General features: G+C 42.9%; 1 protein-coding gene across 1 annotated transcript; it reads right to left on the bottom strand.

Annotated features, from left to right (window-relative positions):
• Window positions 1-1,208: 1,208 nt before the first annotated feature.
• cxxc4 (CXXC finger 4) lies at window positions 1,209-42,815 on the bottom strand. The gene is made up of 2 exons (XM_053416393.1): window positions 41,620-42,815; window positions 1,209-1,259 (listed from the first exon to the last, which is right to left on the bottom strand). Exons 1-2 carry the CDS (start codon window positions 42,442-42,444, stop codon window positions 1,209-1,211), a joined length of 876 nt encoding a protein of 291 aa, XP_053272368.1. The 5' UTR covers window positions 42,445-42,815.
• Window positions 42,816-60,948: the final 18,133 nt, after the last annotated feature.

Below are 60,948 nucleotides of genomic sequence, written 5' to 3'. Positions count from 1 at the left end.
CTCAAAACAATGTGATGACTTGATTTCATTACGGGTTTCTTTTCTTTCGAGTTGAGTCGGAATCTTTCCTCTGGAAAGTTTCCCACATTTTACTCTCTCTTAAAAATAGGTCTAACGGGTTAAATCATAGATGAAAATGCGGAATGATTTTAATATATTATGCGGTTATTTTTTTGTATTCCTACATTAGACAACATTAAAGAGCCGTAAAAAGTAAAACAAAAAATGAAGCCGCACAAGCCGAGAGCTAAATGAAAATAGAGAGAGCCCAGGATCAGGATGTTCTGAATAATCGAGGTACAACCTCTTTATAAGTGTGACAAATCCATGCTGAACCTGGAACAAGTGATATTTAACGTTATTGAAGAGAGGATGCAAAACCCACGAACACAGGATGAGAGAGAGAGACAAAGAAAGAGAGAGAGAGAGAGAGAGAGAGAGAGAGAGAGAGAGAGAGAGAGAGAAAGGGAGAGAGAGAGCACCTGTGTCATTGTTATGCCTGTTGCCTGGTAACAACATTCTTCACCGAGCAGCGGAAGCCATGCATGAAGGAAACCTTCCTCCTCCTCTTCGAGAAAAGAGTCAAGAAGAATCCCATCTTCCACCGAGGTTTTCTGAAGATGCCTTTCCTGCTCAGGATCCATTGTCTCTGTGTGGACTTCTGCACAAACAGGTGTTGACAATGAAATTAACTTCAGAGCCACCGTGGCCACAGTATCATTTTAACGCGTGGTTTAACCTGATGACTGGTTTGAGCTTTTTTTCATTTTAACTATTGTTTACAGGGACAAAAATGTCCACGTGATATAATTAAAAACATGCAACATATTCGTCTAAACCATAGACTGAAGCTGTCAATCAACTCTGTGTCATATTTAGCTGAGGCTATGTAGTGTTTTATGTGTATTTTAATACTGCATTACATAGTTTATAGTAGAATTACACGGCTCTGTGTGACTCTGAATTTCTAAGATGTCCTCTGATGTCACACCGACGACACACAGCTGATGATTTGCATCATCTGTGAAAAGAAAAACATCCCTGCTTACATCACTGATGTGGCCACAGGTGTAGAAAGATTAGACTAATAGAAAAGAATGCTAAAGTAATTTTCTGTCTTTTTTCACAGCACAAATTCAAATCAACCTCTGATCCCCCAAAACATTTTTGGGGGAGAAATCTGATTCCATCCATCGTCCACTCATCCTTTAAGGGTCATGGTGGTCACAGCTGACATTGGGCAGGAGGCTGGGGTCAGTCTGGAGAAGCCAACAGAGAATCTCAGGATCAACACAATCCACTGTTCCACCGTGTCACCCTCAAACCTGATTTCCAATGAAATGTTTTACATTGGTGTGTGTACGTTTATCAGCTCTCTGGCAGATAGTGAGAGGACGTTTGATGGCCTTTATTTGACAGGACAGAGTTAAGTGTGTGAGAAGGGGATAGAGAGAGAACAAGGGGGGTGACGTGCAGCAAAGGGCCACAAGCCGGAATCGAACCCTGGCCGCTGCAGAGGCTTGAAGCCTCAGTATGGGGCGGCTGGTCTAGTTTCTTGGGTTATACTGTAAATGATCAGCCTTTTATCACGCTAAAATAATTAGCACGACATTGTAAAGATGACCTAAACATTATCTTTTGACAGAGTCTGACCTTCACATCTATCTGAACAGTCTTTTCCTGATGTGTTGCAGTGTAACAGGCATCACATTTGATATACGCATTAAGAAAACTAAGGACACTTTAAAATCCATATTTGTTTAGGATGCGTGCAGATGAACATCGAGTGGCGATCAATCTGAGAGAATACAAATTAAACCTCCTTCAATAATATATCAAATTAGTTTGACTCTTCTATGTTTTTACTTACAAAATGGCAAACCGATCAAGATCTGTGAAACAGTGAGTGTTGGACAATAAGTCAGTTTTCAGCTGCCTCGTCCTGTATTGGTTGAACAGAGAGGACACAGGAAAGTGAAGCTGTCATAGGCAGAGCAGAAAACATCATTTGAAATCTGCATGTTTGAAATTCCAACCGTATCCATGTATTGTACCCTCTCTTCATCAGATCTCCTATGTGGTCCGTGTACTAATGCAGCATTGATATCCATCGGGGCTTTTGGGAAGACCTCAACACTGCAAACGTGCATCAGATAATGGGAGTTAAATATTCCCACAACGTCCCAGTTCAGCCTGTCCACTGTGCCAACACCTGTTGGACGAGGAGCCTGTTGCTCTGAGGAACACGTGAGTCGTGTCGGCTGTGCAATCTGGATATGTGCAAATCATCTTTAAAAGGTGGAATAGCTCTCAGATCAGCACCTGTGTGCACGGTGCATCTGGTAAACGCAGCACATTTGCCCTGCAAGAGCCTTTTCCTCTTATGGTCCAATAAAAACTGGAGGACAATAAATGTCCAGCTGCGTGTTGATTGCCGAGCAGCGTGAGTCGTCAAATTGCTTTAAATACCTTTCCACTCGTTTCGGGATGGACCAATCGGCAGCGTTGTGACAGTCTACATCCTTTTCTTCTGCTTTTGTGACCTCGTGTAGAATTTTAGTTTATATCGGATAAGTTAGCAGTTTCAATTGTAAAGTTTCCAATGTGTTTATATTTCCAGTGCCTTAGATCATATGATGAAATGTCCTGTAAAAACAATACGAAAAGCCCTTTCCTTAACTTACAGAATATAGACAGAAAACACACACAAATCTGCAACAAACACTTAACCTTAAACAAGTATTGTTTTTACCTAAGAGACGAACGTAAGAGATATAACAATATGCCAACACAAACGGAGCATAAATAAACAGTGCACCAATGAGTACGCTCCATTCTTACCACATGAGCCATGTTCTTAGTATGTTTTCAGGCACTATGTTCTCTGTCACATGGTTTATCTCCAGTGAGCTGTCAGGGATAAGTTCTGACTCAACTGATTGAGAATAGAAAGTTACGTTAAAAAGCGTTTCAACAATCACAGACTCTATCACAGTTCCTCACTCTTTTACACAAAGTAAAAATGGAAGGAAGTCGGGGGAACCGCTCAAGTCAAAAATGTTTAATTCCAATTTTTATTTATAGAAGGTTAAATTGCTAAAAATATTTCCACCTTCCTCTCTTTGCTTTTCAATATCAGACTTGAAATTGAAAGCAAAGAAATTTGCCCTCTCAGTTTTCGGTCCAATTTCTTTGTTAGTCAAATAGGAATTTCCCATCTGCCCCGGTGCATTGGCGCCCAAAGCTGTTATCAGTTCAGTGCGGAGGGTAAAATGTGTCCATCTTTACTGCGCCTGGTCCTCGGGGGCCCCTGCGATGTAAGCTTCACTAGAGAACTGTGAAAGCCAGGGCTCCTTTTTGCTCGCATGAAACACCCCCCGTCTTTGATGGCTGTTTGTACCAGAAATCCCTCACCCCCCCCCCCCCCCTCCCCCCCACCAGCGACGGCCCCTATCTGAAGTCATGTGCACCAGCGTAGAAACCTCAATGCTCACTCATATAGCTGAAAGACCATTTTGATTTCCAGGGATAAAGAGGGTGAGGCCATTTACAGCACACATAGAAAGCCAGCCTTAGCATCAGCGGTATGATCATTTTAATTTCACTGGTAGTTGGTTTCTGTTCCAGATTTGTGTTTTACGCCAATTATTTTTGTTCCGTAGATAAGATGCATGAACATTCTCTTATATTCCATCTTTATTCCATCTTTAGTCCAACGGTTTTAAATCAAGAAAACTGGTCTTTTCATTATACTTTACTTTGTCAGTACAGGTTTATTTTAAGATGAACTTGTGTGTTGTTCTGATTTGTCAGCTCACTGTTTAGTATTGAACCAATGATGTTGCATTTGCAAGGTCTGTGTCTTAACCAATGATACCGGAAATCTCATTTTTATCATAACTCCAATTGGCCCAAAAGAGTGATTAGTAATGTCACCCTTCTTTTACCAATTGGCCTTGAAGATGCTAACTGATCTATATTTATACAGCACTTTTCTTTTCTCAGCACTTTACAGCACCGTTTTGTTACTCATCCAAATTACACACATGTCCTTATGGTGCATCCATGTGCTACACTTTCTCTACCACACATCACACGCTGCTGTCACAGGGGCATTCAGTCTCTTGCCCTACAATACTTAATCACATGGAAAAGATGAGTCGGGAATCGAACCACCAACCTTCTGATTAGTGGACAACCCCCTCTACCTCCTGAGAGACTGCATTTTAAGAGCGATTGCGTCACAGTGTTGGAACCAGACCGTCCCTCTAAGGCTCCTTCAAATGCATCCTTCCATTCCTGAGCAATGAAGGATCCAACAGGACACAGTTGTTCAGGCGTCAGAATCTGCCTCTGGTGAACATCAAGTTGTTAACAGGTTGTAATTCACAGAAAAGAAGAAAATCATTAAAAAGGCCACAAGAATGTATGTGGTCTGTCTCCCTGCCTGCTGAAAATGATAGAATAAAAGGGAGGAAGTGTTGGATGACACACAAAACACACACACACACACACACACACACACACACACACACACACACACACACACACACACACACAAAACCCTCGGTGTGGCCGGCTCCGAGTGAGAGTGCTGCCTGTGTGGACCAGGGTTCATGTTACCCTCTTTCAGGTCAGATATCACAACAGCGCAGCTCAGCCATCTAATGGTGCACACACAGAGACCACGCCACAGGTGAGGTGCTGAGGGAAATTCTGCCAGATGCAGGTGATGGTTTCGGATTTCAAGATATGGAGAAAAGAAAAAAGTCACGATATCATGATGTAAATGCAAATTCATTAATATTCCACTGCACCACCGGTGGTTGTCTGACAGGAGTGTCTGTTGGCTGCTTCCATTGGTCGGCAAATTGTGACTTAATCAAGTAATAACGACGGGAACAAAATGATTTTCAGCTTATCTTCCGGCCAATCATCACCTAAGGTGGCGGCTTGGATGCTGGCAAATGAACCACAGCCTTGAACGCATACGGGCTAATGACATGATTATTTACTCATCAAGGTGGCGTGAGTGTGTGTGTCTGGATGTGCATGTGTGAGTCTGCATGTGTGGAGTCGGCGGTGGCGGGTGCTGGTGGGTGCTGGTGGGTGCTGGTCACATCTCAGCGTGGTAATAAAAGCCGGAGCTGTTGTCACGAAACTCAGCCCCTACGCCCGGCTTTTAAGTGCTGCCTCTATTCTCCGAGAGCGGCAGCCACATTACAGAGAGAGGGGAGAGGAAAAGAGAACGAAAGAAAGAAAGGCTCGGGGAAAGAGAGAGAGAGGGGGGGGGGGGGGGGGGTTGGGGTTTGAGGCCTGTGGCTGAAGGATTGATTTTAAATGTTCTGCAAAAGCAGTGTTTACTATCCTCTCTGGCGAGCCCCCCTGACAGCGGCGGCATCAAAACAAGATTTGTCCCCCCCTCAGCGGAAAGAGGGACGGGTAGCTGGGAAGACATTGGTTGCTCAAAATTGACAGTTCTTCTATTCCCCAAAAAAGGAGAAAATAAAAAAAAAACGCCCAATTTGGCCCCGAAAAGTCGCACAAACGTCTGCCAGGGGAATTCTGCGTCATTTCTGCTTCCAATTCCTGCTAAAAACATATAAAACATAGCAATGGTACGGATCCAGGTCTCTTTACCTAACATGTACTTCATCAGATCTGTTTGGCATCATTGTGTAGGATTTATGTCACTGTGCAAAAAAAACATATTTATTGGGTGACCGTTAGTCGTCAGAAATCTTTATATATGGCCGTTACACTCACAGGTTCTCCACTATCGGCTCCATGCGCCACAACAGACAGTGAATCACTGCAGCGTTTAAGATCGTGACCAGCGATGCTAAAAACTCTACATTTGGGAGGTATCGGTTCCAAATGAAAAAAACGCTGTGTGGCCTGTTGAACCAAATGTTCAGAGCGCTGGCAGGAAATCCGGCTAAATGCTTAACTCGATTTGAAGGAGAAAATTCCCTTTCGTGCCACGCAGCCGCGCTCATAATTACCCGATTGTTGCCAACCATTAGGAATTTGATTTATTGTTCTTTGGCAGCCAGGATGGAGGTTTCTCACCCACCCCACCCACCCCCCCATCACTTTGAACGTGTGTGAAATGCACAAGTCTTGAGGGCTGAGGAGAATATGGGGAAGCGAGAGCCATATGTCTGCGCTGTCAGAGAGCCACTTGTTAGAGGAAGTTTAGCCTCCCTGTGCCTCCAGCCACAGCCTTAATTATTAACAACATGTCTCCCCCTCTGAAGAGCCGTGTGAGGTGGGTTTGGAGACGGGGCCGGGTGCTGACTATCCTCTGGATACGGAGATATGCAGTTAAGGCGGTGACGACTCCTGGGGAAATTGCTGGTTTGCAGGTGCTTACACTTCCCTTCCCTCTCGTGTGAGACGTTGTATTACGCTCGCTTGTAAACACACAAGCAGAACCAGAGCGACCGAGTTTACTTCGCACTTAAATCAAGGCATTCACCACGAAGAAAGTCTGCGTCAATGAAAGATTTGAAAACGACTGCATGTGGAATTTTGTCTCCATGCTTTTTCCTCTTGTAAAAAGCCGTCAGAAGAAATGTATTGATTGGCTCTTGGCTTCACAAGTGACAGGAAATCCTAATTTCCCTGATTTGCTGAAGGTAGGATTCAACTATATGTGATCTTATAAATTGTAAATGTTGTATAAATAATTTAATTGCTGCTGTCAGAAGGTATTCATTTAATCCAATGTATAAACTATAGAATCTTCTTAAAACCAAATAGAATATTTTGAATTCATTTCATTTCAGAAATCCATCAGGAAGCTTAACTCCCAACTACACTGTAAAAAATAGCATAATAGTTTTTTTTTTACAAATACATTCCTGTAAGCAAATTAGGCTAAAAACGATGTTATCAGTTACGTTTATTCAAGAATAAAGAAAAATAAGCTAAACTCTTCTCTGCTGACTAATCCAGACTCAATTGAAAAGAAAATGCAACAACAACATTTTCCTTCTTTCAATTCAAATCATCGTTCAACTTTGTTTTGATAGTCAATAAGGTTCAGTGAAGGCAAATACATTTAAAGATACATCATATTATGAACCTTCAGACAATCTCTTCATAACACTGTGGATTTTTAAATGAACTGTTGTATAGAAGGTAACAGATCAAATAGCATGTAATCAATAGGTGTCTATTTTCATTTCGGCTGCATTGTAATCATCCACCAATCAGACGGCTGTAATTATCAATTACAAGATTGAGAGGGTGTGATAATTAGTGAATCAGGTCAGGTCGACCCTCTGCATCAAAACCAGGATTAGGTCGAGATTTGTCAGGTTCTTGTCAGAGGTGACACAAATCCTGGAAATCATTATGTTTCAATAACCCAAAGAACATCCGACATGTTAGAGAATTATAAACTCCCAACAGAATTTGCACTTAAGCCCTTATTTCCATTAAAGATCAATGACATACTTAACTATAATACTTAATATTTAACTTATATAGTGTTTTTGTCACCTTAGAAAACACAACACATTGTACAGATACTCTAAAAAACTAAATAATAAATGTTGCTGTTAAATTGCAGATTGACACTCTTCCTGAAAAAAAAAAACAATAACAAAAGACCTAGCTTGATGACATCGTGAAGCAGCTTGGCATTATGGGAGTTGTTGTCTTCACCACCTACCGATGAAAATCTGACACACGCATATCATTTTCAAAGCATTAAGTTTTATTTATGTTAGTATACAAGTCAACAAGATATATAACATTGGTCTATTTTAGACAATGATGAAGATTTGTTATATATTATATTGTTACAAAATTTTGATATGTTGTTAACTTAGATATTTGTCAAGATGTGTTATGTGTTGATTGTGACCACGTCAGTAAACATGGCATAGAAAACAATAAAATATTAGATTTTTGTGTCTCCCGAAGGATTCAACTTTTTTATGGTTAAGTTTAGGAACTTGGTGAAGGTTAGTGAACAAACGTTTAAAATATGAATCCTCCAGAGGAACTCCAGACTCAGCATGTTTGTTTACATTTACCCAAAAACCCAATCTCTCCCTGAAATTAACCAAAATGCTATTGTTGCTTAAATATAACCACAGACGGGACTCTGAAGAAAGAATCATGAAGCCAGCGCCGTCATTAATTAACGCCAAACTTACTTCATTCCTTCTCGACTCTAAACATAATCCAGTCTGTTTCCCACATATCTGCTGCTACTGTTCAATCGGACATAAGGTGGTTTTCCAGGAGACACTATCTCCATTTCAACGTAAACACAAACCCACATGCCTTGCAGCTGGATCTGCTGTAGCCGATCTTCCGATTTTCCTCCTCTGTCCTCAGACAGAATCAGTTTGCACATTAAGAGGATGATACTCCTTGACCTTTTTCATAACTCCCCTGTCATCTGTCTTTGTGCCCAAAACTGCCCGAGGGCTGTGATGTTTAAAAAACACAAAGCGTCCTGATCGTGTGGCTCAGCGCTTTCCATCACCCACTTTAGACATTCTTGTTTGGGCCCATTACATATAAAAGAGAGCAACACTTGCAAACCATTCTTTTAAGGAGCAATTCATTTATGACCTCCATTTTAAAGCTGATTATAATTTGCTCAATTCAATTAAGCACATTAGTTTAAGGAAGATTCATATTATTACATCTTTTTCATGTGAGTTTATAATAAGAAATACATTTAAGACCTTTAAATGAACATCTGGAATCCCATGTGTGGAACTACGGAAACATTTCACATTTCCCAAAAGTTCTCCTCAGTCCTCGAGTGAAAAGTCCAGAAGATTCAGAGCGAGTGGGCCGGCTGATGACGGTTCTAACACGTGACGATTCCGAACTGGAAGAATACAAATATCTCCAGGTTAAAAAAAAGGAGCCATATACACGTAGAAGACGCCGTCGAAGAGATCAACTTGGAAAGACAGTGAGATTTAGGAGTTTTGGTGATTTAGGCCTACACCTGTCGGGCACCACTCCTCATGTGAATGTTCCTGACATCTTCCTGTACTTATGAACGCATCTGACCCAGAACATCTCCTGCTGCGTTCCTCATATGTGAAAGTTATATTTTCACACGTGACGACAGATGAACTGTACGTCCGGACGTGTCTGTCTGAAAATGAACAGCTTTGAAATATGACACATCTTAAAGAACATTAGCATCTTTCTGCCTCTATGGGACAAACATGAGGACAGTGTCAGCACTCACACTCCCAGTCTGTACAAAACCAAGCTGAAACCAGGGAAACCCTTACTTATATGAACTGGAGACACTTTCATTGAATAACAAAATTATACAAGCATTAATAATGGATGTAATATTTTAACTGGTGCTTTAGGATGCCTAATTAATCCCATTGACCCTGTTTATTGAAGCTGCCTTTGCTTAGGAAGAGGGACGAAGAGGATGAAATGAGAATGTATTAAACAATTTGGCCAAATCTAATTCTGTCTTTTGTTCCTTATTTGTGGGAGGAAATGAAAACCTTGTTCTCGAGCGCTCTGCTGTCCATTCTAAAAGGGTTTTTGGAACAAACAAAAACTACATCAAGTGGCCAGACTGTGACAAGGCATCGAACACACGTGACCCTCCCCATCTCGTCTTTGCCTCTCACACACAAACACTGAGCCCAGTGCTGTGGAACAGCCATCACTCAAAGTGTGTTGGTGCTGCAGGTCCAGGGGCATTTACATAGATAGATGATGGAGAGATTATGGGGCACGGGGGTTATTAATCACGCCGCTGCAAAAGGGGAAGAGGGACTACTTGGTGTCACTCTTCTCTCCGGGGACGGCTCTTTACCCTGGATTTGTCTTTGTGCCATTTCCTTTGTTGTCTTTGCCGGCGAGCTACCCCACAGTGTGCTACGAGTGCCTTGGCATTCAGTGTTGCTGCGGGTTGAGAGCGGTGCGGCTGAATCCACGTCCAGACACTGGATTCAGGGCATCCTGCTGGAAGTGAGGAGGAACTGTAATGTTATTACAACAGTTGGTTCATTCAGTCAATTTCACAACACATTTTTGGTTAGGGTTTTATGCTATGTCAAAAAACATGTAGTGCCAAATTGATTTTTCTGAGTTGGTTATTACTTCTGCCAAGGAGGTTACACTTCCTTTGCATTTGTCTGTTAGATGGCAGGATTACACAGAAACTAGTGGGCGGACTATCACGAAACTTGGTAGAAGGATTTGATACGAGTCAAAGAAGGAAGGACTCATTCACTTCTGGTGCCAATCAAGGTCGGGGGGTAATAATTGATTCAAAATAACTCTACCAACATGTTGTTGTCAATAGAACGTATATTGTTGCTTTGTCTGTACACATCTATGTATTTTTCTCCTATTTGAAATCCTATCGCCTATGCTTCTTTAAAAAATGTACCGATGCAGCTTTGTACTTCATACGTGAATAAAGGATGACCGCTCTCATTATTCCAGATTTCCCAGAATTCATCCTCACCAGGGCTTCACACGCAACAACCCAGTAATACAGTCGACGCTGAATCCTCCCGCAGTTTAACATTTTATGGAACCCACCGTTCTGCGTGTTGTATGAATTTTGAATAGTGAGTGGTAAGAACGGGACACTGTGAGACTGGTGGATGTGATAATGGAGTAATCCACAGCGACAGGTGAAGTACTCTGCTCCTCCCGGCTGTTTGCTTTGGTAAATGTAGCCGCCATCCCCTGACCCCAATGGGACCTGACACTTGGATCCTCCTTGTCTTTTTTCCCCACTCCTCCATCTCCTCCTCTTCCTCCTCTTCCTCCTCCTCCTCCTCCTCCTCCAACATTCACCACCACGCGTATGGTCTTGCCACAGTTTGAGACCTTGGTCAGTGTTCACAACAAAGCCAAGAGGTGGTTTTTGTTGTGTGGTTTTTTTAAAGGGGAGTAACGGGTTCGTCGGATCACTCGTGCAACACTCGGGGGGTGGATGCATGGGCGGGCTGGTGCGGCAGCTGATAGATGAATGGACAGATAATGAATAGCAGGGTCGATGCATGGATGAAAGGACAGGTGGATAGATTGAAGGATGAGTGATAAGTTGAGAGTTAAGTGATTCAGAGTGTCAGAGATACAGTGCGGGGGGGGGGGGGGGGGTAATTTACTTTATCTTGATTACATGTGTCCTTGTGGGCCCCTGTAACCTTTTATGCATCACACAATACAGCTGCACTGCATCAGTCAGTCTATCAACGCTATGAATGGATTTGACTAATTTATATGGTCATGGGTGTTTGGGTGAAGTTAAGTGAGTAGAGAATGATGCATTGATGCAGAGAAAGGAACTTATTAGATACTTCCTGAACCTCAATTGAAGAAGAAAAGTTATGATGTGTAAGGTCATGAATCGTCTCTTTATTCTGAAATATTATAGTTCAGCATAGAAGTTGCTGTGAATCAGGCATTCACAATTTCTCCCTTTAACAGAACGGATATAATTTTCTTTCCTTTGCATTGGCTGCAAAGTGGCTGTATGGCTACATCAGGTATGTTGCTGCTACTTGACATGTTTTGACATTATTTATTGTTGCATTACGCCCATTTAGTCTGTTTTCTGTAAAAAGACACATAATAAAAACTGGCAAGAGAAGCTTCCTGTGATTAAGAAATACAGAATTGTTTTGGTTAGAAAGTAAGAAAGTGTTCCTCTATTTTGCCTCAAATCCGATATTCAATCTTATCTGATATTCAAGCGAGACAAAGTATTTCCCTAACTTCGTGGAGTAGGTTCATACTTTTGTGTAAATATGAAGGATAATATGAGCACGTCTGACTTTGTTTCCTGTATGTTTTTTTTCTGTTTATCCAGCCCATCCTAGGGATTTCAAAATAAAATCCACAGTCCTGGTTTCACACGGCTGAAGCCAGTCAGCATTAAATACTTTACTGATTTCATTTTTGCTGCAAAGTTCGACCTTGAATTCTGTCCCACATCAGTTATATTGAAAGCACATTAGCACGGTGTCTTATGGCCAGAGTGATACAAGCTACACCTGTATTAATGATCATGTTGGCTCCTGGGGACTGAAGACAGACTGAAAGAACTTGTGAGCCGATCCTTTAACCATATGGCCAAACATTACCACTGAACCGCATTAGTTGCCAGGAACGGATATTGTAGGACATTAAGTTAAAGATGCCGTACTGATGAGTTTAAAAGCCTCCAGTACTTTAAACACATCCCCAAAATAATCACTTTGATTAAATATGACTCTAGCAGAATATACTAATCAATTATTAAAAAATAAATTGTAAAAAATATATATTTTCTCGTGTTTTAAATCGGTTCAGACTCTTGCACGGACCTCAGCCTGGAATCCAGTCCCACTGACTTTGATTACCAAATTCCACAGAGATCACTCTGGGACTCTTGCTGCCAGGGGCGTTGACATGATGTGGGGAAATGTCGCCAGCCGTCATGAAACCTACCGCCCCAATCAATCAATCAGCACGCTGGCACCTCTCTGCGTGTGTGTGAAGGTGTTGGTGTGTGTGTGTGTTTCTGTATAAATGTTGGTAAGTGTGTGTGTGTGAGTGTGTGTGTGTGTATGTGTGTGTGTTTGTATGTGCTTAGTCGCAGGGGTTCACCCATCCCATTTGCAAGTGAGGAGGAGAGGCAGCGAGACCCTAAATGCACCATCTTCCACATTTATCAATTACTGCACCCAGGAAGGTTGTGCCTGTCAGGAGGAGCAGATGGTGTGTGCGTGTGTGTGTCAGTACGTGCGTGCGTCAGTGCGTGTGTGTGTGTGTGTGTGCGTATGTATGTGAGAGACAGAGAAAGGTGATGACAGAGGCAGAGATAGAAATGCTCGAGATAGAGACGTGCAGATGTGTGAGGCAGATACGCACAGGTGTGTTTCACATGGAGAAACAGGGTGAAGGAGCCGGCGCACTTGGACGTCTCACTGTGCTTGGTGATGGCTGCAGGATAACTAATCAATCCATACCTGCCTGGGAGAGAGGGGGGCAGCAACAGTCAGACAAGATTAGTGGAGGAGGATCACGTCAGCCAGGCGCCTCGCTGGCTCCTCTGCAGACCTTCGTCCTCTTTACCTCCTCCACACAGAATCAGAAAGAATAACTATTTAATGGTTATGCATTGACAAATTGATGCTTTCATTATTGCTGCCATTGGGGAATTTCTTCTTCTTGAAAAATCTGGACTTTAGTCGCAATTATAGAAACCGGTAAACAAATTACATAAAAGTGCCCATTTAAATTTTCTTTTCCTTTCATTTGTCATGTAGCGTTTTTCCGTAAAGCATCTATGACGCAATATAACATGTGACCTGCCTGTTGGACTCAGATTGGCCAATGCCATTAATATTACCGTGTTAACAGCTGATCAGGAAGCCTCTGGGTAAAGGGCGTGACATCAACAACTTGCTCTAAATGGATGTACAGTCACAAAATAATGATCGGAGCAGACTGGGCTTTTTGGGAAGCGGACCAAAAGGAATAATGAAGCATTTCAGGATACACCCATGCTAGTGAGTGTTCATTTGAAATGCTCCGGATCCGCCTGCTGTCCACAGTTAGAGCCGCTAAAACTGGAGGCCCATTTGGTTTAGCTTGTTGAATGACCGTGTGAAGATTTATGTAAAAACAAAAACAATACACTGTCGCTATGCCGCCGTCTCTTTTTAAAATTTAGGAGAAAATTTCGGAGATGAGCTCAGACCAAACAGCCCCAGAATCAGATTTTCCTCCACCAAACTTTCAGAACTTTGTAAATCTACTTTCCATCCAAATGTCGCTTGTGCAAATCCTGCTGCTTCCTTCAGTGGGGAGATGTTTTTCTTCTCCCTCCTGCTCTTAACTGTGTACCAGCGGTTCTAGAGGCTGTCATATTGCATCAGCGCTCTGCTGATTACTTCCACCTTGTCTCCCTCGTCAGGAAATGATTCTGACACGCACTCACACCCTGCTTTCTCTGCATCAATATGCGTGCGATGGAAAAGCTGCAGACAGTAAATAAATAATGAAAGACAAGGTAGGGGAGCGAGGGGAGGAGGGAGGAGGGAGGCTCTACGTGTCGCTCCCTCTCTGCCTCTTTCTCTGTCCTCTGCGAGTGATTCAATGTGGGCAAATGTTTTGTACATTGTATATTGAAATATACGATGAGTAGAGGGTCTGTATGTGCAACATGAGTATGTGCAAGTCAACATGTCATCACTATTAACGAGGGAAAGAAGAAACCGGGATTTATTTAAAAAAATTACTTATTTAACGGGATGTAAAATGTAATAAACATTTTCTTAGGATGGTATTAACCCCTATATTAGAATATTAAATGCATTTATTTTGTTTTAATATAAGGTGCAGGCTATAGGAGAACATTTGACCTTTGTCATTTAATATTCATCCAGCATTGCGTCATACATGTCCTCCCTGAGCACCTCTTCCCAGCAAGATGTGTGGATTTCTCCTCTGCTCAGTATGTCAGTGGAGTGCGGGAGCATCATCCTCTGTGAAAATCCCAGTAGGGATTATTACAGAGATTCTGCATTTCTGTGGAGGACACAGAGAGGGTAAGCACATGTGATTGGCCCACTAACCCCTGGCACCCGGTGGATTGACTGGCATCACAGGGACCTGTGCTCATCTTAGTATTTATCTGAGTGGCAGCTGCTCCTTCAGCCGCTCGGAGGACGTTTTTCATTCTGAATGTCTAGAGGAAGGTCCGAACCAAGATTGACGTTTTTCTTAAAGATTTGATCTGGTTAGTTTTGGTCTCACATTGTAATTAAGGGAGTGCACTAAAGACTTTTGTACGATATACATTCATGTTGTCCTCCTCACCTTTGTGGGCTTCATCTATCGATAGTTGACTGATTTGTTTGTCAACTTGTGCGTTTGACGTCAATTTAGCAGGTCGTAGTCTTTCCGTTAGAATGCAGAGAATTTATTTTTCTTCTTCTACTATTTAAGGTTCTTACATTTTCCTGCAATTGGTCCGAAAGTCCGAACAATTAAATGTTATCATACTGCAAATGACTCAAACTGTGGGTCAGTTATATGAAGGACGGAGACCATCTCTTTTAGTCGGACAAAATTTTGGTCTGTTGTTCCGAGTCACCGTTCACACCTGTTATTTTGGAGGGTCGACACCAGACAGGGTCGGTGTGACAGCGCCCCCTGTTTTTAAAGAAGGGATCTTCAGATGGATCTTAAAAGCTGTCTCGCTCTTGAAAGAATTCCCCACTCTGCAGTTCTGTGATGACACGTGGACCGAATAATTAGTTCGTCCAGAAAAGTAATTCTGTTTTTTTTTCAAATTAATCAAATGATTTCATCTCCAGAAAAAGCTGCAGTATTTGCTTTAGTCATCCATATAGTGACTTAACCAACTGCAAACATGGCATATTTTTGTGAGAGGTGTGTACAGTTGGGTTCAAATTGAGTTCACTGCTTTAAAATCTTATTTAAGCAGTCCTGAAGACTGGTAGAAATCTTATTCCTGAAACTGGATTACATCATATTCTCACTGATACAGGTCACTAAGAGGTTTGGCAGTATTTACCTGAGGAATTCCAGCATCCACATTGTTCCAGCTCTCATTTAAAACATCCCAGAAATAGCAATGACACTTTAAATGGCACAGGGGGGAACCAAATCAAAGTTAATTATTAAACAGTGTGATACATCTTTTTACTCCACGTTTCTATGTCAGCGTAGTTATTGATGTGGCCACATTCCGAGATCTCAGTAGGTAACTTAGTGAGCACAGTTATGATAATGTGTAGAAAGCATAATGAAAACAGAGCGATCTTTTAAAGGGACAGTCAATGACATCTGTTTTTAGTCCCTCGATGCTCAAAGTGTGTATTTCCCTTGCGATGTTTGTCAGGAGAGAGGGACTGACTGTCTCCTGTCGGAACAGAAAGAAAATCTCACACAGTCACATGTGAGGCTGTGAGGTCCTGCTGCAGTTTGAACTTCAGACAAACGAGATAAAACTCTCACACACAACAGGATCAATCGAATGTTCGTAATGGGACTTTTAAAACTCTCACCATTTCTCTGGTTTATTGGCGTCTTATCATAATCCAACCGCCCACCAGATGTCCCCGGACTTTTCTTCCAGTTTCCAGTTTGCATATCCACCTGCTCACCTGTTTCCCATTTCCAGTGGCTGGAACCTCCCCGCCTGCCCACACACCTGCTCCTCATTTCCCTCATGCTCATTAGGCCAATACCAGACCCCTTCGCCCCCCCCGGTCGGTTACCAGAACGTTTGCTGACTCCTCGATGTGTTTCCCCTCGTGCTGTGGACTCATGCTGCCGGCTTGAAATGAAGTTACCTGTTGTCTCTCCGAGCATCGGAGCACCGGCTTTTTATAAAATAAAATCAATCATTAAAGCTGCTTTCAGAGGTTTCACCGAGGTCTGACGTTTTCTTGACATTTTCTGGACGTGCTGTACATGGGACGGACCTAAATGTCCGAGTCAACGTTTTGTGCTAGCCTTTCCGGAGTTCATGTCTTAAACCACTCAAGTATCAGACCATCTTCTTTCAGTTTTTAGGTAGGTTCCCGTTTATAATGTAATTTGAATATGAGAGAATATGAGAACTGCAGAATCTGGGTTAATCTTCAAAATATTTATGATTAACTGACAACGACTCCCTCCAGTGACAATCCAGAATCCCTGCCTCAACAGATTTTGCACAGAAAACCCTAAACCTTGATTAGCAGAGAGGAGAAGGTTAACGTGACAACTACAAAGCAGAACAGCATTAAAAGGCTTGTGGTTTTGTAAATTCAATAAATATGAAACCACCAAGGAGGTGTAACCACGTCTCGACACACCAGGTTATCTTAAGATGTTTCCAGACTCGACCTCCGGAGGAACTGTGGAGGATTGGGTGCAGACTTTCTGTGGAGGTTTCCTTTCACGTGTAATAAACCCAGCTGGAGATTCTCTGGTGAACAACACAGGAAACTCTGGAGGGTTGAGGTGAGGGGTGGAGCAGCATTCAGAGGAAGAATGTAACGTATCAATACTGCTGCTGAGAGCATGTGTTGTTGTTTACAATATGTATCTGGATTTGTTGCTGTCTTCTTCGTGTCTGGCTCCCCTTTTTAATGTTGAGATGTTTGTTTTCATGTTTCATGCATGTTAGAAGCCCCTTGACCGCAGTTAATCTCACATAAACTCCTCTAGACTCTCTACGGACTTATCACTCAGGGACAAGAAGGTGAAAGTCCGCAGAAACTGTGGAGGCTCTCACTCGGGCAATTTGAGTTGACACATACAGACGGAGAAAGTCTGGAGGATCTCCGGAGTTCAGTGCATGTCTGAAGTAAAGCAAAACTAATTGCTATCGTTGCTCTAGCTCAGGGCTAGTGCGGAGATATAAAGCTGAGGGCATTGATCTCCTCATTTAACTCTTAGCGAGAAAGGAAACAAGCAACATTTTCCACTTCGACAGTTCCTGTAATATTATACAGCTGGAATATTGGTACTAAGAAGCTCCTACGGTGTGAAAAGTGAATTTCCCCATGTCGACTGAGGTCACAGTATTCCCACCATCCTGTTAACTTGCCAACGTGCCCCTGCTTCCTCTGTCTCTGCCTGTCCCTGTCTGAAGCAGGAGAGTGAACATTACCACTGGGGCCTGAGATCTTTAAATCCCAGTTCCAGAGCACAGAGTGGGAGGCGGTGGTGGGGGGAGGATTAGAGAGAGCTGTCTCTGATGTTATTTAATCTCCCCAGCCAGCGAGGGAGCAAGCCGGCGCACCCCTGATGCACGTTATCAACCTCTGATGACCAGTGGGGGGGGGGGGGATTGGGCGCCCCAGACGCCGCATTGTCGCCAACACTGCTGCCGCCGCCGCCGCCACAGCCGCAGAGCACTTCAACTCATCTTCCTGGCCCTGACTCGTCAGCAGCTCAATTTGGGTGATGGCGAGCGTGTTCAGTCAGGGGAGAAGTCGGTCCCGGATGATTTCCTCCTTCTCTGCTCGTTCTCCTCAGCAGTGACACCCCCCCTCCCCACCTCAGCTACAGACTAAAATGTGCGTCTGTGTTCCCTCACACACACACACACACACACACACACACACACACACACACACACACACACACACACACACACACGCACACACAAACACACACACACCCCAACCCCTGAAACCCAAAGTCTCGGCAAACGCTCTGCTACCGAAGCTATCTCAGGAGCCTGTCTCACTTCACCACCACCACCACCCTCACCCACCCACCATCCTCCCTTCTCTTGCTTCCCCACGTTCTCTCCCCACCCTGTAACCCCCCCCCCCCCTCCAGTTCATTCCAGCATGACAAACCACATGGGATTTCACAAGTCCTTTAAAGTCTGCTGCCTCTGGGAACCACTCTTCTCCATGCAACATTTTAGTATTCTAGGGAATACGTGACTGGGGAGGCAACCAATGCTGTTATATTCCTGCCATCTCCTCCCGGTTGTTATTCCTGTTGATGCTTTGCAGGGTGGGGGGGGAAAAAACCATATAATGTTTGTCAGGTGATCATAACTGATTGTTGATCATTTTTTCTTATTTTATTTTAATAAAGCAGTTTTATTTTTCTCTCTGTCTTCGGTGATTCCTGCAAATCAAACATTCTCTGTCAAGATGTCTTTTACTGAAGTCTTTTTTTTTTTATTTTAACACATAAAAGCATCACAACAACAATATACAAATTCTTAGTAATCTTTAAAACCAAAACACATTTACACATGCAACAATAGGGTTTAAGACAATGAGTAACTTATTGAATAATTTTAGTTTTTGGAATGTTTTTAACATTACTGTTGTAGGAGTAAGAACTGCTTCGTATTCTGGCGTTAATTCTAAATTTGAATGTGTTCAAAATAACCTACAGTTCCTTTACTGGCATTACTCCCTACTGTTTAGACAGTAAACAAGCTCTAGTGATCCAAACTGAACAAAAGAAAAAAAGGTTTGATGAATAAAGTAGATTAGTTAAAAACATGTTCTCACACCATTTTTGAAAATACCACCTCCAGGTGCTGTCACAACAGAATGACGAGTAGATTTCAAAAGGGTGCGACTCCCCACACAGGACAATGTGCCCTGTTCTGCAGCGAGTCCACTCAGACGAGTCACGAGGAAGCAAGTCAACAAGCCCATCACAGACACTCTGCTGCCATCACAGACGCTCTGCTGCCGTCCTGCACGTCTGTTGCTCTCAGCGAGTCACGTCACACGGCCAGCGAGACATTTCAATACATGCTTCTCAGATGGAATAAGAGACAAAACCAGAGGATGATTTCGTTTGATAAAAAAAATCAAAAATAATAATAATAATCGAGGAGTCAAAAGAAATGAAAGGTTGAAGAGTAATCAACAGAATAGATTATTGCTCCAGAGTAAGTGTGTTGTGTTTCGTTATCGTCATCAATCCTTGTGGCCTCTTCTGTTTGACGGATTCAGGATGATTGTATGATTGTCTGTTTTGAGTCCTTTACATAGGATTGGCTGTGAACCTACAGCCACAACACTGAAAACACATTCATAGACACCGAAAATATACATTATGATACTGTCAAAAGGTACAATAATTACACAGAAAAAAGGAAATTACAGAGTTAAAACAACACCGTTATGTTTTCATTTATCTTTTTCGTCTGTCCCCTTTTTTCCTCTCTCGTCCTCTCCGAATGTGCCGAGCACGTTGGGTCCTGTGAACCTGTCGAGTGCTCCTGGCAGAGAGTCAAGAGTCCCACCTGCCCTCGTGCTGCCGGATGGGGCGGCTGTGGCTCGCCTCTCTAAAAGAACCACCGGAAAGCTTCGCCAGTGTTGACCGGCGTCCTCTGTGGGAGACAAAACGAGAAGGACACATTAGAATTTTCAGGGTTTGAGGCCACGTCATTGTCATGTCACACATACACACACATATGCATTCACGTGATGAATGTCGGCAACAGCAGTTTGTAAACGCACGGGCTAAAGTAAAATCCCAGAAGGGCACTTAAGGGCTATAAAGCACGACCACCAAACCAAGTATTTCATCATAGAGCCAGCCAAGGTGATTACATCCACGTCCCACCCACACCCAAATAATCATTACGCTGGATGAAATATTCAATACAAATTCCCAAGAAGCAACAATGAGGCATTTAATTACTGCAGCTCCGGCAGCAGTGAGGGGGAACAGAGCATCATTTCAATTTGAGCCTGCGCCAGCAGCGGCCCCTCCTCTTCCTCCCCAAAACCTCCACGCCAGAATGACAGGGTCTCCTTCCCCAAACTCATTTGGAAGTCAGAGACATAAAATACTGAAGTCTCCCACCAATCTCCATGACCAATTAGCACAGTTTTTGATTTTTCGTTTTTCCTTGCTGTTGATGGTGCGGGTGGGCGTGTGCGTGTGTGAGGGTGGGGTGGGGGGTGCATAATCACAACTAAAATCACTTTAGTCTGAGTGGAGGGCAATTTGACATTTTAATACCGAGTGTCATCAGTGGCTCCTTAAAGGCATACTGATGAGAGCAGGGCTCCTTCACTCAGACATGTGCAGTTTATGGGCTGCATGTATAAAGTATTTACTGTGCAGCATAAGGCTGAGAAATGATTCTATATTAACACACCGACTCTTCGTGGGATCACATAGTGACGACAGGAGCAGATCATGTTTTGTTACCAAGTCCTGATGTGTTAATGAATCATTCCAAGCATTTGTAATGAAAAAAAATCAATTAATTTCTTTGATACGTCTTTGTTTTGACATTAGAAAAAGGTTTGGTCTGATGAAAGAGCTAAAAGTATTATTATAAGTCAATTAGTATATCAACAGTAAATTAACAGGTTTGAAAACATTAGTAATTTTTTTACTGAAATGTTTCTTTTTTATAGTTAAATGGATATTTTGGGATTTAGAACTGCGAGACACAACAATTCTTTGCACAAATTTAATAAGCAATTCAGTCCACAGTCCATAATAAAAATAATCTGAAGTTACACCCCTTGATAAAATTGAAAAACCACTGATTATAATGAGCATCATTCTCATTATTTTCCATTCGCCACGTCGTAACTATGATGTAAAGATATGAAAATATTTCTATAATATTCAGTCGTAGTAAATATATATTGTGATGCTGTTATGCAGCCATATTGCTAATTTTTACATTTACACTGACATTGAAGGTCGTTTCGTTGGAGTTGGAACATTTGAAAATAAAAAGTTACACTAGGTTCATGTTTTCAATGGGAAAAGTATTTGAAGTGACCAAAAATTGATAAATTGGATCAAACAAATGTGAGAGATGAATCGGAATTCTCAACTTCCTCTTGTATGAAAATGAAGCCAAGCGGCCCCACCAAAGCGTGCCGCCATCTTGTGCTTTTGATGTGCTTAGGAGTCTCAGCTGCCAATCATGACATTTCACACTGTTTTTCATGAATCAAATAACAAATTATATGGAAAAAATAAGACTTGAACAAACATAAACGTGATAAGAACTACCTAAAATGACAGAAACCCTTTTGGAGAAAAAAATTATTTGAAATGTACTTTGGTTATAAACAACAGGGTGGAGCCTCGGGTTATGGGCCGTACTGCAGCCAGCCACTAGGGGGAAACAAGATGGTTTGGCTCTACTTTTGGTAGCTTTCATGTCATCCATGTTTATAGACAGTCTCTGCTGGTCCTAGCTTGTTTAGTTTGTGACGCTCAGAGAAATAACTGACAATGCTTTACACAACCGAGTCGGTATATGAACCAAACATAACAACTCCTATGAATATTAATAAGAAGACAATGAAATGAATGAATTAAAAAGGTCTGCAAACACTTCATCAGATAAGGCTGTTAGACAATAGATAAAGCCTTTATGAAATTACAGGATATTTTCAGATAACAGATATTTTCTGTTGATTTACTCTTGGGGGTTTTGAGCTTAGTCTAAGTCTGTAACAGTCAGCAGCACCTTGACAGCTACCACACTCTTGGGGGTTTTGAGCTTAGTTTAAGTCTGTAACAGTCAGCAGCACATTGACAGCTATCACCGCAGCCTCACACTCATTTTGGATTCAAATATTCTTTCCAATGCGTTTAACAACCATTAACCATCTTTTCACACCACATTAAGCAATTACCATTATCCCAGTGAGTGATGGAGGAACCCACAACATCAGGAAACCATCATCAACCATTTCAAACGATGGATCAACTGAAGCACCATCATGTTTGGGAATCTCACCAAATCTTTTTGGCCTAATTACAATGAGCGGATTGCCTGGCCCCTTGTTATGTCACTCTAGCTCCATTAATTTTCATTTTTTTGGAAGCAATTACAGAATATTTCAGATTTGTATTTGGAGAAGAGAAAGACAGGATGTGTTTGTGGCGTGAAGCAGAGGTGTGTTGGTACATTGGCAGATTTCTTATCGCCTGAGCCCCCGGAAAACACAGGGGAGAAAATCTGCTCTAATGATAAAGTCTAATGAGTTTGCTGTGATCTTAAGCACAGTAGCTTTAGTTTGTGCTTCAGAATAAAGTGCTGATCGCTCTTTAACTATTCTTTACCTCTGAGTCACCAGACTATAAATCACACTGAGCTATACATGGATGTATGGACGTCTCTGGCAAACTGACCACTTATACATTTTTTTCGTACATTGGTTGATTGGTTGATTGGTTGGTTGGTTGGTTGGTTGGTTGATTGGTTGATTGATTGTTTGATTGGTTGGTTGGTTGGTTTGCCAGCCAAATTATTACTGGACGTGTTTACACTAAACTAACATGGAAGGACGTGATGTGGGTCAAATAAGAACCCAATACATTTTGGTGCAGATCCCGACAAAGGGTTTTTCTTTAACATTGTGAGATACGATGTAATGGACATTTTAACATTCTTCTCACCACTGAAAGCTTGAAGTACACGGGCCTTTTAACTATTTCAAGTTAAAACAGAGAATCAAGAATATCTGCTTTTACTGTATAAATTACGCTGACTGGTATTTAACAGTAAGCAACAAATAATAGTGTTTTATTTCACATTTCTAGCAGCATCAGTAGTTATTTATTTTAAAATCTGCTTAAAAACCTCATGAACGACCAACTGGACGTTGAGTGAAAAGAAAAATAATCTCCAATCCCATGATAATATTGATAAACATTGTTCAACAATTAAATATTAATCATTTTATAGGTAAACCCGAGACCCATGATATTTCTGCAGACTGTTTCACACAATAAATCTGTGTGAAAAAACACACCCTTATTTTCAGAATAGAATAGAATAGAAACACGAAGTAAAGAGCAAAAGACACAAATTTGTCTCGACAAACACATTCCTTAAAAAGAAGATAATTCAAGAGAAATTCTTGCAGAAAATATTGACATTTCTGTGAGAGGAATGTGACGAATCTTCATTTTAAGGCACAGGGAGGCGGATGCACACGCTGGATATTGTGCATTCACAGGGGCACTTTCAGTCTTAAGCTGTGTTCTCTCACTCTGTGCAACGTGATGCTCTAAGAGGCAAAGAGGAGAGAAAGAGGAGATGAGAATGTTTATCTTGATCCATATTCTCACATTGATCAGTCCCCGGTGGAAGTGCGGCTCGCCAGAGACAATAATGACCCCGATCTGGGCACTTGGCATGTCTCTGTTTTGTTAAATTCCAGCGTTATCGATCCAGCGGGGCTCTTGAGTGCTGCTTGGATTCACTCCCGGGCCTCGGCACACTGCGGTGACCAGGCACAAAGAAGGCTCAATTAGCACAGCTCCACGTTGTCTACACCCCCACCTGCATGCGCGCCTTCAAAATCACTCCATCAACCGCCAGGGAGAGTGAGCGAGGAAAGACACGAGAAATCAGAAACATCACAGGCAGAGGAGGATAGAGGGGGAGGGGAGGTGGGGGAGAAAGTAGGGGTTGATAGTGTTACACCGGGGACACAGGAGCAACACCGAGGCTTCACCTCAAATCAAGACGTCGTGGCAGCAGCTCAGTCTCGTGTCAACACCGCTGCCTCTGCAGCAGAGCATACAAAACAACCTGGCTACAACGGCACACCGAGGGAAAGACAATTTCCCGCTCTGGCAATGAATGCACACGACTGAGTATTGAGCTGACGGAAGGAGGAGGGAGACATTTCTCCAGACCTCAAATTAACCCCACAGCACCACAGCAGGCGATGTATTCTAAGTGTCTGCCGGTGGCTTTCAGTGATAACAACACAGTAAAAGTGACATGTGGTGGAATAATTCTCTGCTGATTCTGGCGAGGCAGTGTGAGGTCTCTGGGCCGCCATGACACCCAGTGATCCTAACCGAACCTGGCAGGTGCAGTTAATGGTGAAGCCATGTTGACATCTGATTGAGACGAGGTGGAAGAGAGACGGCACGGCCGCAACGGGTCGTTGAATCATAATCAAACCAGCCGGACTAGAGCAGAGCGTGAAAAGACGAATCTTTCCTCTGCAGGGACACACGCATGCACACACACACACAAGATAAACCTCCAACTGCAATCTAAAAGATCCGGGTTGCAGCCATTCCTTCCTATTTTTTTTTTTCCACACAAATAATAAAAACGCAAGAGCCGTCGTCAACCCCCAGCCCACCCCTGCCCTGCTCCCCCTCTCCCCTGCAGCCTTGGCGTCACACTGAGCCGGGGCCAGAGATAAACCACTCAAGACGATGAGGATGATAATGGTAGACGCCGCAGCGCCTCAAAATTCAATCAGCGCCGGGACGTCAATGCGGATGAGTGTAAAAGTGAAATATGCTCGCCGGCGTGTGTTAAAAGACGCCACACAGGACTCGCCGAGACAACAACAGGCAATGAGGAGAACGATGAGGGGGGAAAACAAGAGAGGTAGGAAGAGGAGAAAAAACAAGGAGAGGAGAGGAAAAAAATGAAAATAATGTGTCTGTACTGCTCTGCTTCCCGGCACAATCCCACTGGCATTCTGAGCAGCCCTACTTTAACCACAGACTGTGAATAAATTACCCTTTTGAACTCGGGGTGATTGCAAATGTGCCCCGGTTTCTCTTGAGACATGTCTGGCACTAACCCTCTGCTCTGCGCTCCCAGCCAGCCTTGTCACGGCGGCCCCCACCAACAGCCCCCTCTTCCACTGACACACACACACACACGTGCACGACATCATAAAACTTTTAATTTACCATAATTACGGGTGATTTTTTTTTTTTATATCCAGCTACAGCTCCCCTTTTCTTTCTCTGTCTAAGAATTCTAAAGGATCTTGTCTGACTCTGAGATTTTTTATTTAATTTTTTATGTGAGAGATGAGAAAATACCCTGAGAGGAATGTGGTCGAGGCACAAAACTCAGAGTGAAGACTGAAAGGATAGAAGGACAGAAGGTGCTGGTGAAGAATTGCGAGGCGGAAGGATCTCAGGGAGAAGCGGTGGCTGATCAGTGGCGTGTGGGAGTTTGCTAATGTGTTTGTGAATACTCATTATAACGCATGGCCCATACGTTACCGAGGCTACACCCATTATTCATTAGCTGGCAGGCCACTACTCATAACCGTGACGCCTCGGATGCAGCCCCCGACAGCATGCAAACAAAATATATACAAATAGACGCTGCCTCTCGTCTGACACACACGTCAGCCGACACTGCTTCAGTCGTCTGGACGCCGGCTTACACCTCTCACACGGCTTCACGATTGCGGGGGGGAAGTCTGCGTGCAAAGCCTGGTCAGTCAGTTTGTTATCTATTTTTTTTTTTTGCCATGATCCCCTTTGCATTTCTGCAAGAGCCAAAATCTGCGGCCGTCTCCGTATAAAATGACAGGACGTGGGCCAACGACTGATTATTTTCTTAGGGCGCGTCGGTGGCGAGGAAGACAGAAGCCGGGAGGAGATGAGAAAGAGGAAGGAGAGAGCATGATTCATCGCGAGCCAAGGAAGGAGGACTTTAAGAGCCAAACATTCAGGGCCGATCTCCGGGTCTAAGAAGAGGGGCAGGGCGGGGTGACGGTGGTGACGGTGGTGGGGGGCGGGGGTGCAGTCAACCTTAACTGATGTGTTATATATTGCCTGTCACTTTATTCTGCAGGAATATTGGGGCGTTGCCGAGCTCAAACCTGGAAGGTATAGCAATCCATCACCTCCACTGTTACCAGCGCCGGTGGGTGGGGGTTGAAATCTCATCTTGAGGCTTGTAGCCAATATTCCAGCCGCCCAATGCCGTTTATAAAAGCTCCCTCTCCAAGGCCGCCATCACGGACAGACCACTCATCTAGTCATCCACACGCCGCTGCCCCCACTCCTGCATCACGACACCGTAACACAAACTGATTCTGCTCCGTACACGCGCCTAAGCCCCGAATATTACCTGCGTGTGAAAATAATCATCAAAAACACTGATTATCTTTGTGATAATAATAATGGAATATATTCTCTGTATGGCACGGTGGTTATAGATTACATCTTTGTCATTACATTAGATATTGTTGAATTTTATTGTTCTTATTCCGATACAGCAAATAATGGAAATAGAGCTGCAGTGTATACTTCTACATTACAGTTGGTTAAATATTACTCAGATATATGTGCTGTATTCATACTATAACATGAGTATAGTGCTTTACCCTGATTCTATTCCATTATAGTTAGGGTCTTTGATTGTTTCTTAAAATCTTTAATTTGACTGTTTCTAATATTATTTAATTATTTGTTACCTTTGACAGTTTTGGTGGTAATGGTTTGGTTTTGGACTCATGGTTGCAAATGAGCTGTTGAATACATTTACATTGATGTTGGTGATAAGTCATAATAGATAAGTGTGTATACACCTAAAGGAATAGTAGATATCAACATGGCTGCTAAATATTTAGTGATTTCTGTCCATGTGACAATTAAAAAAACTATACTTCTATATGAACTATACAACTGTATATAACATTATGTTACTATGTAGAATGTTTTAACTGCATATATATAATAAATACAATTAAAGCAATAATCTTAAATATTGTCATCCTACAAAGTGTCACTCTGCCAATCATCAGTGTTTCTTATGAAAGTATGGAAAGGTAGTATATTAAGTTGTGCAGTGTAACAGAATATGATAATAAAACTGAGGAATATCAATTCAAAATCCCCAAAAGACACTAAGAAGTGTAAGAATGTTGTTTTAATGGTTGTAGTAGTTTTGATTGATCAACATCCTCAAATGTGATAAAACTAACTTCCAGAAACAAATAAACTATGCAAATTTGTCCAAACAATTTATCCAAATAAACCTTCTTTTACTGCTCTGAGGCATCTCATCATTACTGCAGAGATATGAGCTCAGTGGACGACAGCGTGCGGAGCGAGAGGAGTTTAAATTCCTGCGGTGTGTGAGAACACGGAGGTCACAAACCCAGCCTCTCTCCACGCCGTTCATTTTTTCACAGTCGCCATAAACTCTGGATTCGAATCAATCAGAGCTCGGCTTTAATGGTTGAACTTTAACTACAAGTGAAAAGATAATTTAATTCACAATGATTTTGAATAAAAACCCAGGTGTGTGATTGATAAGAATTTATTTTTAATCAGTTCTAATTTTTTACAACAGCATTTTACCACCCAATGAATCACCGCGAGATCAAAACCCTTCAAGGTTGATCATACATCACATATCATCAAGCATTGCAGACGTTCACCAGCAGGTTTTCTGTCAACATTCTGCCCACAGTGTCACCTGATGCCGTCGTCCCCTATTCACCTATTTATTCTCTGAATAGCACATGTATTCAGATTACCTGCCCACTTGAATATTCTCACAGCACTAATGCACACACACAAAGAATCCAAGTACACCAGCCTCATGATCGCATTCCAGGACTGAGATACTTCTACAATCTTTTAATTCAAGGTCCAGCCTTGCACCAGGCATCTGTTGGAGCAAATCAAGCTAAGTGTGTTGCGGATGTTTGTGAGTAATGAGGAATTTGGGAGTTTTTTGCTGACTCGGCACGTATGGACTCGAGGGTGGCGCGGGAGGGGGGGGGGGGGGGGGGGGGGAATGTATGATGGTGTGCTTAAGAGCGGTGCCGGGGAGAGGCGGGTGGTCACAGGGGGGAGATTAGGCTGTGGGGCAGCGAAGGAAAACCAAATCCATCTCCATCTCAGAAACATCCTAAAGCAGATTACTTACTTCAGTGTGGGAGAGGAAGAGAGGGAGTGAGCGAGGACGGGGAGGGAGGGAGAGAAGAGCAGAGGAGCGTGAGATAGATGAGGGAACAGAGAGAGAGAGAGAGAGAGAGAGAGAGAGAGAGAGAGAGAGAGAGAGAGAGAGAGAGAGAGAGAGCAATTAGCATAGATGCAATTCTGGCACCGTCCTCTGACTTGATATTTGACCTTCCGCAGGAGTCTTGCCAAATACTGCCCGAGAAGCGCAGACGGACCATATGGCAAAGTGCTGCTGGAGGCTGAGTGCAGTGTGACTCCAAGCCTCCGTATGCTAATAGGGGAATGTAATTACAGTGCAGTATTCCTGTAGGACGTATATTTTACCCGCCCTCCATAGGAGAGGATTTTCAGCAAGACGGGCCAAGCCTCAGTGGCTTCAGAAAATACGCTTATTTTTTTTTTTTTTTTATCAAACAGTCGGGGAGCCATTGAGTGGATAGTTAAATGGAACGGGCCCAGTTTAACTGGGGCAGCTATGCAATATGTCACTTTACGAGGGAGTCCGTATATGTCAACAGTGACGGAAACAGCCCGAGTCAAGTGCTTTAAAAAATGTAAATCCACCCAGAAACACATACGAAGGAAACCGCAGAGCCGCAATCTGCCGCTCTGCTCTGGACACGCCCCAATTAGTGATGTCACAGCAGATGTCTTCCACCGGCCGCCGACGGCAAAACACCTGCCGAGCCGGTGACGTCACTAAGTGGAGCTCGGCCTGAGGAGCGACACTCAAACCACAGAGAGCTTCAGAGCTCTGAGGTTCGTGACTCGCTGCCAGTTGGAGCCTCTTGATCTCGGGACGTTAACCAGCGTTTGCCAGAAGAAAGTCTCAAAATCATTTGAAGTCTAATTATAAAGCAAATCATCTGAACAGGAAACAGGTATTTCAAAATACATGTCGCACTTTTGTTTCTTTTTGATTTGGTTGAATTCATCATCCCTTTAAGGACTTTCGTCATTAACAGAGACAACAAACACGACGTAGATGCGGTCGCGGCGTAGCAGAGAAGGGGGGGGGGAGGGAGTGCAGGAGGAAGCTGAGCCGGGGTTCGATTTCCTGTACCATGCTAATGCTAGCTAGCATATTGTAGCTTTTACCATAAAGCCATTGGATTCCAAAGATTATAGTTAGCTATGCAATGCTATGATCCACAATGATGTAACAGTATCCACAGGATCAATCAACATAAAGGATCAGGCAAGAATAATTACTTGGGTTTTAATGGTCAGTAACACTGCAAATTCCCTATTTAGCATTTAATAGTAATTAAATTGTTAATAACACAATATGATAGAGTTATTTGTAGCTACGAAAACATTTCAAACTGTTTTTAAACTGTTGACAGTGTTAATGATTTGCAGTCTTTGTCGAAAATTATTTTAGACATTTTTTGTGTCATTAGGGCCCGAGCTCCGACAGTGGGAGGCCCTATTGAAATTGTAATGATTATTATTATTATTATTATTCAGGCAAATGAATTGGCTTTTTGAGGGCTTTAACATGCTCAAATTCTTACCAAAATTTGCAGAAAGTTAGAAAGTGGTGAAAATATACATATTCTGGAAGAATTTTCAATGTGCGTCGCAAAATGTCTCAATGGTGCCCCGGAGACCCCCGGAACGTGTTCACATCGACCGATCTTCACAAAAATCGATACACAGGTGTATCATGACCAGACAAACTAAAAAGTCCCTAGTTACAATTGTGTTTTACTATATTTTTTATGATTATTTCTTTACACACCAGTCTTTAATTTATTACACTATTTTATAGTCCTATAAATGTTAATAAGGGGAATCAAAATAAAGCTGTGTCAATATTTGCAATTTGCTCTACAGACTATGCTTTTATAGGTTATATAATATATAAGCTTTTTAATCAATATATAACAACAAAATCCACTGTCAAAATAAACCAAATCCTGACCAACCACAAACTGTATTTCACATGTTTTCAGTATCCACTCTCTGCTGTCACTCAACCCTACAATATGTTCCATATTCAACCGAAACCACAATATTTCCGGAGCTTTAACCAAGTAGCCTGAATGTAAAATACGCAGAAGATGCAGTTGTTTCTTGTCTCTTGTTCAGATCCCGGGGGGGTTTCTACACCCACCATCCATCCTGACTTCCTCCTTACAACTTGTGCAGCACAAAGATGTCACACTTCCTTGATTGGAAAAAAAAAACCCACTTGCAATTAAAAATAATCCTGGCTCGCGTTTCCTCCCAAATGTATTTGGCAAAGGAAATTTAAAATGGTCGAATCTTTACGAGCATCGTCCGCTCAAACAGTTTCTGTCTTTATCTGCGTTTGTCATCAGAATTAAAGTTAAACGGAAAAACCAAGAATAAAAGATTTATATTTCCCTTTAGGAGTCAAAGATTGTCTGGGATGCTTTAATAGTAACACTAATTCACTAACTATTTGGAAGTCTCTCATGCTATAAGGCGGGATGTAATCTCACACAGTCCTCCCACACATTGTGAGATATCTAGGTTAAAAACAGAGCGAATTATTATATTATTTTTACAGCTGGAAACCTGCCGAGACGCCATCCATTTATGATGCACGGAAAAACCCTCGCCCACGCAGACGGAGGCCGAGCTGACCCTTGTAGGAAGAGAGCCAGGCAGCACTTATGGGTCAGAGGCTGCCGTCTGTAGCCGGGATCACCTACCTGCTACGAGACCCAACAGCGCCAGCATCCATTTCAATTAGATTCACCTAAGAACCCTTGTCCGAGTCAAGCAATTTTACACAGGGCCGCTACAAAAGTTCGCTCTCCTCTGGGATCCGGCCCTATACAGGAAACAGCAGGGTGCTGTTGGGATTTCAGCAAAAAACTAAACAAACAGATGCCGCGGCGGAGAGGTCTCTGCGACGGGGACATCAGAGCGATGTGAGCGGGGAGCAGGGCAGGCGTTGTAGGACGAGAGGCGCGAAGGAAACTGGAGGATGAGCAGGACATGTGTTTTTTTTTCGAGTGTGTAGATACCTGAGGGATCTGGTAATGGAAATCCCCAATTTCTCAGCCAAGTCGGAGCCTTTTGAACAGCGGAAGATGTCAGCGAGCGCGGTGAGGAGCCATGTGGGTGTAACGAAGTGAGGGCTAAGCGAGGCAACATGCTGGCAGTTCTGTGAAATGTTAAATTGAAATGCAAAGTAGGAGCAGGCCTCCTTGTTTTGAGCAGATTTCTCAGCATCTGTGTGGGAGCCCTTAAACTCCGACTGTCTATACACAGAGCTCTGCATATTTACTGTAAATCAACATAATATTTAGGTTAGGATTGGAAAATACTCAGAGCCGAAGTTGAATTCTTAATTGCGCTCAGGTAACTGGGAACCTGACTGTAGTTTATCTGTGCAGCGATTTCAGCGAGTAACACATTTCAGTTTAGTAAGAATGGTTGAGAATGTGTGCATCAAGTTTTCTTCTGCGGATACTTTTATCTTTGCACGGGCAGAAACATGCTGCCGTTGATTCATGTCGGGGAAACGCAACATGTGAAAAGCTGCTGTTATTTCAAAATGTGCTCTGAAGGCACAAAGACTTGGAAACTAAGGCAGTGTTCTCTCAGCTCCGGGTCAGGACCATCACAGTCGAGCTGTGTTTCAAATGCCCCTGGTTGTGAAAGTGAAAATTCCTCTTCATTTTTTTTCATGGGCCGTGTTGTGTGATTCACAGTGGAAGAACTTTAATGATTACTTTTCTGCTGTGTTGGAAAACATCGGCCTTCTTGTCCGTATAAGGGCAGCCGGGGTTCTGGATTTCCCGAATATGATTTCTCACACACTAAGTTGAGGTAATGAAAACTGCTGGTCATATTGTAAAATTATGTTACGGTTCAATGACTCACATGACTCTGATTCTATGGCTACTGTCAGACATGAACATTGAGCTTTCTACTCTTAAGAACTCAGTGGGAGATTGTCCAGGTCAGAGGTGTTCACTACAACAGGAGTATTTCCGCAACCTTTTGGGAAGAAGTGGGTCTGGAGTCGAACATGTAGGCGGCAGAACACGATGTATAGATTCTTCAGTGGAAATGATCGCACATTTTCTGGCATATAAAATATCCAGAGAAACTGCAATTGCATTCTCACTTACAGCCACTGTTATTTCAGGGGAAATGCCTGGAGTTCAGTGCATGTCTGAAAGCAGCTTATGGAGCACTGGTGATATCATTTCATAATTCTTTTATAAGGAAAAGCACCAGTTTAAAGGAATTGGCTAAAGACAAATCGTGTTTGCCGACAGTTTGTGTTTGGTTTGTGATTCCGTTTCATATGCGTCTCCTGACGAGAGTAGAGCCATGCATTCAAGTTGCTTGACATGCAGGTCCACACGACGCGTAGCTGTGATTGGAGAGAAATGCATGTCGGCTTCTCTGCCACCCACAGAAACCCATTAGACTGTTTATCTTCAGAGAAGCATATAATTCCACTTTCAAGAATCGCAAGCCAAAAAAGTTTGGAAACCACATCAGTGCATTTACATACACCGGTGGAGAATCCAGGTGACTCCCTGTGAATCATTTGGTTTTATTTAATTTAGCTGTCATACTGGTGAATAGCTTTCTGGACACGACGGAGAAAACCTTCCTCTTAAAAAAAAGAAAGAGAAACGAGGATTAAAGTCATTTAGGCAGAATCAGCAGACTAATATTCCACCTAAAGCAACTGAAAATGAGGAATAACATTTGTAAGAGGGCTTTAGTTAAACTGGAAAGTGAAATTTAACAAAGACGAAAACAAGAGAGATATCATTGCGGCAAGTCAGTGGGCAACGTAATATGCTAAAGGCAGCATTTAAGAGGGAGCTAATCCGAGCAGACTCCCCCCCGCTTAGTCATTCCAGCGCCTCACTGATCAGACGGGGAAACCGGTCACAGTTTGTCAAAACACAGCTTGCACTCAGAGCAGATTGAAATCATTTCTCTGTACAACAGACAGGACGAGTGACAACAAACTGTGAACAGCTCCGTGGTTTATCAGCGGCGGAGGACAAAGGGGCTCTCCGCTCAGGAAGGAAAATATCCACCTGATGTCATCAACCGGTGCATCATAAATCCTATCCTCTTGCCTGGGGGCCACAGACTGACTCCGTGCCTGTGTGACACTCTCTAACCCCAGGGTTTCTATCGGGAAGGGGGGAAAAAAAACCTTGAAATATCTTTCTGGGCATGGTGTCAGATGCTCGCCATGAAATATTCATAATCTGAGAGCAGAGCCACAATAGAGGAGGTGGCAGCACGCGAGGATTTGACTTGCAGAAACTGAGGCGCTTAAACCACGTTGACCGGTTTTCTCCCATCACCCGTTGTCACTCACGAATTCACTTTCACGTCAGGTTTCGCGGATGAATGGCTCCGAGCCATCTGTCATCGCCGCCTCCTAACGCACACATAAACTCACTGGAGAATATGCAGAAATTAAATTCTAAGGCGTCGTATTTTATATTTAATGTATTTTACCAACTGCAACGAGGTTAAAGTAGACTGGATACAGAGTTGTTGTTTTTATTTTGCAGCTCAATATTATAATCTGTGTCACGTTGGTTTGCAGCATGGGATGCAGTTAAAGGAACATTCTGGTGTTTCTCTGTGCTCGAACCATATGAACATGGACGACATGTTTTCTGCCCAAAAGTGAAGCCAAATCATCTGGATCGCCCCCTGGTGGCTGGTAGCATAGACCATGCACCCCACCTCCTCCATGTTATTGGATTGGAATTAATCCAAATCAATTAAACCATCATTACACAAAGGATTTCCTGATACCTGCACTCGTATCTGCGATTGTATGGATTTATTTTTGTACAACGGGAGAAAGTGGAGCCGCATTGTACATTTCTATTTATTGTCTATGGCTCTAACCAATCGACAATGGACTTGTATATATGTGTACGGTACATGGACGGGGGAGAAATCTGGTATTTAGTGTTCAGTAAAAAAAATAAAAGCATTCCATATATGAACAAAAGGGGGCGCTGTATCACTAAAATCCCATGGAATAATACATGAAAACCAAAATCAGTCGTGTTTTCTTCATTTGAAATCCATTCCTTTTTTTTAATCCCACTCTCTATTTTCAGTAACAACAACAAAAAGACAATAACACCTGAATCTACTTGTAGTTGATGTGGTCAAATAAAGGATATAATTGACCAGAGGTGCCAGAAATGACCACATTCACATGATTCATTTAATGAGACGCATCATTTCTTATTGTTTGTTTGTTTGTTGGTGGACTTTCTGACAACTGCTCCTCAAACTCTGAATAACACAGAGCAGATATTTCTATTTGCACTGACAAGGAAGACATTTTATGAGTCGCCCTGTTCATAACAACCTTATCATGCACTGATAATATCAGTTAAACAAAAGCAGACTAAGATTTTGAGTGTGATGGATTTCCTATTTCAAACGAGTCTCTGCATAAACAGGCTTCTTGAAAAGCAGGAAATCACAAACTTGCCGAGGTGATGGGACTTTAGTCGATAAGAACGTTTTATGCAAAATCAAATCTGTTCCGGGCCCTTAAATTTGCTGCTCTAGAGAAAACCCTGGCACAGAGGGCAGGGTAATGTCTTCATCTTAGACAACGAGATCTGTCCAGTCAACCAGAGCCACGGTGGGAAGGAAGTGTTATGAGCAGCGAGGACGGTTTGGAGCTTTGACTTGAGGAAAAATGTTCGAAATCGATGGCAGAACTGTAATTTAGTGGTCTGTCAAAGAGATCGATGTGTGAGAGCGAGAGGAACAGAGACGGAGGGAGAGCCAGAGAGTGAAGCAGCGTGTGCACTGAAATTCAGACTCAGAGCAGATTATCAGCATCTCACACACAACGCAGGGGCAGATCGGATGCTGCTCAGCTTTACTATGAAGGCTGAACACTGATTTTTGTAGAAAGTGTAAACTTTGCTCACATTAGGGTGGGCTAAATGTTCAGTCTGTTGATTTGACGGAAAATATTGGTTTTCTTCAGTAAAGTTTTCTGATTTTCTCTCAATCCCAAGAAATCGAAAAAGAAATAGCTAGGTGACATCGTGAGGCAGCGTGGGATCATGGGAGTTGAAAATCTACCTGACGCAGGCGTAAATCATTTTCACGGTGATGTTTTAAATGTTTTTTGTTCTTGTTACACAGCAAATCATGATGAATAATTTTGACCCACTACGAGTGACCAATACAAACAGTTTAGCATTGTCTTTTTTCGTAATCATACGTCATTTACCCCCGAGGTAAGAGCAGAGACAAACAAAGCTACAGGTAAATCGAATACGGCGCAATTAACAAGCAACCAAAATGAAGTCAGTACATAAGTCCATCAAATATATAACAGTTCTAGTCGTTTTAATATATTCTAATGGAGAATTGTTACATATTATATTTTTTATGATATTTAAGGATATTCTGCTTTCTTTTAAGATGACCAATTAGTTGGATCGAATACTATTCTCAGTCAAGAGATTAGAGCGACTCTAATCTTATCCTGAAAGGAGAAAAGCGTTGATCATGTGACTGTTACTTTAATGGACAATGATGAGGATCATTTTCGTGTTCTCTCTGTATGGGAATAACCGACACATAATGAAGGAATACAATGTTCAGGGACATGTTTTATAATTTAATCTAATCTAATCATTATGTTGCATCCATTCACTGGCTTTGTTGCACTCACTCATTAAGGAAAATGCTTTGTAAAAAAGTAAAAGTAGCAGTAGCTCATTTTCACATTAGAGCCAAAACATAAAAAAACTTGCAGAAATCCAAAGTCATCATTCTTCTCCCTTGTCGAGAAGCTGTGTGTCTCTCATTTCAATCCCCTGATGCATTTACCGAATACTTCTCTCTCACACGTTTTCATACGGGCTCTCGGTAATGACGAGATACCTTTTAACTTCCCAGCCAGAGTCCGCATCAATAATTTATGCTCATCTGTTTAAAATTTAAAGTGCCACACATTAACGTCCTCCCGCACCTGCTCTTTTACGCTGTCCACCCTCCACTGGGCTGCCGTTCTACCCCCATGCCTCCCTCTCTCTCTCTTTCTCTCCCTCCTCTCACTATAAGAAAGACAATGACAATGAGTTCCTTTTCACCACTGAACCAGGGATGTTAAATCAAACAGGGGCAGGGGAGGCGACAGACCACATAATGTAAGGGCATCGTCTGGACGCCTCCGATTACGCTCTGGCCTTAATTGGTGGCGGTGGCAAAAACGATGAATTCTTTAACAGCGTTAGCCGGCCGTGGCTTTTTCCGAGCACAGCACAGGCCTAAGGAGGACAGCTGCCCTGTGCAAATGGAAGTTGACAGGAAATCCACACGGCACAACCAATCTTGGGGGAAAAGGCCATGACAAGGAATAAGGGGGCCTGTGCTCCTAAGTAGCCGACTGTAGCTTGCAGGGAAGATGGGTATAATTAAGCGGTCTGCATCGCGGTTCAGATGGCAAAATCCTATTGTCTTGACAGGAGCTTACGGTTGCCCTTTAGGTCGAGATGCGCGGCGGCGTGCCGCCTCGTTTTTCTTCTTTTTTTTTCACACTCCCCCAGACCTCTGCGACCAAATTAATCTGCAGTTTTAAAGCTTGAATAAATCCAGTAAGTTAGAGATCTGCAGATCTAAAGGCCGTCTGTCCCTCAGGCTTTTCCTTCGCTGCCTTTTTTATTTTTTATTTCTTTACCCCCCTCTCCTTTGCCCGCGGAGATTGGCTGGGAGCACTCAGTGTTATCTCCAGGGAGGCAAAGGTTGGGGGGGGGGGGGATGGGGTGAAGGCCACAGATTTGTCCTTATCTATTCCGAGCACACCTAAAACAAATTAGACCTGGCTGCTGTTGCTTATTTGGCTCCCGCACCCTCATTAAGAGGCTGAATCCGAGCTATGTTCCTCAAGGTCCTGCTTCCTACCATTTTGGGCCTTGTCTTTTATCACAATAGCAAAAGGTTTCCCGGCAGCCATCACCACCTTTTCATCTCACCCATTTCATGTACTCATATCAACGCTGCACAAAGAACAGAGAGGGAGAGCGAGAAACAGAGAGAGAGAGAGAGAGAGAGAGAGAGAGAGCCTTATTGTAGGTTTCCCTGAACATGACTTGATGGCCGCCCTATGACATTTGTAATTGAAAGGAGGAATCTGTTCTGCTGGATCGTGCTTTCCCCCCGTCCTGCTTTTCCTACACGTGTTATTACGATCAATCGATGAACAGCCTCTCTGGATGCTACTGTTTCATAGCATAGTTTCCTGCTTTGCCTTCGCAGTATTGTAAACGGAAAAAGAGAAGTGTTTGAGTTCAATTGTTCCTGACGATATTTAACCAAGAAGCTAGTGAAGCAGCACATGGAATCGTTTGGTTACGAGGACTCTGAGGGTGTTTCTATCAAAACACGTAATGAATGCAGATGTTGTGTTAGATTTCAACCTGCAGGTATTAGACTCCTGGTGTGAAATCTGCAGTTTTGACACTAATTTACGAGAAAAATGATGTGATAAAGTTGTTGTTTTTGATTTAAATGTTCTTGAAATGTAAAAGGATCTTTTCACAGCCTGGATATAAGTCTTTCCAGGCACTCTGTCTTTTGTCATAGAAAACTAATGTTGTTGTTACCTGGATTGTATTGATTATAACTTCCATTATAACTTCCCCATCTGCCCTCTGATGGGTCTTTTATAAATCTTCTATTATTAACCCATGAGGACAACATTATTCTAGTTTTATGGTAGGACATTAGCATTAACATTGGAGCTCTACTTTAGTGCCATTTCAGTGAATGTCACTCCCCACCCTGATTTAAAAACACAAAATAGGCAAAATGCCCCTGAAAACCAAAAAACATTAAAACATTGAATAGGACTAAAAGATAATTCATAATAGAACCTGTATAATTACACAGATTAACCTGATCAGTTTAATTACATTTACTTGTATTATACTCATAGTTTATGTGCTGCAAATAAATCAAAATATCTAATAACAATAATACACAGTGTAAAAAACATGTATAAGTAGTTTTAAGGTTTCTTATAATAATAATAATGATAATAATAATATTTGATTGATTTAATCTTTGTCCTTTTCTCACTAGGGCCATGACCTCTGATGTGAGGTCACGAGTGCAACTGCCTCATTTTACAGACTCAGAGCCAAAGAGATTTAAAAACGCTGCTTTAGAAAAACACAAGCTCGTAAATGTGTGGATCCCCTCACATTGTGTGAACACTGGGGCCACAGTGTGAATCAATATGCTAAGGAATACATGCAGGCATGTGTAACTTTTACATTGGCAAAATTCAACTAACGCGCCTTGCTTCAGAAATAAAAGAAAAGGTTTGAGGTAAACAGGTGAGGTACGACACAACTCGCCCACATGAGTATTATTTCAATTGAAAGTTAATGAAAGACCTTTGAGCCATCGGAGCTCAAGCTATGCAAACGTAACTGCTCAGGAAATGTTAGGTTAGATGAGATTCCTCTGCCAGACTAATCCATCCTGGAGCCTGAGAGCGGCACCGAGACAGAGCGAGAGAGAGCGACAGAGCGAGAGAGCGAGGGAGAGAGAGAGAGAGCGGAATCTGCTGCAGAACAGCAGCAGTGACACAGGGCAATTCTCTAGGGCCTTGCATTAGCGCGCTAAATTAAAGGGGGTATTAGATTAAATTGGCTCTCCAATTTCAGGGGTGTGAGTAAAATTCTGATTTGCATTTTCCACCGCTGCTTAAGATATAATTAGTTCAGGGTGATTCCCATGTGGAAAACACTGACAGCCAAATCTAACTGGCTGCCAGTGGCTTATCGTCTGTTCCAAGGCAAAAAAGTACACTCTGCTCATGTTTGGTGTGTGTGTGCGTTTGTTTATTTGTTTGTGAGAGTGTGGATGTGTGCGAGAGGATGAGAGACACAGTGTGCATACATGTGTTGTGCTGCTCGCGTGTGAATTTGCACGTAAAGGCGCTAAAATCGCTCCAGCCCCTGATTTCCCACACTTCTCACCCCGCCGAACCATTAGCAGCATCAACAAGGTGAAGAAACGAACCCCTTGTGAATGTTCACATAAAAGTTGGGACTAAGCGGGAGCGAAACTTCACACCTCGGAGATGCTTTTAAACCCATTTCCGCAGCAGAAGGTGCACCTGTAATTACAGATGCAGAGTCAAAAATAACAATTACAGCGAGGGGAGTCCGTATCATATGAATTACTGAACTCGCTGGAGGAGCTTTTAAAAAGCAAGTGTGGATTTGTTTGGGTATTTTTTTTCACAGCCCTGGTAATTCTAACCGTCGTTGCAAATGGATGTTTTCCTAAAGTGCGTCTACCCCTGCATTAAGAGCGTGAGGCCGGCTTCCTGGACACCTGTTTGTGACACCTGTTAGTACACGATGAATGGAGACGACATTAAATTAGCTTCCGATTAACACCTTCTGGTCGTGTCTGACCCACAGCCCACAACCAATCAGTCGCCTCTTTACTCAAACTGAGGTTTCCCTCTAATTTCCCCCTAAAGAGCATCTGAGTTTTCCACACTGTAAAACCAGTCACATGTAGATTCTCTATCAGCTTGTACCAACACTCGGTTAAAGCTAAAATACAAGATACCAAATAAATTATTTTAACTACTAATGTTTTTAAGGCTGGAAATAATTTAGATACAGTATTTTTTTTTCCTGTAATTTGAGTCCAAATTAAAACATGTGATATACACTCATTTTAAATGTAAATCCCCCCTGTGACAGTTTAATTTAGAGCAGTGACCTGCTTTATTATTTCTATTATTTCCCAAATTGGATCTTATTTTAGAACTTTGGGAACTTTGAGCTCATGATCAAAATGTAAAATGAGGCTCAGCAGATTCAAAGACTTTTGAACTTTTGCTTTCTGCACAATCTTCGCGACGATTGCTTGAAATGACCGACACAGCGGTTACCTGATGGCTGAATGGTTACGGTGGTCACCACACAGGTGACGTGCCCTCAAGCAGCAGGTTCCTGGTTACGCTCCTGGCCAGTGGCCCATTCACTGAACATCATCCCCCTCCTCTCTCTATCATCATTAACTAATAAAGGTAAAATACTGATCCCCTCTTTGTGTTAAAGACCCAAACAACAGACCTAGTTACTGTTAAATCATCCTAATGACTAATGATTATTAAATGTATTATGTCACATCGAGCTTGTCACCTCATTGGTCAAGAACAAGCTTCAACATTTGCATGTTTGCTCTGAATGTTTCCATAATATCTTGGTCACTGAAAAGCAGCAGGAACAAGGTGATGTTTACACTATAAACCATAAGAAAAACCCAGACACAATATTATCTTCTTAAATGAACCGTTTTTAAAAAATCAATCATAGAATTTTTCATGAACAAATAAACCCCCATACATGGTGTTTTTCCATAAGCAGATTAGGTGGAATTCCTCTAATTAACCCTCCTTTCCTCTCTGTGTAATCACTTAATTAATGAGCAAATCATCAGGCCCTCCGGTTGCATCGGTAGGTGACTCACCCATACACAGGCTCGTGTAAAGTCAGTGAGCAAGTTCAAGCTCTCAGGGTGAAGAGAACCACGTCTGCAGCTTCACATATTCTGCCTCTGCCCTTGACAACCGAATAGCATTCCGTAAATAAATCGATTAAAATGAAGAATTAAAGACAACGCTGTCCCCTGATTGTCTCCTAACAAGCTCCTCGCTGCTCGTCAACTAAGGCTGATCTGAGACATTTGCTCCTTTTCCCTGAGTGACGGTGATTTATTTCTGCCTCTGCATCCGTCCTGATCTGCATCATGCCCTACATTGATCTATAATTGGTCTTAATGGCACAAATATAATTCAGAATGATTTCATCTCAACCCCTCTTTATCTGCACAACCAATTCATACGTTCTGGCTGCTTCACTACCCCCCCCCCCCCCTCCCTCATACACAAAACTTGGGGGCTGTTTTGAGAAGCGCCATCAGCAGCCCTGCCATCACTCTCCCCGTCTCTTGGTGGTCGGAGGCTGAGGCTTTGTGGGATATTGATTCTCCCCATCCAGAGACGGTTTCCATAATTGGTTAAAATGACCGGGTGCAGAGAGGGATGGCTCTCTGCTGAAAACCATTTCCCAGCCCTGCTTGGAGCTGAGCCAAGCTCGGGGTTGTTCGGATGCGTTCCAGCCCCAGCCTGACTGGCAGCAATTAGGGGTGTCTGAGCCAAGCTCAGCTTGCGCTCCGCACAAACACCCCTAATTACTGCCAATTAGGCTAGGCGGGTAGGCAGATTTGAGAAGCCGGGGGGATGTTCAGGCATGGGTGGGCATGGAAACAATTTTCAAGGGCTTAGAACGTGACTGGATGAAAAGGTTAATGCTTTGGAGTGCAAGGGGATAATAACAAAAGAAGGGGAAGCAGAGCCCCGGTTCTCACCTCCAGCGATGAGCCCGGCTTCTTTTTCAGCTCGTCGCATTTCCTGAACTTGCAGATCTGGTGGCCCGTTTTGCGGTTCCGACAACTGCTGCAGACACCACAGTTGATTAGACGCCTGCAGGGCGCACAGACCCCACACCTTTTCCTTTTCTTCTTCGCTGGGTTTCCACTGGATGCCGAGGAATTATTCTGTGGGCAGTCTGCCAGATTGGCAATTTGAAACGCACTGTCTGTAACGGCTGCTGAGGCTGCGGGGGAGTGAAGGGCTGTCATGACGATGACCCCGGGAGGTAATGAGATGCCCCCTAAAGCCGGAATAGCGGAAAAAGTTCCAACGCGTTCTTGGAGATTCATTATCTCTGCTTCAGCAGCGCCGCATTTCAGCTTGTTCATGCATTCTCCTGCTAAAGGTCTGCAGTGTTCGGGGGATAAGGTAGAGAGGAAATTATTATTTGCCATTTGCAGCGTCTCTGGCAGCACGCCAGGCTTCCCATGCCTCTGGGAGTCATTTCTATGCATGCTGGTCCTATTAGGGTTTATTGCTGCTGATTTCCTTCCCCAGAGCATGGCGTTATCGCAGTTCCAAGGGGACATGCCAATTCTAGCACTGGGAAAAATGGGCGTTGTGATGCGGGCAATCTTGGCAGTCTGTGGAAATGCCCCGTTGGCTTTATAAAAGTTTGCAAAAGACCGGTACCTTTCCATTTCTGCGTTATATTCCAAAAGTTGGCTTAATCCACCATCGGACAGATTATCCTTATGTAAGAGAGCCACTTCTGCGTTCTGGATGTTCTCAATGCAAAGCGCACTGTTTAGGTTAGACATGGCTGAGGACTGGTCGTCAATGTTCAGGAGAAGAGCGTGGAGCGATGGCGGCCGTTGTTGAACTGAAGCTGGTTACCAACCGTGTGTTACCATCCTGGTTTATCTTCTGCAGCGCTAAAAGCAAAGAAACAACAGTTACACATAAAAAGTGGCAAATGTTTTCATTCCAATCAGATTTCATCTCACCGCGTCAACTTCTCTCTGAAGACAACAGCTGAACATTTGAAGACTCCTCTGGCACATTGTTTACGCTCTGACGTGTCGTAATGCAACTATCACAAGTAGTCAGAAGTGATCTTCATCTGGTGACAATAACGTGATAGCTGTGACAGACCAACATGCCATTATTATAATGTGGGGAGGAATTAGCATGCTTCAGAAAACGCCACACTTTCAACATTTTTTTAGATGTCTTTTCAAGTTATTCTTACATATTTTGAAGAAAGTCCAATCAGCTACTTCACAGACTGAATAAATACATCTGAATACACAAGGGTGCGTTTCATCAAAACATTCAAATGTAGGCCTAATATTCAAACCCAAAATATCACTTTTTTTTTTTTTTTTCAAAAAGTTTGAGGAGAGGCTCACCAGAATTCAGATTAAGACAGCAGCAGCTACAAACACAAAGACTTTTACCTGGGGCCTGCGATATAAGCTCTTAAAAAATAATCTTCTTTGGGCGCCAGGAGGAACATAGTTAAATATTTTGGAAATCCTTTTTTTTTTTTCATCTTATCCGAATAGCAGAGACGACCCACACATGTACACACGACTCTGTCCAGCCTCTGTAGAGCACCTGGGTTTCATTCCAGACCAGCTCTGTCACATTTACCCATTGACAGCAAAGACAGTCACTGGTGAATTTACATCCAGATCATGGACCAGACCAACCACAATGTGTCCAAGGGTGTGGGTGCACATGTGTGTACGTGAGGTGTGTGTGTGTCAGGGGGGGTGCTCCAATCCACCCCCCCCCCCCCCCCCTCCCCTTTCTCTATCTCTCTCTCTCTGCCTCTCTCCACCAGTCTGTCTGGATTTGGTTTCCACAGATAAAAGCCCATTAGACACATCTCCCCCTACTTCCATTACCTTTTTCTGGGCTTTCTCTCTTAATTGCCAAAGCTGATCCATTGCTGGAACACTATAGCATTTCAAATCACTTCCATGGTGCTACCCAGTAGCTGCCTTGAAAAACATATGGGAATTGGAAAGATGCACACATGGTAGGGGAGAGATAGAGCCAGATTCCATTATTTAAGTATCCTGGATGCCGAATAATGTCATAAACTGCTAAATGCTAAACTGTCCTGATGATACAATCTCAACATCTTCACAATGGCTCTCTTTTCAATCCTGCACAAAAACATGAGGCTGTTGTTATTTTTGAAATGCTATGGCACCAATGTGAGGCTCCAGATCTGGAGGCTCTGTGTCGATGTGGCGTCCAAAACAAGCCCGCAAACCACCAGTAAACAAAACCTCCTTGGCTTAATGATCAGCCCTCCTCAGGGTCATTATTACTTAATCAATTCACCCCTGGAGCGAAATACGCAGCCCAAAGGCAATCAAGTCACGGACATTGATTTTTTTTTTCAGCCTGTAAACAAAGTTTAGAGAGACAGAAATGTTCAATACTTGGGAGCCGGGGAGACACAGAGGGAGAGATGGGGAGAGAGGGAGAGAGGGAAAGGGGAGGGTGCGTAAAGAGGAGACTGAAGAAAGAAAAGTGGAAAAAGCCACGTCCGATGACGAACCATTGTGCCGCCGCCGCCGCCGCTGCTGCACCGTGATGCTGTTAATGACACTCAGTCTGGTCTGTGGTAGACGATCAGACCAAAGGTCGTGCATAGATAATCCACAGAGGAGGAGGAGGAGGAGGAGGAGGAGGAGGAGGAAGAGGAGGAAGAGGAGAGCGGTGCTACAGAGCAAACACTAGTCCACAAACACTCATCTGACACCGGCTGGATCACTTGGCAGCCGCGCGGAGACTATCCGGGACAGGGGGGGACGCATGCATGTGGACAGAGAGAGAGAGAGAAAGAGAGTGAGAGAGAGAGATGGGGAGAGAGAGAGAGAGAGAGAGAGAGAGAGAGAGAGAGAGAGGGGGGGAGAGAGAAAGAGAGTGAGAGAGAGAGAGAGGCAGAGAGAGAGAGGCAGGGAGAGAGAGGCAGGGCGAGAGAGCATCACCTACCAGGTTCCTGTAGAGAGGAGCTCCCACGATGCTACCAGCCCGCGCCCGCGTAACGGCACATCACTGCGCGGAGGGAAATAACGCCAAAGATGCGTGAAGACGCACAGACACACGGGAGAGCAGGACGAGCGTGTGCACGTGCGTGTGCGCGTCTGCGTGTGTTCAGAGCGCTCAAAACAAAAGAAGCCTTTTTTGACTTTCTTGTCACGTTAGGAGAAGAAGCAAAAAAAAAGGTGAGGAAAAAAAAAGTGCACAAATATCCTCCAATAAAAAGGTGTCGCGCACAACAATAAACGTGGGGGTCGAAGTGATGGCGGAGGCGACGGCGGCGGGAGACCTGGGGGGTTAACGTGCTTCCTCTCCTCTTGATCCGGGGGCTGTGCTCTGCTGTGCCGTGCCGTGCCGTGCGTCTGCCTGGTCTCTGCTCAGTCCGCGTCTCCTGTCGCTGTGTGTGGCTGATTGGTGCTGAGGTGAGCGAGCAGGGATGTGGACACCTACTGATCATTGGCTGGAAATTACTATAGAAACACCCGGGGAGGTGGGGGTGGGGGGAGTGGGGGGGATGGATGGATGGATGGTGGCTCAGGGCGCACTACAGGGAGACAAATATCTCCGGGAAATCATCTCGCACCCTCACAGTGCCCCCCCCTCTAGCTTTTAAACATACATTTCTAATATTTTTCTTTAATGACGAGGTATTTAGAGGGGGGGGGGGGGGGGGTCATTTGCCACGCGCGTCTTTTAATAAGGATTGGTGGGGGGGGGGGGGACTTGTCAAATTAATTTGAATTGAGCTGAGCTGTGATTAAGATAAAATGCCTCCGCCGGGTTGTTGCACCCCCCCCCCCCCCCCCCTCCCTCCCACTCTCTCCGTCCAGCGACAGCCATAATTACTCAGACCCCCGGGATTCATCACCATTATAAATCCCGCCCGCTGGCCACCCATGGCTGCGGCTCCCACAGGCTGGCAACACAGGCACGCGTGGCACATTTATCCCACGAGCCCGCGTGTGAAACCGGGGCTTCATCCACGTTGATGCTCACGAGTCTCCCCCCCCCCCCCCCCCCCCCCCCGACACACACACACACACATCAGCAGTTTTATGTTTCAGCTGCAGGGTCGAGTTGCAAGAGAAAAAGTTGAGTCCACACTGAGGCTTAAATGAAACAGGGCTTCTGAGGAAATATCTCATGTGGCTGAGCAGCAATATCATTTTACACTTTTAATAGTTGCCATGTATATAAACATATTTATATGAAGTCATTGGAAGCCCAGACAGATCTTTTTTGCATTTAGCCTATGGCACTTAAAGGGATAGTTCACCCAAAAAATGAAAAATCACTCATTATCTACTCCAAACTCTATACCCCCACGTGTTTGAGTCCACGGAACACTTCCAAAAGTTTGTTTTCTTCGAACAAAGGATCCAAAATGGAAACTTGAACCAGTCATTTCTTGTTTAAACCCTGATTTAATCTTAAATCAAAATCACTGCTGATTGATTTTGTTTGCCAGTTGACTGATCAGCGAGCTTGCTAATCATTTCAGCGCCGTGTGACATCTCACTTAAAAATTACATCATGAAATAGAGGAATAAACAATCCCTGGATTCCTTCCACTTTAGGACAGGCTTAGTGCGAGTAGACAAACTGACAGCTGACATTTCTAAGTCTCTAAGTCACACAGCTCTTCCAGGTGAGCGGTGTCACACAGGCCTATAGGCTGCTAAGGGCTGCACTTTGATGAATCTATTGAGAGCTGGCAATAGGTAGGACTGAGAGGAAGCAAAGACGTCTGCATTAAATGATGCACAATTACCTGTAGTATGTTTTCAGTAGAATGGATTTCATTATCAAATTTTTAATTCAAAGATCATGTTTTTTAACGTACAAACCTTAAACCCCAAAACTTCCTAGTTTAGAGTTTTTAATAAAACTAACCTGCTTGTCTTTGCTCAGGTTTGAACGTGGGACCTTCTTACACCAACCACTGCACCTTCTTCTCTCCCTGTCAAACCCTCACTGTCACAATGGCTGCCGGTCATTGTGGACATAGTAACACAACCTATACCAACAACCTGGGCTTGGAAAGACTTGAGCGGAGAAAACAGAGACAGTGGAATGAGGACGCTGTTTTCAGAAAGTACGAGGAAAGACATTTTGCAGTAGACTCGTCCTTGTCTGCACCTCCCTCTCTTATCTCGATCATTTCTTCATTTCAGTCAATAAAGAAACTCTTTCAGCTCAGTTTGATGTGTCACAGGTTTTGTCTGGTTATGATAACGTGTAATAGTCAGTGAGCAATGGATAAACTGAGATCCTTTCCTTTTGTCAGTGTTTGCAGCATGTGAGGACTTAATATTTTGTCTTTGTTTCACATCATCCTCGGGTGCAGACATGAAATGAGAGAAGGTGGATTATACATGACGTTAACAAAATATGTCAAAGATATTTCCTTAGACTGATTTGAATTGGAACTAAAACAACATACCTGGTTGCATTTATCTCTTCCTATTCTTCTGCACACTGACTCTTATTTTGAAAGGTTGTTATTTTCATGTCTTTAGTGTTCAAAGAAACAACATTTTCTTATTTTTTTTTATATTTTTGGTTGTTTCCCTTTCAAGCAACAAAATAAGCATTTCAATTTTTGAGTATCAATTTTACATTTGCAAAATGATTATGAAGCAGAGACGTTGTTCTTCGACATGAGTTGGATTGATGGTTGCCTCTTTTTCTTTTTTGTAATGGAACTGTCCTCAGAGCACACGATCCCTCAGTGCCCTCGCTATCACACCCTGTACATCTGTGTGAGTGGAAGCTCCTCCGTCTGAAAATAATTTTATCTTCCGGGCGATAATAGCCCTCTGGGGAAATCTGCCTAGGTGGTCCTAACCTCTTTCTGCAGAGCCCCAGCAGTATGTGGGTCTCCAGCAGTGGGAGGCATGAACCCTCGTGGCGGGCCTTTGTTCCTGTCTGCGTGCTCCGCCGTTACTCCCCATGCCGCCGCTCCTCCCCCCCCGTTTCCCTGAGCTTTCAACTGAACTTGGAGGAGTAATTAATAACCACGACCCCCGGATTTAAATGTCGCCTGCATTTAGTCGATGGAAATAGAATCAGAGAGGAGAGGCGTCATAGGACATGGCTGTTGGAGGGGTGATGGTGTGAATCCATTGATTCATCTGTCTCAATTTGATCCGGGCTCGCATCTGTCATGGGAGAGACAGAGAAGATTCACGGAGGGACACACACACACACACACTTCCAGCCTGGAATTCCCCCCCCCCCCCTTCTGAATTCCTGCAAACCAAATCTAAATCAAAGAATTACACTGAAATAGAAAAAGTACTAATTTAAAGCTTAAGCTCTCTACATCTGCACCCGTTATTCCAGGCACACTCCATATACGTTGCATTTGTCCGGAGCCACCCGAGCACCAGCAGGATGGAGAGACTGATATGCAACAAAAGCAGAACCACGACAGGGTCTCAGCTGCTTCTCCTCACCAACATGAACATCTGACCAGGAGGAAGGAGGAGGAGCCGGCCTCTCTCCTGGAGGTGTTTCTGATGGACTCACACACACTGTTATGGTAAACTGCATTCCTCCGAGGAATTAGAGAAACAGACAAAGACGCAAAGAGGGCGAGGAGAGACCGAGTGTGTGAGGTGTGGGGGGGGCCAACTTGGGAAAATAAACAGGGTGAGACTATCAGTTTGCAGCGATGCTCCTCAGTGCAGCCTTGACAGTATTTATTTAGAAAACCTGCCTCATTTCCTCCTGCAGGCCGTAATTTGCGCTAACCCCACCCCCCCCCCCCTCCCCACACACATTAGGCTTCCTCGGCCTGTTTCCGTGTGCATTAGCCCGGTTTTGTGCCGCTTTCCTCGGTTACACTCGAGCGCTCACTCCTCCCCTCGCCGCCGCCGCCTGCTAATTGGAGTGTACAGAGCACTCTTAATTATCCAGTTAGTGGCTTTGCCGAGCGAAATCCGACCCCTGGCACACGTGGCGGTGCAGATGACAGCACCTACACACAGCCACTTCCCAAGCTCAGGGAACATGTGGATGGAAAGTAGCCTGAAGATGCATCTGCTTTTAAAACCACACTGGAGGCTTGTGTTATGATTATTATTATGGTTATTATTATTTCTGGCTCTGTCTGCAGCTACATAAGATTCAAGCTCCTGCTTTGAACCATCAATCTGTGGGACTGTGCTGCGTAAATGTCACTTGGTGTGTTGTCTTCACAGCAAACGACAAAACACAGAAAGAGTCGTAGCAAGTTAGTTGGAGCATCCTGGGCAATGACATACAGATCAAATGGATGGAACGTTTAGCTGAATGTTTAAGCTCATTGATCAGCTCACTTTATCTGTGCAGAACCTGGCAGTGGTGGAAGGAGCACTTCTTTACAGTAAAAGTACAAATGATTAGTTCTGAAGAAAGACATATACTTGAGTAAATGTACTTTCCCGGAATAGGCAAGTTAAGCTACAGTAATCTACTTATATGATGACCTTCCTCACAAATGATTAAACACATGGAAAATAAACATAGCCCCACTAGTTATCTCTTTGGAGGATGCTATGTTGTCATCTGTCCATTTGGATGTTGGTTAGTTTGTTTGTTTGTCAGTAAGATGACGTGGAAAGGAAGAAGGATGAAACTTGGAGGAAGGAGGCAGCATGAATCAGGGAGGAATCCGAAAAATGTTGGCGTGGATCTGTGTCCAGGGGCAGATTCACAAATTTCTTTTATCGCTTTCTAAGGTATTGCGGGACAGAGCACATTCAAAACTGTCACCAATTTCCCTGGGATTAATTCAATCAAATTTGAAAGGGGCTACTGGGCCTTGTTGGAGGTTTATGCTCTCCAGAGCGTTTTTCCGTTTAGATATCTTCTTTGTAAACTCTGGATTTAGACAATGCAGTGTCACACATTGCACTTGTAAAGGTTCGGAAGAAAGATCAGAGCGAGACAGAGGGTAAACATTTAACACACAGAAAACAAACATGGCACCACTAATTACATTTAACTGGTGACAATAAAGTTTGACGACATGACAAATACTGTTGGTCCTGGTTACCATGTCCGCCCTGATTGGCTCCTTCACACGCAGGACGTGCGAGCAGCGGCGCTGCAGGTGACAAAGGTCATGAGGTGGAATGAAAAGACAAACTGCGCCGCCCACAATCAATATTTGCTCTCGGCTGTCGCACGGCTGTCCTGGTACATGAACGTAAACTTTGAGACATTAGTGATCCGTCTTTGAAGCTTTGGAACAGAACACAGACAGTAAACAGGAGAAACTGAGTCAGGTGTCTGTGAAGTACAAACCCTTCCTTTGTTGGAAATGAACGTCAGACAGTGTTGAACATTCTCTTTTAGTAGCTGCTGTAATCACAGGCTGCGTCTGAAATCACTCCCAAATCAGTCAACTATATTTATAGAGATTAAATCACATGATGTAAGGTATTCATTTCGTTAAGACTGTTTCAGACACTTCCTGTCAGCAGCCGTGAGAGAGTGGTCCTCCTCCTCGCAAATGTCAGGAGCAGGATGATGCAGTGACGCCTCAACGCACCGTCACTCACGGTCATGGACCTAAAATCACCATCATTTAAAATATCAAAATAACTAATATAAGGTTTTTGGTGTTATTGTGATGTTGTAGGTTGCCCTAGAGGACATACAGTGCATGTGCAGTATTTGCGCACACAATGTCTATGTGTTCATGATAATCCATCCGTGCGGAGTAGAGGATGATAAGTAAAGAACCAACAACTTTCTTAAAAAATAATAAAACAATAACAATGTGTCGCATTTTTTTGCTTTGTTTAAAAATCCTCAATTTTAAGCTAACTAGTAAGTAAAGGTGTTGAATTAACAGTGGTGGGAGGAATATCTCGCCTAGGGCACAGAAATAGTTAGAGCCAGCCCTGTTTAGAGAAATAAGGATATATTTTTGTATTTTTATGTATTTTTTCTTTTAAATTGACCAGAAACTCATCAATGGCCCTCGCAGTGTTTATACTCCAAGGTTAAGCTTCATCCTTTAGCTGTTGCACAAAATTTCAAGAAACTTTCTTTTGTTAAACTGAGGCAGCTACCCAGTTAAAAACAGATTGTTCACCAAACAAACTAAATTTATCAAACACCGACAAGTGATTCAAGTTTAAGTGTCTCTCTTCAAGAACCTGGATCGGGGACACTTTTGTTTTTGTGCTTATATGAGCAAACACAGTCGCCGAGCTCATCTGCCAGCGTGGCTGAGCAAACAGCTTCGGCAAACACAAACATCTTGGAGGAACCTAGTTAAGTCCAGAAGTCACATTCACAAAGAGGCTCAGTTTTGAGCAGCTCACACCACATTGTACAATTTTACTTCTAGAAAGCAGCAGCTGGTGATGAAGCTGCTGGAATCTGGTTCTTGATTTTGCATATTTCTTACCAAAGCTGCTGAAATGTGGTTGGGAATCTGGATTATAATTTTTTTTCCCCAATTGATATTGAGATATATTCTGGATGTGTGTGTGTAATTTGGTTAATTACAGGCCTGGTATTAATGCTTGTTCTTGTTTTCCAAATCCTAATTACATTATTCGACAAACCTGACTCTTTAACAGTCATTGTGCGTCACACGTCAATGGATGATTTTTTTAACTCAGCCATTTTTGCTAAACTTGCTTGACCTTTCAACAAGCCAATTCCCTTTTCCTTAGAAATTGTGTTTATATACAACCAAACTACTACAGCAAATGTATTTCCATGGTGCCGACCAGATCATGTTTTCTATCAACCTAATGAGGAAATGTTAAATTACATATCAGGCATGTTTAATCTGACATCAGATCGTGCAGAGCAGTATCCGCTTTACAGCCTTATTAAACTTGGCATTGGTTCCGGTTGGAGTTTGGTTTAATACAGAAACAAATGATGACGTTAAGCACAATGTGTTTGTTTACACTTAACCAAACCATAGACCGTGGATACAAACCCTGATCTAACGAAGTATAACCGTACACTTCATAAACCTACGATCTACCCCAACCATCCACTTCTGATTCATTCATTCATTCAAAATAACTCAGCCTGCATTTACTTTTCAAATAAATCAAATGTTCTGATGAATTAAGTTGTGTGTAAACTTAATTTCTAGGAGATAGGATTAATATTCAATGTCTAGAACAATGTTCTGGTTTGAAATATACAACTATATGACGGGTAGAAGTTAGAAGAACTGAACCGGCAGTAACAACCATTATTATTTTAAATATGGAGAAACAGGCACATACATGCTTACACACGCTCACAAATTAAACTCATCACTGCCATCATTCGATCAATACTAGGTGAAAGAAGTGCAACTTTTAAAAACTTATTTTTTACTCTCGACCAGAACTCGCCTCATATTTATCCGTGTGTTAACTCAACCTCTGAGCCGCAGCCTTGGCTTTGACAAAGTCCACAATGGCAGACGCTGAATCCGACACCTGCGGCACATGCGGAAGCAAGCATGGCAGTGAATGAGATCCACGCTGCTGCAGCACGGAGCTCGAATGACCAGAGTTTTCGTGACACGGTGTGAGGAGTCATCGTCCTCCATTGGGTTATTTTCAAGAGCCACGTGTAGCTGCCTATCTACGAGCTTTATTGAGAAAGTACTTTTTAAAAGGTTTTGCCACATATTGAAAGTTTGGAACGGTGTGAAGGATAAATGAGGACAAATCTCTTCCAACCAATTATAAAGTATGAAAACTGACCCTTTTTCATCCCTAAATTGAAATTTTGGTATAATTTCTTGACTTTTGGAACGTGGGTGCTTGACATTTAGCTTGACAGGCCTTCTGTTTATTACATTCAAAATTTTAACTGCATGTTATATAAAAATGTCAACAACTGACTAATGGGTTTCAGTTTGTCAGCCTCCTTAGCATATAACAGCATTTACTATCCTGTCCCAAAAGTCTGCTACTTTGTTTTCTATTAGCACATTTACACTGTGCTATTTTACATTGAGTTTCAAAATCTGTCCTGCAAAGAAAAACGTAATGTTTATTGGGAAAAGAGACAAAACTCAGCGAGTAGAGTTGTGTTATGCTCATATTGTGCTCGCGGTCCACTGGGAAGTGATGTCGTTTTTAAAACGTAGATTTAAGGCTCTGATGAATTGTTTGTATTGGCCACTTGGGGGCAGCAGAGACGAGTTAACAATGTAACATACATCTCGGCCTGTTCCAGAATTGGCTGCAATTCCTCTAGAGGGCAGTAACGAGTCTTAAATATACACAATGGAACAAAATGGCTAAAATAATAACTTACACCTGCTTCTTCACAAAAAGGTCACATTCTTTTAAGTTTTTTGCAAATTCAGATATATTATGATCCGAATTGAAACAATTCAATACTCATGTTCCTTATGTGATTTTGTGCATATCACGCTAGCTTTTAGATCATGCATGCTGATTGGTCAGTTAAAAATGTATGACTGATTGCGACCCCCTTCCTTAGATGGTATTTGGAGACGAAAGGAACGTGAACTGAAATGGAAATATCTTCTCGTTTTTTGGTCAAATGCAAAACTGGCTAATATTCTCGTAGCTTTGAAGCAGACGAACTGTGTTTACCAGCTAAATGCTACGTGTGCCTGTCAGGGCCTTGGTGCAGCTTAGCCCACGCTAAGCAATGGACTGAAACTAAACCGAAAATCTGCGTAAAAACCATGGAGAGATGCAGATTCTGCGATAATTATCTTAGGTTCACTGCTTTAAACAAGCATGTTCACAGCCACATCTTGACGTTGAATTTCGATGCATTCACGAATTATAGCCACTTCAAAGTTTTTATTTTGATACGTTTTTATAAGAGTCTTTTATTTAAGATTTTACTGCCAGTAGTATGGCCATCAAAAAGTAAGAACAGGAAAAATGATAAACCTCATGGTTTGAAAATGATGGTTCTTTATGCTGCTCCTATTTCCCACTTCTAACCTGGACAAACTGCAGGTTGACCGACCGTGTGAGGCCGACCATGATGCAAGATGTGAGATATCCACGGTCAAGCTCAGAGTTGAAATCCAGGTCAGACTATTCTCTGCCGGGGTTTGAAAGTTCAGTGCTTATAGTCAGAGTTTCACCAGCCATTCCAAATGTCATCGTGTGTTTGTGAAGGGATCATAATGTGTCAGTGCGTTGGACATTTCCATGAATTGTGATGTTTCTAAGTGAAAAACCTGAAATTACCTTCTGAGATGTTCCCCTCCCGTGTCAGACACGTGAACGATGTTTTTCGGCCGAGCCCTGATGGATTTAAAACACAGAGCAGGTGCACCTCGACACTCAGTGTCAGTCACTCTGCGAGGCAGCAAAGCATAGAGGGAGGCATCCATAAAGCAAACATGGTAGCAGCAGTGGAAGGGCAGAAGTGGCAGGATGGGAGCTGCTGCCAGAGACATTACAAGGAGCTCTAATGAGGCAGCCCCCCCCCCCCCGACCAGCTCCACCACAGAGGAACGCGAGGCGGGAATTAATTGTGAGGGCGATGATGGCGAGCGAGCTGAGGAGCAGGTCATTACTGCACGCCTCCTCCTGGAGCGCCGCGGGCAGAGCGTGGAATGCCACGCTACTTGCACAATTCCCATGATCCCACAGGAGGGAGGAACAGATAGCAGAACGGGGAACGAAGGGGACACACACACACAGACACACACAGACACACATACACGAACAAAGAGAGAGAGAGAGAGAGAGAGAAACAGGAGCAGATAGTGGAAGAGGAGGCTGGCAGTTAGTTGAAAACAAGAAAATAAAAGAAAATGTGTTGATTAACGACATTATACATTACTGTAGTTAGAATTTATCTTATTATCTCTTGTACGAATTATTGCCATTTGCTATTTACTGTAGGCTTTATCTTTTGTACCATGATAACTGCTAATAAACAATTAAAAATGTAACAAGACAGACATTTGACTTGTCCCTAAATGTCCCTCTTCTCTCACGTTTTGATTATTGATTGCACGCTCTGTCATAGTTAGTATTCCTTTTCCTGCCTGGTAGTTGTTCATTTCCTGCCTGGTAGTTGTTGATTAGTGAAGTGCAAAGAGGCGTCCGTCACCTCATGGTCGGAGAGGAACAGCTCGCGTCAAGGTAATGATCAGATTTTGGGCAGCTTCCCTGTGCCCGTCTGCACGCAGTGTAATATCTGACTCTTTGTCATTCCTCTTTGTGTGGGTCTGTCGCCCTTATGAAACCTATGATATCAGATTGAATGCATTGGACACATTGCCCTCTAGTGGATATTTAACGTATGTAGGTAATGTATATCACAGCCACAGATAAAAAGCGAGTCACGTCCACAATTTCTCCTGCTATTATCCTGCTGCATTTAAATTCAGCAGCAGATGTTAAAGGAGTTAGATGAAAATTAAACGATTCATTGTGTCCTCTGCGGTTAAGAAGAATCACAGTTGCATAGATTTGCACCAAAATCCATAGCAATAATAAATATAGGGAAAAAACTGCACATGACTAGTCCCTAGTGTGAGAAAGAGTAACTGGATTTCTATAATTACTTATTGATTTCAAAAGAGGAGATGTGAATAGAGTGCAATAGAAAAAAATATTTTTTAAACTATTAAATTTGCAAATAGTTTTTTATTATTATTAGAATTAATATTATTTCCACCCTGCAAATTAATAGATGAATGAAGAAGATATATCTCCCTTATACTCTGTTTATTCTCTGGGACATCCAAGCCATGCAACTGGTGTTAGTGGCTGCGACAAAATTAAACTTCCTGTCGAGAATTCATTATGACTCGATAATTAAATACAAAACCAGAAATACATGCAACACTAACTTCTCCCCCCCATACAACCTCCCCCATAACGGGGGGGGGGGGGGGGCTTTTTCCGTTATCTTAACTTATAACGAGAGAGCGGAGACACACCTCTTTGATGATATATTTAACGAGCCCATTCAGTGCTTTTCCCTTTTTTCGCCACTTTCATGACTGGAAACCCTAATGAGACCACTGCCATCGCCTTGGGGACGGCCAAGCCCATTGCATTAGCACATGAAATCATTTAGTCCATGTCTGGCAGAATAAAAATATCATTATGGCGAAGCTCAGAGTAAAAGTGACAGAAAGCCCATCGCTGACGAGTGAATTTTTTTTTTTCTTTCTCTAGACGAATTATTCCATGATGCAAGAAGGGAAACACTTTGACTGGACTTAACAAAACAGCTTGTTTAACTATATTTAAAAACAACCACAGTTTAGAGCTTTTAGTTGTTATCACTCACTTTATGAAAATGTAAAAATATAAGAGGTAAACAGAAGAGTCAGACAGTAAAATGTCTTTTTGACTTCTGATGTGTTCTGGTTCGGTGATTAAAGAGCTTTAGTGGAGATTTAAAAAGCAATCTTTAAAGTGTCTCAAAACATTTTCACCGTACCAACATTATTGTCAGTGTTTACACAGTCATGGCAGCTAAAAGGTTGTGGGTAAGAAGCTGACACACGTCCAGGGCCTTACTCAGCTTCTCCTGTTTTAAATGACGGCCTCCCACAGTCCAGAGACGTGTGAGGTTAGTTGGCGACTCTAAATTGCCTGTAGGTGTGAATGTGAGTGTGAGGGGTCGTCTTTCTCGACACGTCAGGCCTGTGATTGACTGGCTTCCTGTCCAGGCTGTACTCTGCCTCTCGTCCAATGTCAGCTGGGATTGGATCCGGCTCCCTGCGACCCTCAAATGATAAGAGGTAAAGATAATGGATGGTTTTACAATCACGTGGGCTCAGCTCAGCCCTGGTGTCTGTACGTGCAGCGGTTGAAGTATTCAACTTAAATACAAAAAAATTCAACTTAGTCCATTATGAGTAAAGGTACCGCGACCAAACTTCTGCCTCAGTGAAGTAGTTTTTATCAACAAATAAGGTTTGAATAATGGTGTCTTCAGTTAAGTTGGTTTAGTGCAGTGGTTCCAAAGCTGGAGATGATTGATGGCACGAGAAAAGAGAACAAAGTTATTTTCACAGATTTAGATTCAATTTCGGATTTTTGATATTTATACTTTCAGACTTAGGGTTATTTCATTTAAGGCAGAACTTGAAATCAATTATTCGAATTGGAAACATTACAAAAGAAAGTCAAATTGATGCTTTATTTCATCCTTATCTTCCTCTCGATATTTTTATTTGTTGTCAATGGTTTAACTGATGGGTTAATTTTAACAAAAGATTTTTAATTCCAATTCCTTATTACTAGGTTTTAACAAATCTATCACAAACCAAGACCTTGACCAGAAACCAATCGATTGCATCCCCACCTTAAATCCTCACCCAGACTACATTTTTATTGCCACCACATCAGAGACGTACAAACCTCGGAGCACATCACACTGATTTAAACTTCCTTACGGGTTTGTTAAGCACCTTTGTTGCAACATCCTGCAGAGTATTATTTTTATTTTTATTATTATTGTAGTTTTTCTTTTTATGCTGCATATTCATGAAAATCTGTGACATGTTGGCGGGACGCATAAGGGTGCTAGAGACAAGATGAAGAATCAGAAGTCAAATGGATATCATTAAAGGATGAGGGCCAGCAGCGTTAGTGATAAGGAGCCCAGGGAGGGAGCCTCAGGTTGGGGCAAAGTATCAGAGGTTTTCTCCCCTGTGGTTCACATGATGAGAACATGTTGGAGCGATATTGAGAAAATGGTAAGAAAGATTACAGGATAAAAAAAATTGGATCAGAAGAGGAATCTGTTGAACAGCAGTGAATCTATCTTTCAAACATGTTTCTGTTAAATGCACAAATCCTTGGAAAAATGTGCTTGTTCATGTTTATTAAAGTATTGGTTCAGTAGTCACTGTTTTTGGAATCATATCAGAAAGGAATCTTAATGTGGCCAACATGAACAGAGAAACAGTTTCAACCAGAAACCTTTAACCTCTAGATAATCCTTAATTCTGTGCGACTGTTTTCTTGAATCCTTTCCTCTACATCTTTCCTTTTCTTAACCACAGACGTGCAGGCAACGGAACCAATACACCAGAAATATCTGCAGCCGCGCAAAACGTGATAATTTATGGAAGTGCTTGTTTGTATGTTTGTGAGTGGAGGAGGGCGATGGGGTGGGCTGGGGGGGGGGGGGGGGGCATATCAGGGAGCGCCCCCGTCCTTGTGTAAATCATGTCCAACCATATGCTGGCTCCTGCGCAGGTGGAATTGATCGTCAACCATCTCCTGCTCACGGCAGCACAGGCAGAGGGAGAGCAAGGTCACAGCCAAGGACTTGTGACAATCAGTGATTGGCTGCGGAGGGGGGGGGGGGGGGGGGCTTACACGGCACAGCTGTTACGCTGCGTACTCTGAGTCACACGCACGTCTTCGCCTCTGCTGCTGCAAAACATCCCCTTAATTACCTTAATGCCACAGTGCCTCCTCGTCTGGGTGAATTCGGCTCCGAACGCCTTAATCGGAGCTTAATCTCCCCCGTCGTCAGATACAGTTCTGTTTTAGGGAGTAAAATCATAGCTTTGCCTTCCTTATCTGTTTTTATTTCCTGTCAGCTTGAAGTGTTTTAAGGTTCAGCAGTTCAGAGGAAGGGAGGTTTGTCTGGTGATAGACAACATGGCTGGGGGGGGAGTTGGTTGTTGCGCTAGGTGTTCGTCATGCTGAACGAGGCCCGGGGCAGGTGAGGGGGTGATTTCACGTCTGTGCTATCTAGAAGGACCATCTCTGCTGCCAGTGCATAGATAAGCACGGAGGAGGTGGCTGCTGCTGCTGCTGCTGTGTGACTGTTTCTGAGCCGCGAGCTGCAGCTCAACAGGCTGCTTGTGCTTCATTTCAGCCTGACAAACAAGTGGAGCGACAATCTTGACGATGTTGTTTATCACGATACATAGAAAACTTGAGGTCCATATAGGAAAGGTCCAAAGGTTCAGTGTGAGAATAATGACTTAAAGGTTCAGTGTGTAAGATTGAGGTGAACGGGATCTATTGGCAGAAATTGAATGTAAAATAATCCTTGTGATGTTTCCACCAGTGTGTTTCATCTATATATTTTAAATAGTTGTCTTTATAATGACTAAAGGCTACCACAGGTTATTTTTCCTGTTTGGAGGGGGAGGGTGGGATGAAGGGTATTCAGCTGCAATATGCAACTTCACCACTAGATGTCACTTAATCCTACAGACTGAACCTTTAACATCACATGTTTTGAGTTACAGATCATATGAGAGAAAGAAAAATCATTTCGTTTTTAAGACAAGTATTGCACAGAGACAAGCATTCGATGTATTGTGAAGCCTAACCTGCACAACTATGTGTAAAGTAGTTAATGCTCCACCTTAACCATGTACAACATAAAATCCTTATACACTAATTCAGTATTAATAAAGGAGAACTTCAGATATAAAGATACATTAACCTCATTGGAGCTGAATAATGAATATGTTTCTATACGTTAATAAATAAAATTAGTATTTCTTTTTAAACATTAATGAAATTGAATACCTATGCCAAGTAAGACAGAAGGGATTTAAGAGCCAGACTTATTTTGACGCTTCTCCATAAGTGAAGATAAGGTGAAGTGGCCAAGTAGAGAATAGCCCCGTAAACCCATTATCTCGGGACCTACAGGCAGAGACGGTGGGTAACAGGAGTCCTTCATACGGCTAAGGCAAGTATTCAGATTGGGACCGCGGTGTTTGTCAACAGTTTTAAGTTTCCACGCTGGTCTTGTTTGTAGTTTTCACTGTTAAAGAACTACAAACTGAGACATTACAAACTACGCAGGCCCACTAAACAATTCTCTCGAAAAGAAAATGTTGAGAGCAACAGATGTAACATTAAACTAAAAACAACATATTAAAAACCTCACTACATATATGTGGGAGCTAGTGTGTAATATTGACCTTTTAAGGCCTAAAATTTGCATTATTGAATTTAAGACCTTTTTAAGACCATGAAGAAACTATGGCTAAGTGAAGGATCTGGATACACTCTCCACCACTGCCTCCACTCGATGAGTAAATTAATATCTTTCTAAATTAGAATGTACCTTCACGATACAATCAATCTGTACTGAACTTTATTGGGGGGGGGGGGGGGGGGCCTGTGACGTGTCCTGGAAGCTATGGCAGAGGGTGTCTGCTGCAGGGACCTGTAGGAGGATGGTGAATCAGGGGTGTTGTTCTGACTGTGGGGACCATTCAAAGCTGCTGTGCTGCAATGTGACATTAACAGTCACAAATGTCAAGTGCCAGCTGCCTGCATATGGAGTGGCTGCATCTCATTTTCTGTTCCTTCTCGAAAAGGCAAAAATTATAACTCGGTGCCTCTGCAAAACAATCCTGCTGTTTACTTTCACTTTAAGGTTTTGAGCTACAGTGTTTTTCTGCAGACCTGGACTGCAATAATAAATTAAAGATTGAAAACACTGACCTTTCTGAAACAAAGAAAGTTGGAAGGGGGTTCTCTGGATATTGTGAAACAGAATTGAGGTTTCATTGTTAAAATAACATTTAAATATTAGTGTCCAGGAAAGTACAAGAAAAAAGATGCCATTAAAGTCCATTAAAAGGAAGAAAAAAAAATACATACACAAGAGGGCTCAGCAGCATTGTCTGTCATCATGCTTCACCAGCAGGGGTCATCATCTGCTGCACACCAAACAGCAGAGCACATCCTCAACAAAGAGCGGGGTCTCTGTACTGAAAGAGCTCAACTCTCATCCTGACCACCCTAGAGTGGATGAGACACTTTTCACTGATCTGACACTGATTGATTTACTATCTTAAAAACAGTTTCTACCAATCAATGTTTAAAATATTGCAATTTTGTTTATGTGTTCAGCTACATGCAGCATCTGTTGCACTTCTGGCCGTCCTGGTCGAGGGATCCCCCCGTTAATATATATTTTTTTGTAGTTTGTCCTTACTCTTGTGAGGGTTAAAGACGGCTGGTGTCTCACCTTTTTAAGCCCTATGAGACAAATTGTAATTTATGAAAATGGTCTAAACGAATAAAATCACATAGAATTCTTATACAGTTGCAATCAGAAATATTCAATCCCCCAAAGATTTTAAGGATTTATCAATTGAAGTTGACAGAATCTTGCTCTTTGAGCAAGATTCTCTTTGAGCAAGATTCTGCTTCGGATGACTTCTTTATGAGTTGAGTGATACAGAAAATCAACACGGAAAATGCATGATGTAGTATTTGTGTGTAGCAGTATATTTTGTTAAGATAGCCATGTCACAATTATTCAACACCTATATAATATTGTTGTTTTTA

The sequence above is a fragment of the Pleuronectes platessa genome, chromosome 3, assembly GCF_947347685.1.
Source record: "Pleuronectes platessa chromosome 3, fPlePla1.1, whole genome shotgun sequence".
Lineage (NCBI taxonomy): Eukaryota > Metazoa > Chordata > Actinopteri > Pleuronectiformes > Pleuronectidae > Pleuronectes > Pleuronectes platessa.
This window is presented reverse-complemented; position numbering and strand designations above follow the sequence as displayed.

Coding starts and splice junctions, on each gene's coding strand:
- cxxc4 (XM_053416393.1), bottom strand. CDS start 42,444: ATGTCTAACCTAAACAGTGCGCTTTGCATTGAGAACATCCAGAACGCA. Junction 1,260..41,619: donor AGCCGGGCTCATCGCTGGAG/GTGAGAACCGGG, acceptor TGGCTTCTCCAG/ACTGACCCCAGCCTCCTGCC.